This window comes from Pinus tabuliformis, chromosome X (genome assembly GCF_031772625.1).
Source record: "Pinus tabuliformis cultivar Carrire ecotype Pingquan chromosome X, CPIR1, whole genome shotgun sequence".
NCBI classification, from domain to species: Eukaryota; Viridiplantae; Streptophyta; class Pinopsida; order Pinales; family Pinaceae; genus Pinus; species Pinus tabuliformis.
Window position 1 is genome coordinate 1,253,593,250 of NC_142308.1, and position 72,089 is coordinate 1,253,665,338.

Consider the following 72,089-nt stretch of genomic DNA (forward strand, 5'->3'; position numbering starts at 1 on the left):
ATCTTCTCACAATGGGAGTTTGTGGCTCTTTATCTTCTGATTCCTCTTCTGTTGTAGAGTCTGATTCTTCCCCCTTAAGCTCAAACTCTATCTTCTCAGGTTCCTTTGATGGGACTTCATGTTTAATAACATCTTTCACCTCTCGAACACCACATCTCGGCTGTACACAACCTTCCTTGTTACTGGGTTCCAAAGCTTATAACCCTTTAAACCATCCTTATACCCAATAAAGATGCACTTTTTAGATTTACTATCCAACTTTGTTCTTTTCTCCTTTGGAACATGTACATATGCATCACATCCAAATACCCTTAGATGTGAAAGAGAGGGTTTCTTACCAGTCCATACCTCTTGTGGAGTCTTATCCTCCAACACTGATGAAGGTGATCTGTTGACCAGGTAACATGCTATCTCCACTGCCTCTGCCCAGAATTCTTGTCCTAACCTAGTACCATTGAGCATGCTTCTTGCCCTTTCCATCAACGTTTTGTTCATTCTTTCTGCAAATCCATTTTGCTCAGGTGTGTATGGAGTAGTCTTCTGTTGTGCTATACCACACTTCTTACAAAATTCTTCAAATTCCTTCTTGCAAAACTCTCCATCATTATCTATCCTCAGCACCTTTATCTTCTTCTCTGTCTGGTTTTCCACCAGAGCCTTAAATTCTTTAAACTTGTCAAAGACTTCAGATTTCTTCTTAAGGAAATATATCCATGTATTCCTTGAGAAGTCATCTATAAATGATACATAGTACACAGACTTACCCAGTGATAGAACTTTCACAGGTCCAAACACATCACTGTGCACAAGCTCTAATATTTGTTTCGCCCTCTTACCACCAGAGGGCAAACTCACACGATTTTTCTTCGCATATAAACAATTTTCGCAGAAATAAAAAATCCAGAGAGCTATTAGTCATACCTTCTACCATACATTTACCATGAAGTATTCTAAGGCCATTCTCTCCAATATGTCCAAGCCTTTGATACCATAGCATTGCCTTTTCTCCAAAGACCACTAGATTTTCTGCTCCACTTTCAGGAACCACAGAACTGTTGCAACCATCAATAATAATGCTACCTTGAAACTTGTACAGAGTTCCAATCTAAACTCCCCGCATCAATACCAATGCTCCCCGAGCTGTCTTGCAGGTATCTTTCTCAAACATTGTTTTTACACTTGCATCATCCAACTTGCTTACAAAAATCAGATTTCTGGCTAATGTAGGAATATGCAGAACACCTGGAAGTGTTCTAATCCATCCACCTTGCAACTTCAACTTGAATTTTCTGCGACTAATGATTCTAGCCTTCCTGTCATCCCCCAAGAAGACATCACCACCATCATATTTCTCATATTTGCAGAACCACTCTCTATGGGGAGTGAAGTAAAAGGATGCACCTAATTCAATAAACCATGCCTCATGATCTACGTGTGTACTTGAAGAAGACAAGTACACATCCCCACCTTCATCTGAGGTGGTTTTCGCCTCTGCAGAAGGAGCATCATCAGATCTCTTTCCTTTTCAGGAGATTTAGATTTAGATTCCCTTTTGTAGTGCCCTTCCTTTCCGCATTTCCAACACACCTTTATAGGTTTTCTTAGAGATTTAGATCTCCCTCTAGATTTAGATCTCTCACTCAATGACTTTTGTTTCTGTTTTTGGACCATCCTCGTACAGACAAGGCATCACCATTCTGGCTGTCCATATTTTTCTGTCTCATCTCCTCCGTCACAAGGATGAAACTATTTCATCAAACTGCAAGGCAGTTGCATTGCTACCTATTGCAATAACCAGACTATCCCACGAATCTGGTAGAGAAAACAACAAATTGGTGCACTTATCTTCATCTAAAATTTTAATATCAACAAATAATAACTGATTTACCACAATATTAAATGTGTTAAGATGATCTGTCACCGAGTCTCCATCTTTCATCCTCAGGTTATACATATTTTTCTATAGGAATAGTTTATTCACCAGAGACTTAGATTGGTACAAAGTCCCTAACTTATCCCACAAATCCTTCGTCGTAGCTTTCCCTGATATATTCAACAATGCTGAATCTGAGACACACAATCGTATTGTGCTCTTTTCCTTCTCATCCAACTTCTTCCATTCTTCATCGGACACTCCCGTTGGTTTAGTACCTAGATCTACTACGATCCACTAATCTTTATCCACCAACAAGTCCTCCATCTTGAGTTTCCACAACTCAAAACTCTGACCATTAAATTTCTTGATCTCTATATTTCCACTGTTCACCATCTTCTTTCACCACCAGAATCGATCCCACAGATCTCCCACTGAACAGGGTCTACCACAGGCCCGAGTGAAACCCCTCACCAAAAAAGGTGTCCCCTTGAAGCCAAAACAGCTTTGATACCAAATGTAGGTTTTAACCCCATACATAAATTACCTACATACGAATTCTAAAACACAGAAAATAAACAATAGTGAGATCATAACACATAAAAAAAATATACATAGATATTTTCCCCTGGATCCTAAAACCAGGGCTACTAGATTGATTTTTCATTATGTTCCTTTCAATGTTACAATACAGATATATACATGTCGAAGCATCCAATACCATGGACCTAAAACCATTGCGCCCAAAACCATGTGCGAAAACCATGCACAAAACCATGGACAAAACTGTGGGTCCAAAAAAAATAATCCTAGGGGCGCTGCCCTGGACCTTGTAGAGGGGGGCTAACATCCCTATGACCCCCCCTTTGTGCATCAGCGCAACGAAGGAGGGGGCTCCGCCCCCCCCTCTAATCCCCCGGTTTAACTAAGGGAGCTAGTCGTGGAAACAATATAACACAACCCAACACACACAGACACACGAAGAGTGGCTCAACTATTAGCTATAGTAGCAACATATAAACATGAGGGATCCTACTATATTTCAACTTATGACCTGTAGTCCCCAAACAATGATGTACCTTGGGTGGATGGTTCAACGAATTTTGCTAACCCTTTTGGTCAATTGTATTTCAAATTGTGACCTATGGTCCCCAAACAACAATGTACCTTGGGTGGATGGTTCAAATGGTTGTGCTAACCCTTTGGGATATATATATATATATATATATATATATATATATATATATATATATATATATATATATAGATATATGTATGTATGTATGTATGTATATAGATATATAAGGAACCCCTCATAGAGAAACTCCCAAATAGTTCCTCGCATTTGCAAATATCTTCAACCAATTTCTAGAATTCTTGTTATCTAGTCCCATCTAACCAACCTTTCTTATTCACAATACAATTAATTTGATAAAAAAAAATTGAGCAACTCTCTTAGTTCTACAATTATTCCAACCAAATATTTTCTTAGGTGCATTATTATTGAGGAATCTTGTGAATCCATGTTCAAACCCAAGATTCCAATCAAATGTAATCCGTCAATGCATGATGAAAGATAAAGCTTGAAGTGATGACTCTACATATATCTAAGGGGTGGGAAAGGGATGATAGTGTGGCTAGTCTAAGGTATCCATATGCTGCTAAACACTCCCATAATCCAAGAGGTAAAATGTTTGACAATCTAGGGATATGGAAATATGCATGTTATCATACACCATCACTTGGATATATTTAAAGATTGAGGCATGATAGACTAAATTAATACAGAAATTTCACATGTGCAATCCAAATCTTCAATTTGTATCACACATCATGGAAATCCACGACTTAGACAATGATATTTGTTAACATGGAAATTTTTGTTCAAAGTTCCTTATTAGTCTCTACCCTTCGATTTGTAGGGACTATAGTAATTGGTTTTGCATCACATATTAGTTGTGCACAGAAACCAAAACTAATTTCAATATTTCAAACCAAAGTTTAATGTAATTATATAATTAATTTTCAAGATTTTTATGAATTTTCATGATTTTAATCAAAGTTTAAAGTTTGAGGCCTTAATTGGCCTCTTCCCAAGGAACTAATCCTATTAGGGTACGTTAACGCTAGGATATAGATTGCCTTTGATGAACAAGATTTTTTATGGTAAAGTAATGCTAGAATTGATTAACATTATTTCACTAACAATAAATGTTAAGTTTAATTAACTCCTTGCGATTTCTTTTCAATCTTTGTGACATCTAGGTCTTTCTAACATTTGGGACATTTGGGTCTTTATGACATTGGACATATGGGTCTTTGTTACATCTAGGATTTTCCTAGTGAGCACATAGGGATTCTTCCCCTTCCTTTACTATGGGTGCTCTTACCTCTCTTCGACATTTTCATTTGCGGTATCTAGGTAAGAAATTCAATATGCAATGGGAACTTCTCCTCACCATGTAGCTTCCTTTAGTAACATGACCACCTTTTAGTATCATAACAACTGATTTGTGCATAGAGATTTTTTTTGCATAGAGAACTAATTTGGTATTTCAGATGCTTTGTTGGTACTCTGTTGGTGATGTTATTAGAGGATTTGTTGGTAATGTTGGATATATTATCAGTGGTGGATAATTCGGCTTGGAAAAAATGAGTTACGAATCAGAAACTCTCCTAAGGTAAATTCTTTCAATAATGAGACTACTAGGAGTAATCGGCTCAGTGCACTGTCGCATGTACTGACAATGATGCTTTTGAGCTGTGGCTAAAAATATGGTAAGAAAAAATAACAGAGAAACATTAACAAACAATATTGATTCTCTATATTTTCATAATAGAGGAAGCGATGTTGAATCCTCTGCATCTAAGCATTTATCTCTCTTTCCTAGCTACAAACACAGATGTGATAGACATAATTATTAGAAATGGTGTAAAGAACTTTCCTATGAATTCCAACATCATCTACATCAAGAGAATATGTACATGAGCGAGGAAAGTCACTTGCAATCATTACTTGTGTAATTAAGTGGTAAATAACTGGAATTGCCTCTTACCTCTTTTCATGAAAAGAATATGCATTTTATTTATGCAAAAAAAGCTATGTTTTCTTTTTGAAATGAAAAAAATCCAATCAGGGGAGACAATTAAATTAGACGAAAAAAAAATCATTAATCTTACCTATTTTCTATACTTCTATATTGAAACAAATGTTTTCTTGGATGTTGGATGCTTATGTTAATAGTAGTGAGTCTTCCTTCGTAGTCTTTATATTTGTGCCTAACATTGAACATTTACCAAATACCTTCTGAGCCAAAAAATACAACATGTTGTGCTACATGCCTAAAGCCTCTATGATGCACATTGTTGAGGAAAATTAATTACCTATCATTTAACTGTCAACTCGGGGGTTTCGTAAAACTTGTGAAGCATACGTGCACTATATGTGCTAGAAATTGTCTTTTAGTTTAGATCAATCTAACTACAAAATAACGAAAATCAATTCATCTAATCTATGAAATCAAATAATGAAAATGAAATTCAACTAACCTGTGAAATAGAAAACAACTAATGTATACTTCATTACTCCGGCATTCAATTATGAAGTCTTACCTTCTTGAGATGATGTGTAAACAACTATTTATATTTTAACTTCTAATGTCCTAGAAAAGCAAGTAAAGTGTGCAGAAAATAACTCAGTAATTGCATGTATTAAATATTCAACCATTCAATCTTGAAATATGATTAAATCAAGTTCTTAGAATGATCTTTAAGAATATCAGTTAATGCAATTAAATGAGGATCTTAAAAGCAAATATAAAAGCACGAAAAAGTAAAGCTCAATGATTGCATAGGTTGAACATTCAATCACCCAATTTGAAGTCACCTTCTTGGCCTGATCTTTTATTCAATTATACAATGAATTGTTAGTTTGATCTAAGAAAGTAAATAACAGAACATGAAACGAAACTAAATAACTATGAACTCTTGCCTCAAACTTAATCCAATTGGAAAATACAGAAATCTTTCCTATTGAAATGTTAAAAAAAAAAAAAGATTATAGAGTTATTCTAAAACTAATAGTAAGAAAGCAAATGAACTTTAATCTATAAAAGCAATTAAATCTCACACATTTTAGGTAGTTGATCTAAAAGTGTGAGAGATGGTAAATCGAGATGCTCGACATGTAAGCAAAACCAAGTCAAAATGAAGAAAAATTCATGAGTAAGGTGCCACAATCTAATTTTGTATTCAAAGCTTAAGCATTACTCCAATTTTACACATGAAAATGATAGGAGAAAACTTCCCCTATTTATACAAAAAGATGAGAAGTTATCTCATTAATGAGAGTCCATGAATCTATCCCCATATTTCTAGAGTTACAATCAAAACAAGAAATGATAAGACACATGTCTTCTTAGAGTTTCAATACAAATAGGAAATGAGACACATATCCTCATGATCCCATGATCTTCTCCACTCAAATTCGAATTTAGTTTTTAGAATCCACATAAGGGTATTTTAGAAGCTTCCTTTTGCCCTACATATGTCAACAATCTCATCCCACTTGTTAGGTATAAGCATATGCACATTATTTTCTAATTTTTAACCATAAATTACTTAAAAATGCTAAGAATTAATAAAGTTTGGAAAAACATAAATGTGACCCAATAATGATAATGGTAAGGTAAATGTAATGAAATGGAGGTAAATGTAATGAAATAGAGGTAGAGTGAAGATGACAATATGGAAATATAAGTGAAAATGTAATGGAAGTGAATGACAATTTCAAGGCCCAACATACCCCCCAACTGAAGCTACTGCATGTCCTTATGCAATCTATTACATTATTTTTTTTAATCCTTGAGCTTTGGCTTAACTTTGCATGATATCATTTGATAAATTCATACTTGTGCAAAGTTTTTTAGTTGAATTGCAACATGGTTCGTCTTATGTTACAACCATATTTTGTTGTTGCATTCATTTTTTATCTTTGAACTTTGCATAATGATAATTTGATTATTGTTGCAAAGTATATCTTTATTGGATTGCATCATAGTTAGTTCTTGTGTGACAACCATGATTGTGTTTGTATCCAATTATCTTTTTAGAACTTTTGAAATGCCTTTGTATGCTCATAACAATAATGTAAGAGTTAATATCTTTTGAAAGTTTGTGGGCTTTTGAATGTGATATGAATACAACAAAATATGAATATGAATGTATCCCCCCCCAATTGATGATATTGGTAGTTTTATGAGATGAGGATGTAAGAGCCCTGTCCTAGGGTCTGCTAACCGATCTATTTCTGAAAGATTTAAATGCAATAAGATGCAGTAGTTTTACTTACTTACACGACTATTAGACAAATAAAATTTTACCATTTACATTCTAATAGGATTTACAAGAGTAATCTATGGAGGAATACCTGTACCGGTGGCTAGTGGAGATGCCTTTGTCCTGCTGCTCCTACTGAATGTTCCTCTTGACGGACCCAACTGGATTTACCTCCCAGCCAACTAGGAAATAATATATAGCCCAAGAAACCTCCACAGGTTCCCTAGCCCTCCGAGCCCAAGTCCAACCAGATGTAGTGTGTGTGTCTAAGATGAATGATCCAAACCAAAATGAACAATATTTCCCTCCTCTCAACAACCCAAGAAACCTCCACAGGTTCCTAAGGTTTCCAAAAAAGACAACAAGTCCTAAAATCACAACCAACCCCACAATCATAAGCAAGACCCAACCTCCCCTTTTCTCCCTTCCCCCTTCCCTTTTATACCCTCCCTCTCTTCTCCATCTCAACCACCCCTCATTAATGTCATTAACTTCTTATCCATCCTTATAGTTGACTTCTCTTCTCCCAAGTAAAGCTGGAAGTACATTTGGAAATGTGACATGAATATAAAATTGGGAAATTAATGGAAGAGGACCATGTCTTCTCCCAAGTAAATCTGAAAGTACATTTGGAAGTGTGAGATGAATATATATATATATATAATTAAATGGAGAGGACTATGCCTATATATATATATAATTAAATGGAGAGGACTATGCCTTCTCCCAAGTAAATGTGAGGGTACATTGGGGAATGTGAGATGTGACCATGTCTTCTCCCTAGTAAATGTAAGGGTATATTGGGGAATGTGAGATATATATATATATATATATATATATATATATATATATATATATATATATAATGAGTTGGAGAGGACCATATCCCACCTAAGATTCAATTTGAGAAGGTAAGTTGGGAATTTGAATAATAAAAATCATGAATTTTATATTAGACCAATATTTCTCAATATTTTCAGATAATGTAAACATTAAAAAAATTTGCAGGATAAGATTTAAGGGGGAATTACATACACCCCTCCTTTAGAAAACTTTGTCCCGAAGGTAGAATGGAAAGATACTAGGAGTTTGAAAGCATAGCAAATCAGAGAGAGTTATAGCATTAAAATTTGATAAGTCAGACAATGACATTACTTCCCATCAAGAATCTCCAACTAATTTATATCCTCTTATCCATCCTGACCTACTTTCGTTCCCGCCCTATCCGTCCTCTGCTGCTTTATCAGTGGCAACGGCCATACTAACCACTGATAAAACTGACATGGTGGAAGCGTCGAATACATCGACCTAACTTCCCCAGCAGGCAACTGGCAATCGTCATCACACGTCTAGGGGAGCGTGTCCACCACTGTCCTCCCACGATTCCAGGTTTTGGAGGATACACGGTGGGAAATGCCTCCACCCCTCCTTCAAAACTAGGGTCAACGCCCTAACATGGACCACACTACAGAGTTGGTTGGACTTGTCATTAAATAACCCAGTCAGGTAGTCTTTGCCACCTGTCATTTGCATTTTACTCATGCCATAAGAGTGCGTATCAAGTTGATACCAAATGTAATAAAATAATGTGCATTATACCTTCCCCATGAGATGTCTCGACCTTCCCTCAATGGAAGAGTAGCTCTCGACTATCATATAGTTCTTTCCCCCTGCGGGTTAGCTCTCATTCATGCATTTATATAACAACAAGACGTATAATCATCACACTATTAAGTCTAGTATCCATGTGTCAATTTTGTAGTTCATACTGGAAACAATCATAATTTCACTACGTCATTCGTTAGATAGATCATATCCACTTAAGCCATACATGAAACAACAATAGCTCTGATAAGTCATGTACTAGATAAATCATCACCAAGTAAGTCATACATCAAATATTTCCATCATCAAAATCCAACCTAAGTAGTTTCACATGTTCAACCAAATGCATCAATATTACACAATGTTCATAAATAAATAACATGGAACTGCAAAATAAAACCTTAACATAGGTAGCTGTCTACGTCACAATGGGCATCATAAACGCTCATGTGACATCCTTGTGGAACTCCTTGAATCAATTAGAGTTGAAACAAACTCAATTGTCTGTCATGGAAAATAGCATTTGAACCTAGATATGCTATAAGGTGGTACCAAAACCAAAATAATGGCAAGCAACAGATTAGTGCACTATCAATTCCACTAGAAGGTGTTAATATAAGTTTCATGCATATAGCTTCTTTAAAACCTTAGTGAATATAAAAGTCCCACTCTTCCAATTTGAGGGTTTTTCATCTTCCAAACCAATTAGTTAATCTTAAAAATAAAAGACTCAAAACTTCAGAACTATTTCTAGCATGATTTTCATATATATATATATATATATATATATATATAGAGAGAGAGAGAGAGAGAGAGAGAGAGAGAGAGAGAGAGAGAGAGAAGACACTCTTTCACATCACGTTCCAAGATCAGATAGAGATATTCATCTTGACCAAGAGACATCGCTATCCAATGCCTCAAAATGCATTGCAAATCAGCAGCTCTTTTGTGCCATTCTTGGTCATTTGCTGAAGATAATGTGTAGTATACTTGTGTGTTGACCTTGTCCCAATAAAAATTTATATATGGATGTGATCACAAGAAGTCAACAACTAAAAGAACATACCAACATAAAATAAAATTTTCTAGCTTTTCCAGGAACATGCCTTTTATTTCAACAACTAAAAGAACATACCAACATAAAATAAAATCTTCTAGCTTTTCAAGGAATTTTATGGTAAAAAGTTAGAAAATGACATACCTTAACTTACCCTTTAGAAATGGATAAGTTGCATGTGTGGTGGCTGCAAAATTCTGATCATAATCTTCTTCAAGTGGTTAGACAAGTCATGGAGAAAAGAGTCAAGATGACTTTTTATTTGCTTTTATTAAAACTTGTTGAATCTGCTGCAGAATAGTATCTATTTTGCTGCTGCCATCTGATTTCGCAGCTGTCATCTGATTCTGCAGCTGTCATCTGATTCTATAGTTGCTATCTGATTCCACAACTGCCATCTGGTTCTGTAGCTGCATATCTTCTACATTTGCTCCAAAATGCTGAAAATGATAGTCTTCATGTCTTCAAAACTCATTGGCACAATTCTTGCTTTGTGAATAAATGTTTGGATGTCGAACATAGTGGGAAATTGTTGACTTAGTGGTCATTAATGGATGCCACTAGTCAACATGAGAACTCTAACCATTGATGACAATGAGAGTCAAGATGCCCAAACACATGTTGCTAAGTACGAATAATTTTGTTGTTGTCGAGTACCTAGAAGATTCGATGAACAAGGGACATTGATGTATTCCCATTGTTCGTTGACATGAGAACTTGCCATTAAGGCATGCAAGCCTCAAGGAGTTTTTGCAAGGATTTTAGACTCAAAGGACTATGGACTCAATAATTTGCATTGAAGCAGAGTTTATTTGCGAAATGAAAAAGAAAAAGATAGGAAAGAAAAAATGAAAATGGAAGATGACAATGGAAAATAATAATGACAATGGGAAATAAGCATGTAAGTGAGCTTCTTGCTTTTATTTGTGGGTCAACCGGAAGGTGTATGTGAATAAAGGAAAATGAACTGACTCTTGCTAGGAAAAATGCCTGTGGCTTGCTTTGAATTTCTTGGTTGGATTTATAATTCAAAAGGGAGGAAAGGTAATGGTTTTGATGGATATGGACATGGACTTGTTCTTATGTTCTCATGGAATTGGTCCTTTGAAGACCAATTGTGCGCACAATTATTTTTCTTCAATGATCATTTGATCATCCCAAACCTGCAAAAAAAACTTGACATAAAGAACATAAGTATGTTCAAAAATAAATGATCAGTTCCTTTTTTATTCTTACACAAAATGTCAAATGAAACAGACTAAGGAAAATCAAAAAGTGTTATATTCAATTCAATTCATGATATCGATAACAATCCATTTTTAGGAAATAACCATGAAAATTAAATTAACTCGCTGTTGTCGGATGACTTCATGCACTGTGCTCAGTGAAACGATTGGCAACACAAAGATTTGCTATGCTCTGCAAGTTAAAACTTCATAGAAAAAAACACAGCAACAATATTAATGCCAAATGTTCATAAATCATCTAAATAATTTTCCAATTCTTTTACAAGCCATTATTGAATCCTCATTTGTGCTGCAAAAATAACATGTTGTCAAAAATATTTGAAGCGACAAAAATATGAAAAAGTACTTGTACAAAAAAAAATATTTCAATCAAATTTTGCAAGTATTTTTTCACTTTATAAATTGCTTCAATAAATTGATTGCATATGTATTAATCATCACAATTTTTTATTTTTATTTTATATATTATAATTTTTTTCACAAATAAAATGATTTCTTTCATTCAATTTTTGAAAATTATTGTTGTTCGTTTCATTACTTCAGAAGTAGGGACCTTTCTCATTCTAGCAGCTGGCGTTCCTGGCCTTGGATAAAATTGTGAAATGTGAACATGCAGAAACTTGTATTCTTTGATCAGATTAATAGTGGTCTCGAAATTATCTTCCTTTGTTTTGCCTGGAAATCCACATATCACATTAGTCACTATCTGCATGTTTGACACAAGTCGTATTAATGTATCAACCACAAATCTGAATTCATTGATTGTGTATTCACGCTTCATAGCATTCAAAATAGAATCACTCCCTGACTACACTGGCACATGATGAAACGAGTATACACATGGGTGCAACATTAAGTTAGCAATTTCTTCCAAGTGTTCAAGGATGTAAGGAGGGTAAATATGTTGAAATTTTACTGAGGAGCAAGAGTCATTGTTTGATTAGAAGTCTTAGTGAATTAAATGTGTTATTGCCAAAAAAACCTCGTGTATAAAAAATAATCCGTTTTCCTCACGGAGTCACCAAACTAGGTCCTAAAGAACTGTGATTTTCTCCCAAACAGTTAGGAATCCGAGGAAACGGTTTTTGGGTTTTTAAACTAATCCTGTTCTAGAAAAAACCCATGTACCAGTTTTGTCAGTTTGCCCTGGTTTGATCAAACAAATCGTTTTAAAATAAGGTGTCAAGATAATTATGCTTTCTGGCAATTACATTTTCTGCAAAAATCAATTTCGGATTTATCCTAAACGGTTGCTAAATCCAGTAAATTGCTCATGAGTTACCTAATTTCCCCCGTTCCAGAGAAAACCCATGTCTCATTTTTGTCTAATTTACCTCGGTTTGCTCAAAATTTGCGTTTTAAAATCGTGTGTTTATGCTGTTGCGTTTTCTAGAAATGTTCCAGTGATTTTTTATTGCAGGTTTTGAAGGTTTGGCTTGTGGATGCGTTGATGTCTTTCAGCAAAGGAAAAGGGAAGATCTAGCTATATCAATCATCCTATAGACAATTCTAGGGGACTCGAAATTTGGAATGAGATAAAAGATGGGACAACGCTTTGAAGAAATCTAACAACATCATTTTTGTAATCCCGCAGAAAACTCTTGCATTACAGAGGTAAGGATTTTTGCACATGGATTTGCAAGTCTTGCAGTAGCTAAATAATTTTTATGATATACTAACAAAACAATTTCTTTTTTTGATCCTCCAGGTCACACGAAGTGCAGAAGGAGAGCATACTTGAGAGATTTATTTTGTTAGTATAGTGAAGATTTTATCAATCGATTCCTTTGTAAATTTTGCAAAAAATAAAATGAAAAGGCTTGATCTCATACCTTAAATTATCGTTCGTGATCTTCGCTTATGCTCCGTGTTCTTAACCATTTGTTTTATTTCAAAATTTTCCTACCAAGGGTTAGTAGATGGGTGGTTCTCACTGCACCATAAAACATCAAATTTATCCTAAAACCTATAAAAAATTATTTTTATTTTTCCTATCTATCTAAAAACTATTTTTTTTTTTTTAAGTATACTCATGTTTCCAATGAAGCCATTTACGGATTAGAATTTTTCAAATGCTCATATCAAAACATGAAAATTATACCTCATTCTTTGTAAGGATATGCGAAATCGACTCGACCTTTCAATTTTCCGCAAGGATCTCTTGAAGAATTGATGAATATTGTGGCGTAATTGCTTTTTTATATCATTCCTCAATGTAGTCTTTGCGTTGATTCTAGACCCTTTGTCCATAAATGGCTAGTAAAAACAAAAACAAATAAAATACACTTTAAATTGAAAGCTAGTTCCTATGCACACTTCCCCGGCAACGATGCCAAAATGTTGAGGCAAATTAATTACCTATCATTTAATTGTCAACTTGGGGGTTTTGTAAAACTTGTGAAGCATGCGTGCACTGTATGTGTTAGAAATTGTCTTTCAGTTTAGATCAATCTAACTACAAAATAATGAAAACCAATTCATCTAATTTATAAAATCAAATAATGAAAACGAAATTCAACTAACCTGCGAAATAAAAAAAAACTAATGTATACTTAGTTACTCCAGCATTCAATTATGAAGTGTTACCTTCTTGAGATGATGTGTAAGCAACTATTTATACTTTAACTTCTAATGTTCTAGAAAAGCAAGTAAAGTGTGCAGAAAATAACTCAATAATTGCATGTATTAAATATTCAACCATTCAATCTTGAAATATGATTAAATCAATTTCGTAGAATGATCTTTAGGAATATTAGTTAATGCAATTAAATGAGGATCTTAAAAGCAAATATAAAAGCACGAAAAAGTAAAGTTCAATGATTGCATAGGTTGAACATTCAATCACCCAATTTGAAGTCACTTTCTTGGCCTGATCTTTTATTCAATTATACAATGAATTGATAGTTTGATCTAAGAAAGTAAATAACAAAACATGAAAAGAAACTAAATAACTATGAGCTCTTGCCTCAAACTTAATCCAATTGGAAAATACATAAATCTTTCCTATTGAAATGTTTTTAAAAAAATCAAAGATTACACAGTCATTCTAAAAGTAATACTAAGAAAGAAAATGAACTTTAATCTATAAAAACAATTAAATCTCACACATTTTAGGTAGTTGATCTAAAAGTGTGAGAGATGGTAAATCGAGATGCTCCATATGTAAGCAAAACCAAGTCAAAATGAAGGAACATTCATGAGTAAGGTGCCACAATCTAATTCTGTATTCAAAGCTTGAGCATAGCTCCAATTTTACACATGAAAATGATAGGAGAAAATTTCTCCTATTTATACAAAAAAATGAGAATCTATTTCATTAATGAGAGTCATTGAATCTCTCCCCATATCTCTTGAGTTACAATCAAAACAGAATATGATAAGACACATGTCTTCTTAGAGTTTCAATACAAATAGGAAATGAGACACATATCCTCATGATCCCATGATCTTCTCCACTCAAATTTGAATTTGGTTTTGGGAAGCCACATAAGGGCCTTTTAGAAGATTCATTTTGACCTACATATGTCAACAATCTCATCCCACTTGTTAGGTATAAGCATATGCACATTATTTTCTAATTTTTAACCATAAATTCACTTAAAAATGTTAAGAATTAATAAAGTTTGGAAAAACATAAATGTGACTCAATAATGATGGTAAGGTAAATGTAATGAAATGGAGTTAAATTTAATGAAATAGAGGTGGAGTGAAGATGACAATATGTAAATATAAGTGAAAATGTAATGGAAGTGAATGACAATTTCAAGGCCCAACACACATGCCAGTCCTCACATTTGCTAGTCAGAGATATCACCTGGACCATTCTAAAAAATGAAAACCCACTGTAAATTAACCTATTAGTTTACAAAATTTTATATTTTAACTGTTTCCATATTATTATTTTCAGTAAAATCTATCAGAGTCTAGTTGGCATCTCAATATGGAAAATGTGTAAAACCAAAATATTTTGATATTAATATGAAATATGCTTATCAAAATTGTTAAACAAATATATTTTGTTTTGATGTACTTCAGCTGGCACAATATCAATATGAACAACGGATGGAAAAAAAAAACCTGCAAGAATCAAAGATACCTTAAAATAACATCCCATATTCAAGTTGGAAAAATAAAAAATTCTCCATCCCACAAGAAATCAAGTATAAATATATGCTTTTCTAAATCAAGTATAAATATATGATTATGCTTTTTCAAGGTTGATTGCAAAGACATACTCGAATAGTCCTTTCTACTTGCAATACAATTGTAGTAGCCATAGTGACAATAATTTTCTTGCTGGACTCTGCATTGTTAGGTTCTCGGCTTTCCATTGCCAACTGTTTTGTAGCTATATACTCGTAATAATGAGTTCATCTAGCCTAGAATCGGTGATTCCAATAACCAAAACAACCAGAATCCCTGGATGGTTCAATAAAATATCCTCTAACTGGAACAATACAATGTTATTAGAGAAGGAATATAGATAATTTAAATAATCGATGTTATATCCTGCAATTACCATAACCGAAATCCTCAAACATGGATTGTTGCTTCTCTCTTTAAATCAAACAATAAATTGGCTTCTTATGATGTGATATGAGTGGAGGTCACAAAATTTTGTAATATGGAATAACAAGAACAAATAGAACTCGTGTATAAAGATGTCAGATGGAGTTGACAGACAACTCACAAATGGACAAGATACATGCCTTCACCTGGGTCGTGAGGGTTTTCAAGTGATGTTCCCAAGAGCCTATGATTTTGTAATAGGTCTTAGATTAATGAGTCGTCAACATTGGGCCTACTTGTTATACCTTTCAGTTCTAGTTTGAATCATTCCTTTCTTGAGAGCATGATTGGTCAAGCTTTATTGGTGATTCATCTATGGTTGAAGGGATTAACAATTCATCACAAGACTATTGTAATGCTCATTATTTGTGAAAGTCTAGCTAATTAGAGTTCGCTCTAGCCAATTTGTCTACCATTATTTATACGTAATTCTTCGTTCGCTTGGCCTGGAAGTTCTCCTCAATTTTTCTTGGGTCTAAACCGTAAGACTACATTTGTCCTGGTTGTTTTGATGTACTGCACCCAACACATATCACTATGAACAATGGATGGTAGAAAGAAGATACAAGAATCAAAGTTGCCTTAAAAATATCACTGTGAACAATATATGGAAAAAATTACCTACAAGAATCGAAGTTTCCTTAAAAAAACACCTAATATTCGAGTCAGGAAACTCAAACATTCTCTTCATCCTAGAGAAAATCTAGTATAAATATACACTTTTTCAAGGCTTACTGGAAAGGCATACCGAAATAGTCTTTGCTGTTTGCAATACAATTGTAGCAGCCTTGGTGACAATATGTTGTTTACATAATTGTGCATCTCGTCTTCCATTGCCAACTGTTGTGTAAATTTTCCTAGAGTACTATTAAAGTCCAATCCTATGATGTTTAGCTATAGAAAATGTGTTAGCTTGACAGGTTTTTAATGTCCTTGTGGAAATATGTTTAACAATGTGATGTGCAAATTGGGTAGTTAGGCTTCTAATCCTATCATAATTGCACATATCACTAGTAGAGATAGTGTTACAAATATGTCATCAATCGTTGGCATAAATTCTTAGGAAGTCTTAAATACTAGAGAGGTAAGAAATTGTCCCCCAAATTGAACCTTTTTTAGTGCAGTTGTGCAACAAAGGAGAATGGAGGAAAGAGAAGGGAGAATAGAGGAAAGAGAAGTCTTGGATGAACATTGTTTATGAGAATGGAAAAACATGTCAACGTCATTGCAACGAGGTAGGATTTAGTCCAAATGGATTTTCTCTTCAATAGAGTTCGTGAGATAGACACCTTGGTTAGGTAGTTGGATGCTTACAGTGATGAGTTCATTCAACCTAGAATCAAGGATTTAAACAACCACAGCAACCATTATCCCTAGATGGTTCAATAAAATCTCTTATACCTATAACAATAGTATTATTATTAGCTAAGGATTATACATACTTTAAATAATCGATGTTTTCTTATGCAATTACCATAACTCAAAGCCTAAAACATGGATGGTTGATTCTCTCTTTAAATCAAAGAAGAAAACTAGCTTCTTGTGATGTTATGTGAGTTGAGGTCACATAACATTGTAATATGGAATAACAAGTACAAATGGAACTCATGCATAAATTTTTCAGATGGAGTTCACGTATAACTCACAAATGGACAAGGTACCTTCCTTTGTCTAGGTTGTCAGGTGATGTTCCTAATATTTTGTGATTTTGGAATCGGTCCTAGATTAATGGTTCAATGGAAACCATTCAATTATTTTTTGAAGTATGATACAAATGTATGACTGCTATTGTATTTGGTGTATCTATCTCCTCCCCTCTCCTCAATTGTTCTTGAGTTTGGGGAATTTGTCATGATTTTGGAGCCTAAGCCTGCATTTGTTATGGCAATTGTTGGTTGAAACCTCTCCTTTTCTATGAAATTTATGGCGGCATGATGATAGATTTTATAATGGGCTTCTCCCATGCCATGGACTTTTTAGCCAACTTTTGATAATGACAGTAGTTATGAAACTTGTCAACATCATATAAACAATCAATAGGTGTGACATCCATTATTAAGGTTGATGTGTGTGACTATGATTAGGGTGCTTGTTGTCACTCATTACAATTAAAAATCAATTCGATACTTTTGAACGTCATTTAATTCCACTAAGACTTTTAAACTATATTTCTGCCACGTGTCTATCTTAGAAACTCAATGTTTGTTTAAGGTGAATTTTACTAGGGTAATAAATCACAAAATATCCCAAGCAATGGAACAAATATGAAGTATACATAAGATTGGTATTGTTAGGTCCCTATAATACTAGTGATTCCCCCATTACTATTGTCGTTGTATCCCTTATTGTTATTGTTGTGCCCCTATTGTCCTCATATTGTTATTATTGTGCCCCATAGAATCCCACTATTATTATTTTTGTGCCTTTATATTATTATTGTTAGGTCAGCTTTGGTTATATTGTGACCCCTTAGACTCTTATATATAGAAAGGAGAATTTTTCATTTGAATCATCTAAGAATTGTTCATTTGTGTAATGTAAAGGAGGTTGCCCCCTCAAAAAGGCTTATTTCTAAGGCATTGATCTATCTTTTCTATCTTTTTGTGAGTTGGTTTCATAACATTTGGTATCAGAGCTTTGGATTCTAGGGTTTCGTTACTCCAAATAGGTCATCGTGGAATTGTCACTATAACTTTTTTTCTATGATGTTTCTGAAGCTAAAACAAAAACCCATTTGAGAGGAAATTGCGTGGAACCTCGGACCCAAATGTCCGATCTTGTTTCGCTATATTTTCAGAGTTATAATATGAGGAAGTTAGGGTTTTTGCAGACCCCCAAATTACATTCCAAACAGATGACCTTGGGAAAATAGTCATAAATTTTTCTCTGAGCATCAGATTGAATTTTCATAAGAAGTTACAGAAAGAAGACAGACTTTAGATTTTTCGGGTATTATTTTTAGAACCTAAGGTTGAAACATTGACCTGAGGAAGGTAATACAAGTTCGCTATACTGAACCAATCTATACTCAGGTCATCGTGGGAGATTTGGCATAACTCTTCATTGGAGAATTCAATCTTGATCAGACTTGCGAGGTTAGAAATATTACTCAGAGGGTTATTGTAGGAAGAAATTTCAGGCCTTGGAGATCCACGATTACAGAGATACATTAGATTCAATATCAAGTTCCTACAAAGTGAAAAAAGGTGTGTAGTTTTTTTAAAATTTTTGCATAAGCTTGGTTTGAAAAATTAGTTTGAAGGAATTCAAAGGGTATAGTGAAGCATTATTATTGGTAATTGATGCCCTGAAGAAAGAAAATGGAAACACCTAGTAAGTAACCTGAAATCTCTAACATGGCTCATGAAGAAGAGGAAGAAATGCAACATCATATATCAAAATTACGAGACCAAGTGCAACAAATTTCAGTCGCACAAAAAGTAACAGAAGCTAAGATGGATGGTTTAAAGAAAGACGTAGAAGCTAAGGTGTATGGTGTGGAAGCTAAGATGGATGGTTTAAAGAAAGGAGTAGAAGCTAAGATGAATGACGTGGAAGCTAAGATGGACGACGTGGAAGCTAAGGTGGATGATTAATTAAAGAAAGACATGGAAGATTTGAAGACAAATTTGACAAAGTTTCTATGAGAAATGCTTACTAATGGTGAAAGGGTAGTAAATGAAACTCATGATGAGAACAAAATAAATGTTAATCATGATTTCATAGACTCTAACATTGGATCGAAGAACCACCATGTTCCAAAGATTGATATGAGGAAGTTTGATGGCAAGGATCCCGGAACATGGATACTACAGATGGAGCAATTTTTCGATCCCCGTAATGTGAAAAACACACAAAGGTACGCATTAAAATTTTAGATTTGGAACCAAATCAGTTTGTATGGTATTGATGGCTTTGCTCTCGTAAACAAATTGTCACTTGGGCTATTTTTACGGATGAAATGATAGCACATTATGAGGATACAAAAAGCAACACTTTTTTTAGCCAATTTATAAATCTCAAAAAAAAGGGTTCAATGATGGAACACATCGAGGACTTCCAAAAAATGAATATATGGGTAAAATATATTCCAGAGGAGCATAGGATTGATGTGTTCATAGGGACTTTAAAAGATAACATCCAACATGAGGTTCACCTTTGGGAACCAGATTCATTGGAGAAGGCATTTAGGTTGGCAAGAAAAATGGAAAGAAAAATTATGGCAACAAGGAAGCCTACCACTCACAATCATAAAGATGGAAATGTTGTTGCCCCTAGCCATCCACAACCTACAAGGTTGACACCACAACAATTGGAAGAAAAATAGCAAAAGGGCTTTGTTACAGTTATGATAGCAAATACACTAAAGGTCATAAGTGTGCCGAGAAGAAATTATTTTACATAGATTGTGAAGAGGAGGAAGAAAAGGAACAAGAAATTTCAAAATAAGAGGATATACACTAGGAACAAACCCTAGAAAAAGAAGAAATGAGTCCGACCATATCTTGTAATGCATTGGCTAGAATTACCACTCCTCAAACTATCAAGATAGAAGGGCATATCAAGAAGAAAAAGGTAATAGTGTTGATTGATTTGGGAAGTACCCATAATTTTATTCATTGTAAGATAGCCAAGGAATTTAATTGCTTCCTATATCCAGCACTAGAGTGTCAAGTGATGGTTGCAACTGGAGGAACCATAAATTGCTCAGGAAAGTGCCATAATATCAAGCTATCCATGGGAGAATATGTTTTGAATATCCCAATGATTTCCATTCCAATGGGTGGTGCTAATGTTGTATTAGGAGTCCAATGGCTACAATCCTTGGGTACAATAGCTTTTAATTTTCAAGAACTTTTCATGAAATTATCTTCAGAAGGAAAGGAAGTTGAATTAAGGGGTATCGCAGGGAATCCGGGAAAGATAATTAGCTCTAACGGAATGACAAAGCTTCTAAGAAAGAACAACGAGGCATAATTGCACAATTATTTTCACTAGAGGTTCCCACATCAAAATCAACCGTTTCTCCAGATCTCCAAAAATTCTTGAACAATCATTCCAAGGTATTTGAGATTCCCAAAGGCCTCCCACCTATTCATGATCATGATCATGCTATTAATTTGATTCTAGGAAGTGTTCCTCCAAACAACAGGCCTTACAGATATCCCTATGTCCAAAAGAATGAAATTGAACGTATGGTTGTAGAAATGCTAGAGGCTGGTATAATTCAACCTAGTCAAAGTTATTTCTCTGCTCTAGTAGTATTGGTTCACAAGAAGGATGGATCATGGCGCATGTGTCCAAATTATAGGTAGCTCAACAAACTCACTATTAAAGATAAATTTCCCATTCCTGTCATTGATGAATTATTGGATGAATTGCATGGATCAATTTACTTCACCAAGTTGGATCTCCGTTCAGGATATCATCAAATTAGAATGAAGACTGAAGACATTCCAGAAACAACATTTAGAACTCATGAGGGTCATTATGAATTTTTGGTCATACCTTTTGGCCTTATTAATGCACCTTCTACATTTCAAGGTTTGATGAATTCCATTTTCAAACCCTTCCTTAAAAAATTTGTGTTAGTATTTTTTGATGATATACTAATCTACATCAAGTCTTGGAAGGATCATGTCCAACATGTTGACATGGTGCTCAAACTATTGGAGGAGAAACAATTATATGCAAAATCTCCAAATATTTCTTTGGAGTACAAGAGTTGGAATATCTAGGTCATATTGTATCTCATGAAGGTGTTAAGGTAGACTGTTGGAGAGGTAAATCCCCTCTGTGGACAGAGGCGATCCCACTAGCCCAAAATGGGACTAGCAACAATCAAATCACGCTACTACGCAAGTTCCTAGTTGTATATTAAAAGCGGATGACGAAAACCAACCTGGAGTCCAACGCTAATGTCGAAGACAAGTTGACAATCCCGTTCCCTTGCTCCGGCAGGTCACAATCCTTGCGATCCCCGCGTATGGATACCTGCACATGCAAAGAACGAAACGAGAACAAGCGTAAAATCCACTAACATACAACTATATTTCAGTCAGAAAGGAAATAAACCAAACATTATCATGATGAAAAATGAGATTGGAACCATAACAGTAGTCGTTTATTAATGAAATAATAAGCAGAGAAAGATACAACCAAGGTTCTGACGTTGAACCTATCCTCTGGCTGGGCGAGCAGCTATATATGTCTTGCAATAGACCTTCTCTCTCTCAGGATTCCGGCAGCATAACCTCCCTATGCTTGAAGACTCTTACTATCACTCAGGACAAGCATAATCACAACTAGCGTTACTCAAAAACTAGCTTGTCCAATGCATGAGGACAGACTTTTATAGATGAGGAAGGGAGGAAGATACAATGTACCAGGACACTCATTGTGGATTGACATTATCTCCGAAAAGCCACTGTGGATAGATGTCAAGGATAGATGATGACTCTTGACCTCTATCAGATGGATTTTATCCTCAAAAGACTTCGTGATCTGAAGGGAAAAAACATATGAGTGCGCGTTTGCCAAAAATCATTACCAAACTTGGTTGGCGCGAGTGTTGTTCTAGGACAGAGTGCCAATGGTCGCACCCCCTTTTGAGGATCTCAGTGATTGGCGCGGATAAGACACTGTGGACCCGCGCTAATGGAAAAAGGGCACTTTTCAGGGATAATTTGCAGAAGGTGTCTTCAGGGAACATGAAGTACATACTCAGGGGAACTTAATGCAAGTGTTTTTAGACTATGTCACTGCTCACAGGTCCCGGAATGCGTCCTCCAATGAATGGAAACAGGGGTAACAGGGACGGTGACCAACGGTGACAAATTACTGTGTAACAGATGCCCCCTAAAGCATGAGGCCCGAGAGAGAGAGAGGGGTGAAATGCTTTACAAGAACACATGTAGCTGCCGCCGAGAATCTGCATTGCGAAATACAATTGATAGCTCAAATACATGATGTACTTGGTATGGTCGCAGCCATCCATAAGAGAGTACATGATAATCTAGATCCATAGTATGGGCGCAGCCATCTGGTTAGGATCAATGAATTGACTCAGGTATGGTCGCAGCCATCCAGTGAATGAGTCATATATCAAGAATCACGCTTGGATTACAACAGACACAATCCAGGGTCTTGCGCTCCATCTCGACCCGAACAGAAGTACAAGTTCAAGCATGTGAACATGTGAGCTGAAGTCGAACATGCATGAACATCGTCTGATTACCAGTCAATATTGGAAACTGTTAACAGATGCGAGAGGTACCACCAATAATGACAATGGCCCTCAAGGTACTATAGGTACAATCTACGGCGTGTGAATTAGTGATCTGAAGTCGAACACCCGTAGAATCATTCGATCGGAGGCCAATGATGAAAACCTCACGTCGAACACGAAGAACCTGCCATTGAGGCATGCAGGCTCCAAGGCACCGGCAGGGAGTCTCTAGATCATCTTCCTGGATAATGAGCTGAAGTCGACAGGAAGTGACCTTGATCGAAGGTGGGCCATAATGTTTCCCACATCATCGACATGAGACAGAGAGATAATGTTGTGAATCAAGATTGTGCGAGCTATCAAAGGGAGGTTGTTTCTTTGCAGAGGTCAACTTCTCTTGAACATATCGGCGGCACATTAATGGAATTGGCAGTATTTGACATCAATGTATCAAAGGTCATGATGACGAGGCAATGAGCAGATGAGAGGTCAAATAGGGGTACCCAAGTCCATGGAAGCAAGTGAAAAATATGGGATGAGATATCCCCACCCAGACACGAAAGCAGAGAAGTGCCATGTTCAAGAGCGACATACTGCCGACACGATGGTAATTATGGTTCCTTTCCGCCCCCCCCCCGCCATTTCTGGCGAGTACCCCAATTATTTTTAACAAGCTTGATGGGGATAGCATATGCTTGTGGTACATCATTTCGACAAAATCCGATGTCATCAGGTTTTAATGAGTCTGACAAAGGAAGAACTCAGCGTCTTTTCATGTTTAGAGAGTTTGAAAAGACAGCAGAAAAGGAAACTCCAGGGGTGTCCTTTTTCGTAAAGTTGTGTCTCTCGAGCCCGAAAAAGTATAAAATAATGCCCGAAAGAACCGCCCGACCATTACGATCGAGGAGTACTTTTCATAAATAGTGATTTCGACCTGAAAAAGTAAAAAAGCGATCAAAATCACGTCGTTTCGTAACCATTAACGAGTTTGAAATGACAAAAACCCGGTAATCTTTTTATGTTTTAACGGTCGACAAAAAGAACTTAAAAACGACCGCCCCTTATTAACGTTTAACGAGTCAAGAGGAGTGACTCGGCAATCTTTTCCTCTTTAAATGGTCAGAAAAGAGCTGAAAGCAGACCTTAAAGTAACCTTTTCTCATGTTTTACCGAGCTTGAAAAAGTCAAAAAAGAAGCTCGTTTGATTGCTTTGAATTGCACCAACCCCTGTCATCATACAAAAACGGCGTAATACCCACTTTGACATAAAAATATCCCAAAAATACTCAAAAAATATCATTTCTAATGTATTTTTAGGTCAAAAAATGCTATAAATAGTGAAATGGTAAAAAATAAAATTACTTTTCACTTTTTACCTTGTGAGTTTACCATTAAAGGGTTTTGGGTGCAAATTTCAAGTGCTGATTGCGATCGATCCAGGAGATTGATATATACATATTATTGTGTTTTTCATGTGCTTGCTTGTATAATGTTTTAGTTACAAATGACGCAAATGTCTATCTAATACATGATTGGCCAATGCATCAGATAATGTGTTTAATTGTCGTGGGATATGTTGATATGTGATAAAATCAAAATTCCTTTCTAACAATCTCACACGTAAATACAACCTTAAAATATGATGGTCTCTGACGGAATATTGCCCGTTGAGCTGGTGGACGACAAGTTGAGAGTCCAGGTGCACTACCAATGCACGAATGCCACGATTAATTGCTTCAGCAAGTAGCTCGATTACAGCACAGTATTCAGCGACATTGTTAGTAGTACGACCCAAACACACACCCTGACAATCTATCAACTCGCCATGAGGATCGTAGATCACCCATGCCGCAGAGGACAAGTTGCGAGTACTGCGGCAGGCACCATCAGCGAAACCAACATAAGGTATATTTGACATCTGGACAAGAAGCGAGAAACACAATAAGTGGCAGTTACGCCTTTACAACTGACACACACACACACAACACACTAGCTAGAGTACATGTATGTACAAAATAAAATGCACTAGCATCACGCATAGTACTTTTTCAAATAAAGCCCATTTCGGGGCTTCCCAAGAGGGTTACCTTCATAATCAATCAGCTCGTAGGCCCCTTTCTGCAAAACTTTCTTGACAATGTAAGGGCCTAGCCACATAGATTCGAGCTTTCCTGCTCCTAGCTTATCTTTTGCCTGATCATAGAGCAGGACTAAGTCTCCCTCAACAAAAGAACGCGGACGTACGGTCTGATCGAAGTGAGTCTTGACTCGCTTCTTTTGCGTTTCGATGGCCAAGGAGGCCAGGCGACGAGTTTCATCCAGTCGTTCTAAGTAAAGAAGGCGTTCTTCTAACGGAGTGGTGTTGGGAAGTAGCTCGACAGCTAACTTTAATGAAGGGATTTCACATTCAATCGGAAGGGTAGCCTCTAGTCCATAAACTAGCTGGAATGGAGTGAAACCAGTGGCATCCTTCACAGAGGTTCGGTAGGCCCACAAAGCCGGGAACAACATCAAATGCCAGTTAGACTTATGCATGCCAACGGTACGTTGAAGCATTGTGACCAAAACCTTATTGATAGCTTCAACTTGGCCATTGGACTGAGGGTAGTACGGAGTTGAACTATCGTGTTGCAAGCCTAGCTGGGTTGTTAACTCTGACATCATATGATTACGGAAATGCTTCCCGTGATCAGTGACGATGGCTTGAGGGACACCGAATCGCGAAATAACATGATTAAATAAAAATTGCGCCGCTGTGTGACCGTCTTCGGTTAATGTAGGCATCGCCTCGGCCCATTTAGTAAAGTAATCGACGGCAACGATGATAAACCCATGCCCCTCGGCCGAGTGAGGGTTACAAGTCATATAATCAATGCCCCATTTAGCAAAAGGGCCAACGGCGACAACAGGGTGCAACGGAGCAGGAGGCGCTCGCATCTTCCGTTGGTATATCTGGCACTCATGACAAGAGCGGACGGCAAGGATGCAATCTTTAAAGATAGAGGGCCAAAAATAACCAGCACGGAGGATTTTTTGGGCAGTAGCATAACCAGACATGTGACCACCACAGGCACCAGAGTGGCAGTCATTCAAGACCCGCTCAGCTTCCTCGAGAGTGAGACAACGGCGGAGAACAGAGTCGGTGCCAAGACGATATAATGTATCGCCAATGATACGGTATGGTTGAGATTGATGACGAATCCTTCGCCGAGCGTCCTTGGACACTCCTGGGCGAAAGGAGGACGTTTGCAGGTATATGATTATATCTCCGTACCATGGATCGAGGGTGCTAATGAGAAATAGGGTCTCATCCAGAATTTGATCCTCAATGTGAGAGGTCGGGGAAGAGGATGGCAAAGAGCAAATTAACTCAGCAAATACAAGTGATTTCTTGGACTTGGCAGTGGTAAATTCCAAGTCAAACTCTTGGAGGATAACAATCCACTTTGAGTACTTGCCCCCCAGTAACTGGCGTGACAATATATACGTCATGGGGTTGCAATCAGAAATCACAGTAGTAGTACGCAAAAGAATATAATGACGGAAGCGTTGTACAGCACAAACTATGGCTAATGCCAACTTCTCGACATAAGCATATCGAGTTTCCGTGTCTAATAGGTTGCGGCTGAGATAATAGATAACATGCTCAGTGTCATCATCATCAGTTTGGACAAGAACCATGCCGATAGTGGTGTCGGTGGCAGCCAAATACAAGGTGTAGTCGCGATAATAATTCGGAGGATGGAGCAATGGAGCAGAAACAAGGCGGCCCTTGAGACGCTCAAAAGATTCCTGAGTTGTGGCATCCCAATGAAAAGGGACATCGCACTTTAGTAATCATGTAAAACCTTTGGCCACCTCGGCATAGTTAGGAACAAAATGTCGTAAAAAATTGGCTTTTCCCTGCAAACTCTGCAACTGATGCAAAGAAGCGGGGGGAGGAAGATTCACGATAGCCTCGACTTTAAGGGGATCCAAACGGATGCCCTCTCGGGAAACGATAAACCCGAGAAGTCTGCCAGATTCAACGCAGAAGACACATTTGTGAGGATTTAGCCTGATTCGGTAGTATCGACAGCGAAGAAAGATTTCGCGAAGGTGTTTAGGGTGGTCCTGACGTTTAGCTGAATGAGCAGGAAGGTCATCCAGGTAAGGCTGTACAATGTGTCGAATGTCATGAAACGCATAGGACATTGCACGCTGGAAGGTGGCACCGGCATTTTTAAGACCGAAAGGGAGCTTCTTATAGGCAAAAGTGCCCCAAGGATAGATAAAGGCAGTTTTGTGTTGATCAGCGGGAGCAATATTGATCTGGTTATAGCCAGAAAAACCGTCCATAAAAGAATACATTTCACTTCCGGCACACTCGTCAATAATCTGATCAATGAATGGTGTGGGAAAATTATCTTTAGGACAGGCTCGATTTATATCACGATAATCAACACAAACGCGGATTGTACCCTGTTTTTTAGTCACAGGTACGATATTTGAAACCCAATCTGTGAGCGGAATAGGATAGATAAAACCGGCTTTAAGAAGCTTCTCTATTTCGGCTTTAATCGCTGCAACCTTTCTGGGGTGTACAGGACGTAAACGTTGATGTACGGGCTTAGCACCTGGGTACGTGATTATCTCATGCACCACTATGCTAGGATCAATGCCGGGCATTTCTTCGTAGGACCATGCGAAAACATCACGAAATTCGTGAAAGAGGTTTGAATAAAGTTGAATCTCCTCAGGAGTACAAGTGACTCCAATATGAATATGCTCGACAATCCCTGGTTTGACAGAGATGTCGATGGGCTGGGTTTGCGTAATATTTGCCATATTCCCTTCAGAAGACACCTGATTAATCTGAATAGGTGTTTGCAGTGGGAGACAAGGAGCAAACCGTTCAAGGCAAGTGAGAATATCCTGAGGGGCAGGGAGGAACGAGGAACGATGGTGAGAGTCATGCCAAGGAAGTTCCTCGAGAGACATAGTCTCAATGATGGCTTCATCGGACGAGAATGTTTCTTGCAAAGAATCCGAAGAAGTCTCATCTACAAGCCCTGAGGATAGATCGAATGAATCGGAAAAGGGAGCCGTTGCAGCAATAATCTCAACGTAGTTGAGTTCGGCAGGACTCAACGGCATTTTGTCGCCCCAAGAATCTACTTGGTCGATGGGAGGAATGATCCATGGATCAGAACAAGTAGTGATCATATTAACAGAGGCGACGTTAGGAGGTGGGAGTGGAAAAACACCCATAAGGGCAGGATCTTTAAAAAGTCCGGCCCCCAAACTCTCAGATAATTTCGGAGTATGCTCCACAAAAGGGATGTTACCTTCAGAAGAAGAAGTGAAGAAAGATAGCTGGTCTACGGTAACAATCTTCCCTTGATGAGGGAAACGGATGATACGAAACAGTGATGAAGCAACAGCTTTCATCGCGTAGATCCAGCTACGCCCGAGAAGGAGGTTGTAGGTAAGAGTAGCATCAACGACTTCAACCTCCATTTCGACCGTCTTCCCTTCTAAAGTGATGGGCAAACGTTGGAGTATACCATAAGGACGAGAGGCTCTTCCATCAAAGGCTTCCAAGGTTGTGGGAGACTGACTCAGGGTAGGAGATCCAATAGCTTTCCAACAGGCGACAGACATGATGCAAGTTGAAGCACCTTCATCGATGACCGTACGGTGAATTGTTTTGGAATCAATGATAACCTGTATAAGGAATGCGATTTGAGGAGGCAGTCTCTGCGTATGGCGTTCCAAGTCAAAAGTAATTAAATCTGAATCTGCTGGGTCTATGCTACCAATAGCGGATAGCAAGGACTTCCTCTGAGAAGGGCAGCTCTGGAGAACTTCTAAAGCGGACATAGCAGACGGAGTCTGCGCTAAGTCCTCAACGATATTGTAGTGCTGTGCAGCACGAGCATTAGGGTTGTAAGAAGATTTCCGGAGTACTCCTTTTGGAGGGGGTCGAAGAGGCGTCTCAGTTGTAGGTCTCTCAATATGGAGGGGACCCGAACTGAACGGAGGAGCACTAGAGGGTATCTCAGGCTCCTTCCCGGTAGATGGCGGATAATCTTTTGTTCGAGTACTGATATTGATGGGTATCGTTCCAGCCATAAACACTTGAGAACCAAAGGAAGAGGGAGGCTGAGATGGGTCAGCCACCATTTGAGTTTTTTGAGTTTGCTGTGAGGGAAAGGGTTCTTTAAGCACTGCAGGAGTCCCGGGAGCGCCTTTCAACAAACGACTAACTTCGGACTGCCTGGGGTAGTCCTTTGTATAGTGATCCTCATCACAGATAAGACAAGGATACTTGGGTTTGCGTTTGGCACCATCCTCGGGTGGAGGGTTAGGGGCTTCCTGCTTGGGTTGATCTGGCTTATTCTTTGGTTTCCCTTTCTTCTTTGCTTTCGAGGCTTTGTCTGCCGTGGTGGATTGGACGGCATTGACCTCGGAAGTAAAATTTGAAGTGGGTATTACCTGGGAGGTGGGTTCATTCGAAACAGGTGGTTTTTGCTTCCCAGGGTTCGCGGAATTTTTCTTTGAGGATGAACTAACAGTACCAATAATACCGTCAACAGTTGGTGTTGGCGGGGCTTTGGATGTTCCTGGTCTAGGGGCATCAGGTAAATAATCATACAATGTACCTGACTAAGAGTAAACCAAGTCAAGGTACTGAGCTCGCGCGATAGCTTGCTCTTCAGTGACACATGCTCCCATGGCGATATCCCGAGCTATTGGAGGCACGAACGAAGTCGTAAACCAATCAGTAAGCAGTTGGTCGGGAATCCAAAATTTGATCATACATCTACGCCGTCTCCATTCATGGATATGATCAGAGATATGCGTAGCCGTCGTTTGTCTCAAGGATGTGAGGAGGTGTGTACCTGTTTCATATCGGATGGGCAACTGAAAATGAGTGAGAAATGCCATAGCCAAGGAGTTAAAATCCTGAAAGGATCCGCGATTAAGTTCAATATACCACTTAGCGGCAGAACCGGTGAGAGTCCTTTGAAAAAGGCGAAGCCGAATGGAATCATCAAGCCATGAATTGGATGAGCACCATAGGTGATAAGTCATGACATGAGCTTGTGGATCCTCATTAGGCTTACCATCGAATTTTGGACAGTCACCGGGAATCTTTGTTGGAACCGGAGGCCAATATGGATTATGCAGAATAGGATCATTAGTCAATTTAGACACATCCGGTAATTCTAAAGTCGCTAAGAAAGGTAATTGAGGATTAAAGGACATCTGAGGCTGCTGTTGGGAGGGGGCACCAGGGTTCCAACCAACTGGCAGTTGCCCCCAAGGGCTTGGTCCAGACGGATTTGGCCCCATAGGGTTTTGTCCGTAAGGATTTGGGTTTTGCCCCCCAGCACTCCACGGATTACCAAACGGTCCCGCAGAAGCACCATATGGTTGCGAATAATAAGGATTCGTCTGTGGTTGTTGGTAATTTTGGTACGAGGCAAACATAGGTTGCCCTTGAGGTTGCTGGTAACCATAGGGTGGCTGGGCTCCAAATTGAGGTGGAGGAGTGGGCGGAGGTTGATAGGGTGGCTGGACTCCAAATTGAGGTGGAGGAGTAGTCGGAGGTTGATAAGGTGGCTGGGTTTGAAACCCAGCTTGCAGTTGAAACCCCGACGGTTGTTGGGGTCCAGCCTGGGGCGAAAAACCAGGTTGAGCAGTACCAGAAAGATGTCCTGTAGGTTGGGCTATCTGGCCGGAAGGATAACCTTGTTGATATTGGGGTTGACCTCCTTGCCCAGAAGGTGGTACCTGCTGGGAATGGAGTTGTTGTTGTTGCACAATTGAAGGTTGTCCTAAGGAACCAGATGGCTGAGTGGGCTGGGCAGTTGGTTGGCCTAATTGGATTTGAGGCTGACCGACTTGCCCAGAAGGTTGATTATACTGGACGGTAGGCTGACCATGTGGTTGAACAGCTGGTCCAGATATTGAAGCATACTGGACATTGGGTTGGTTTGGGTTAACAGTTTGTTGACCAATTTGTCCAGTAGGATAACCTTGCTGGATACCAGGTTGGGCTTGTTGAACAGACGACTGACCTGAGTTACCAGAAGGTTGCACATAAGAAGAGAAAAAAGGACCACCAGTAGCGAAAGGGTTTCCATGAAAGGATTGCCCTTGTTGGTCTTGAGGGGGTTGTCTTGGAGACTGCGCAGATGAAACTTGACCACCATGAAAAGAGGTGGAGGTCCAATCAATTGACAATGGAACTGATACCTCAACAACCGGTTGAGATGACAAATACGGATCGTATGGCCCCTGTATTGGGACATTTGTCATGGGATCAAAAACTCCAAAAAAGGAAACCGAAGGACAACTAAAAATAGGAGTCGAAGAGGCTGCACAGACAGTTGGAGCGGTTGTGAGTGAGGTAACAGCTGGACTGCGACTTTGCAGAGTAAAAGGCTCCGTAGTAGGAAGAATGTGTGGTGACCAAATGGAACCCGTAAAAGGAGTTCCAGAGGGCATAGTATCCCTTAAAGCTTTATAGCCTGGTGGTAAATTTGTAGTAGTAGGTGTACTACTAACATGTATAGGGTCCGTTGAGGTGGGAATTTCACCGCTCGTCGCAACGGACTCATCAGTCGTTGTAGGGGACAAATCATCCATGTCAGAGGAAAAAGGTGGGACTGACACACGAGGAGAAGTATAGTCCCAAAAAGGGACACTGTCCTTAGAAGGTTCCCACGTAGGGTTCCAATGAAACTGGTAAGTCTCATTGCCTGGGGCACGAGAACTAAGTGGTTGTATACTTGGAACCACAGGAAGACTCACAACCGGTATCTCGGCAGAAGACGAAATTGGTAATTCCGCCAGGATGAAACTTCACAAACCGAAGGAATCTACCAAGACAACCCCTACTCAAACTAACGCACACAAAATCTAATTAGGTAAATGTTATCATGGCCAAATAAATTTTAGGACGCAAAGACACAACTTGACCTTTTCATGTTTTAAGAGTCGAGAAAAGGACAAAAGATGACTCTAGTCTCCTTCGAATGTTTAATGAGCACGAAGTGACAAGACGCTCACAGGCACCTTTTCTTTTAAGGAGTCCGAAAAGGATCAAAAGTGACTACTCTGGAGACTCTAGGAAAAAAGGTTTACCAAACAATCCGTAAAACTGCTTATACACCTTGGCAATCAAATGAAAACCAAGGACTTCCCGTACTGCAGTCAATCTTTCCGAATGCTGTGTTCAGTGCATTACGGCTTGTAAGGCGGCAGACTCGGCTTCCTATGGATAAAGGATGATAGCCTAGTGGGGTCTCCCGTATATACGCGACGGTATGTGGGAGCTCAGTCCATACTGGTACTTATTGTCTCTCAGGAGGAATCACCCAACCATCAGCGAGGCAATAGTTACCAGGTTTAAAGACGCCGGAACACGTCTCTAGCCTAGACCTCTAGAATATGTGCGTTAGGTTCCAATGCGTTGTTAGGTTCATTTGGTTTATTTTACAGTTAATCTTCAATTAAGTTTCAGTTTTTTGGTCCTACCGCATGTGATATCTCAAACTTGCTAAATGCACACTATATGCCAAAATTATACCATTTCGTTCAATGAATTCTAACTACAGGAGAGTTGAGATTTTCAAACAAACAAAATGGATAATAAGCAAACAACAAAGATCCTAATGCAGCTAACAACAAGAAATAAAACTTTTCCTTTTTCTTTCTTTTTAAAAGCAACAAATAACAACAAATGCTAACTAATAGAATGCAAAAAAGATCTTTTGTTTTTTTCTTTTTAAAATGGCATAAGGCATTTAAACAAATTGCATGAGATATTAACAAGCATAAACAAACAAAAATCACTCAATGTAAGGCGAACCAAATCTGAAACACCAAAATGAACTATCAAAACAACAAAAAGCACATAGACCTTCAATGAACCATGTGATCTAAGTTCAAATGAAGTCAAGAAAAATACAAATAGGCTAGAAGTGAATTGCTTAGAAGCAGGGAATAACAAGCTTTAACAACTACGAACACGGTGTGGAAAACAACCAAGCAGTTGACTGGGTAATCAAACCAAAACTTCCCACAGAAGGCTCGACATGCAAAGCCCCTAGATGCTCTAGGGTTGGGATACAAAATCGATAGAGATAAGCAAACAACTGAAGGATAAAGGTAACAACCAGTCACACAGAGGTCCAACACACTTCCAGAGGCTGTAAAAGATGTACAAAAACTGAAATCTGAGCTTAAGGAGCTTTCAACTAACAAACTGGAAAAATTCACAGAGCTGGCGCGACTGTGAGCCTGCAACTTGTGCTATTCAAGAATTGGCGTGAGTTGCTGTTGTGCAACATGCGCCAACTGGCGCGATTGTCAGAGGAAAAAACGCGCCAACTGCGTTTGCTGACCCAAAAAATAAATACAATAACTCAGGGTCTGGTCAATAGTTCTCAGACAGGTTTAAAAGCAGAAAACAACTTCAAAGCTGACCCAGAAAGCTCATTCATTCAAGCAGGCAAGAGAAAACGAACATGCAAGACAAAACTCCAAGTCGTTCGGTTCATAAACCAAACCGGAGATCGACTGAAGTGGCGTTGATCTACTCCGCTAATGCAAAGCAATAGCGTTTCAAAGGCTGCCTGGCCGTGCTTCAGACTCCGTCCAAGGTTTATGAATCAAACAACAAATAGCTCCTCCCTAGTGGAGTCGCCAAATTGTTGGAGAGGTAAATCCCCTCTGCGGACAGAGGCGATCCCACTAGCCCAAAATGGGACTAGCAACAATCAAATCACGCTACTACGCAAGTTCCTAGTTGTATATTAAAAGCGGATGACGAAAACCAACCTGGAGTCCAACGCTAATGTCGAAGACGAGTTGACAATCCCGTTCCCTTGCTCCGGCAGGTCACAATCCTTGCGATCCCCGCGTATGGATACCTGCACATGCAAAGAACGAAACGAGAACAAGCGTAAAATCCACTAACATACAACTATATTTCAGTCAGAAAGGAAATAAACCAAACATTATCATGATGAACAATGAGATTGGAACCATAACAGTAGTCGTTTATTAATGAAAAAATAAGCAGAGAAAGATACAACCAAGGTTCTGACGTTGAACCTATCCTCTGGCTGGGCGAGCAACTATATATGTCTTGCAATAGACCTTCTCTCTCTCAGGATTCCGGCAGCATAACCTCCCTATGCTTGAAGACTCTTACTATCACTCAGGACAAGCATAATCACAACTAGCATTACTCAAAAACTAGCTTGTCCAATGCATGAGGACAGACTTTTATAGATGAGGAAGGGAGGAAGATACAATGTACCAGGACACTCATTGTGGATTGACATTATCTCCGAAAAGCCACTGTGGATAGATGTCAAGGATAGATGATGACTCTCGACCTCTATCAGATGGATTTTATCCTCAAAAGACTTCGTGATCTGAAGGGAAAAAACATATGAGTGCGCGTTTGCCAAAAATCATTACCAAACTTGGTTGGCGCGAGTGTTGTTCTAAGACAGAGCGCCAATGGTCGCACCCCCTTTTGAGGATCTCAGTGATTGGCGCGGATAAGACACTGTGGACCCGCGCCAATGGAAAAAGGGCACATTTCAGGGATAATTTGCAGAAGGTGTCTTCAGGGAACATGAAGTACATACTCAGGGGAACTTAATGCAAGTGTTTTTAGACTATGTCACTGCTCACAGGCCCCGGAATGCGTCCTCCAATGTATGGAAACAGGGGTAACAGGGACGGTGACCAACGGTGACAAATTACTGTGTAACATAGACCCTAGAAAAATTAAAACCATTAAGGAATGGAAAATCCCCACATCCATAAAGCATCTACGAGGATTTTGGTGGGCTCCAGTATTGTAGCAATAATGCTACAACTCCTGGAACTCCCTTCTTTAATTTTATCAACCCGGTAGTTCGTAACAAACTTGGAAGCGACGGTGTTGTATGCACAAGTAATAGCTCTTGCCGCAGCTGTCACTTGGTCAGCTGGCACAAGTCCGCTAGGGGCTCAAGCCAACTTCTATGAGCTCTTAGAAGAAGCTTTTTAACTGATGGACGAAAGCTAACTCAAAGGAAGCTAATCTACTTGCGAAAAGAAACTGAAAGCCAAAAAGAAACACAAACCCTAGCAAACCCTAGCAAACCCTAATTCTACCAACTAGTCCTACTGATGTAAAAATGAGAATGCAAACTACGAGAAGAGATGCCATTACTTCTAGGAAGGTAAAATGCATGTGTCTAAGTTATCACTATCTGAAGAGAACATCTTTTTGTATTTTTGATTAAGTTATTAGAATTATCATGCATGTGCTTTTAACTGGCTTTTCACTGTGCAGGGGTGGATCAAGGAGGAGAAATGCTTGGAAAAGGTTGGGATGGTACAGAGAGGGTCTAAGGGATACCTGACATTCTCTCTGAGAGTTTCACAAAGTCTGGATGACATGCAACCGTGTTTATGAACTTCTACAGGAAGTCTGCAGGGGTTTCTACAGGAAGTTCTGTAATTCTTCTACAGGATGTTTCGTGATTGGGTTTTTGACTGGTAGGTGAGTGGGAGAGAATGCATGAATGGGTAGGGAGGTAGGGTAGGGGCCTGGAATGACCCAATGACTGAGGGATGAGGTGATGAGAGGGTGTGGAAGTCTAGCTTGCATCAAAGAAGGTTTAGGCAATGGAAAGGCAAGAAGGTAGGGTTACGTGGCAAAAGAGCAGATGGGAGATGAGGAAACAGACTTGGTGATGGAGGAGCTGATCTGGACGAGGCTCAGATGAACGAGGAGGTGATGAAGGTGCCCTGCATAGTGTTTACCTGATCAAACCAACTACGTCTTGCATACAATCAAAATATTAGATGATCTATCTAACAGTTTAATGAGATCAGTGAACAACAACCTTATTCATGACAAAAATCACATACAGCATGTGAACAAAACATTATCAAAGAGATATAAACGCATGACTAACTCCTACCAATCCATCCTAAACATAAAAAGCTACTTCAACCATCAAAAGCAACCTAAGTAACAAAGCACGAATTAAATCTAAAGAGCAGATTTTATTTTAAGAATGCAGCAACACATAAAGATAAACAAGGGAGGTATTGGGCGCTTGAGATGGGCCCAACCCCAAGAGCTACAGCCTCCCAAGAGAGATTTAGAGCTGGTGCAAAGCTGGATTCATCTTTATTAATCAAGAAATGAAGAGTTACATCAAAACTGTCCACAAGGAGAGCTTGAGAATGAGCTGAAAGCAAAGCTAATCTATTGCCTACAAATCGAATTACAAAATGACTACAACAAGGCTATGAAATGACTAACTACCAGCTACTATCTACTGGCTAACTAGCTAACATCCACTGGCTACACTGGCTAACTGAAATGAGGCCCTAAGCCTTCTTATTTATACAATTTGAGGACCCAACAGTCCTCCTAAAATTTAGGGACTCGGCTGCCCAAGACTTGTAGTTAACAACAGTCCTACTTGACTTGCTTGGCTGCCCTTGTGTTGATTGATTCGGTGGCCCTTGAACTCCGAGCTGATGGTGGAGAATTCGAGGTAAGGGCCCATAAATGAAGGGGACACCTTCCTACAAATCCTCTAGCTTGTTCTCCCACGAATTTGGCTGCCAAGTGCTCATTAAGACCTTCAATTTTGTCTCCAAGTTGACCAAAAAGGCTACACAAAGCACCCATTAGACTTGTTGGCATAATGACTAACCAAATTCACTCTATTAACATAAATATAATAAAAAACATGCAATAAACTAATGAGAATGGTGGATTAAGTCAAATTAGGAGGTTGAATGAGCCCAAATAATTGTCCATTTTTGGGGCTCATCATCACCTCCCTACTGAAAGTGTTGCTTATCCTCTGAGCAACCAATCTCTTTTCTCATCTTTGATGGCCCTGGTGGCTTCTTTGGCTAACATCTCGGCTGATTTCTCCTTTGGCTTCCCTCTTTTCAAACTTCCTGTAGAAACAGTTCTCTGTCTTCCTGTAGAAACAGTCTGCTAACTTCCTGTAGAAACAGTCTGCTAACAGTTCTCTGTCTTCCTGTAGAAACAGTCGGCACTGTCTTAGCCTGCTTGGCTGAGGGTGCTTTTCCTTTCAGCTTGGCTGTGGCAGCCTTCGTCTTCTCGCCCTTCTGCTCTTCTTCCTCACTGTCTGCTGCTTTTCTTAGTGAATCCTCAGCCTTGTTATGAGTGCACAAGTATATGCAATCATATGGAAGAAATGGTGCCCTTGGCATTCCCTAAAACCTGCAACGTGAGGGCACTTGTATGTCTTGTAACAAGAAAGTTGGTTAAATCCACAAGATAAGCCATGGTCATGTTTCCAAGCAACAGGAATATGATAAAGGTGTTTTCTCTGGCTTTTTCAATAGCAATAGCTAATACATTACCCTCCACAAAAAGAGTAACAGGAAGCAATAACAGCGCAGCAATTGGTGCCATGTACATGAGCAAATTCATAGAGTGAAGCTTCTCTACCTCAGAGGTAAGCAGGAGCCCCTGAACAACTGATTTCAATGCTCTGGCAGCAGTTGATCCTAGGCAAACCAAAAAGCCAAAAAGGTGGAATAATGGCTCACTGTTGCTTGCAATAACAATGCCAAATACCACAGGCACCAAGGCCATATAAACCACAGAAGACTCCCTCTTACATGTTATTATAAATGCAAAATATTTCTGTGAAGAAGGGAGTTGTTGCCCCAATAGGTTGATTGAAGGAGACTGGCAAGTAGCGCAGAGAAATATTGCCACAAACAACCGAGAAGGAGAAAATGAAGCTCAGTGCCAATATCTCAAGAAACTGTCTCCTGGAGACGATGAACTGCATTGGTACAATCTCTAACTATGAAATTGCCAGAAAACCATAAAATGACAGGCACACATGTGCAACATTGTGAGGAATATTGGGTATCTGCATCCAAGAAAACTGAGTAGGCATTTGTTAAGCAATAGCACACCAATATTGGAAGAGTACCAAGCTGCAATAATGAGAGCTGTTGTAATAGTCTGGGACACAGGAAATGCACCATATTTTCCTTCTCCTGTTGGAGTTGGAGGTATGTCAATAATTTCTTGTTCAAGCTTTGGATTACTGCCCAAGCCTTTTTGCTTCTGCTTCAAGTTGTTTAGCAAGCTCCTGTTTTTTTGCGTGAATTTTCTGCAGCTATGCGCTCTTCTTCTTCAGCTTTGGCTTTCGCTTGGGCCTCGGCGAAAAATTCCTTTCTTCCATCTATTGGAATGGCACTTAAAAGCTCATAAACTGGCAGAGAAGGTGCAGAAGGGCTGGCTGCAACATCAATAGTCTTGTTCTCTGAGATGGAAGTGTTTTCGAAAACCCCAGCTACCACAGATGCAACTTGTGTCTTTGAAACCTTAAACCATGGAATGCAATGCTAAATTTGCATTGATTACTTTGTTGTTTACGTCTGCACTTCCTTCCGCCTTAAGAACAAGGTTGCAGTCTTTCCCTGAAATAAAATCATCTGTGGAACTGGCCTTCAGGATAGTGTAACTTAATCCCATTTCCACAATTCTTTCAGTAAGCTCTGATAATGATATTTTTGATTTTCCAAACAAGTTGCTGAAAAATGAAGAGATTCCATCAAGAACATTTGAAGACCCTCCATCAGATTTGTAAACACAATAATATGATTCACATTTGCTAGCTTGGCTTCTTCAATAACGTTCAAAGCATCAGTTGTAGTAACTTTGGAACTAGGTCCATCCTCTGTGGGTCCTATTGATACCACTGCTTTACTGGAATTTCCGATGGCTTTAGCTGTGGATTCAATATCCTCAAAACTGAATTCTACTGCATTAAGACGCTTGGCATCCTTTGTAGCAATTATCTTTCTCGGGACTCCAAATTTGTCGAAGAAAAATCCATTTTCGCTGCTTTTGAAAGCTGTGTCGTACTTCCTGTAGAAGACCCACCCGTTTTCTATAGAACACCCTTGCATAGGTGGGTTTTAAAAAAATATGGTCGAGAAAGCTTGGTGGAGGATGACAAGTTAATAGATTGTGGGAGCAGAGGACGCGTACTTCGGCTAAGAACATTGCAGGTGCAAATGAATCAGCGGGTGGTGAGAGTCAGCCGAGCCTGTTTTTCAATTACAGCGTGATTCGTGATGAGGAAGTGAAGTGGCCAGGCATACGTGGCCACATGCAGACTGCAGTGCTATCATGAACTGCATGTTCTCTTCTGGATCAGCTGCACTAGAGTTCAAACGGCCAACACTTCCTGTTTTTTTAAATTTTCACGTGAGTCAACTGTCCACGTGTACTGCGTGACTGTCGGCTGAGTTCTAGAGAAGACAATCAGCTTAACCTTGATAATTCGTGGCTTAATCCCACCATTCCATTAATTCATGCAGTTTTTAAATTAAATTTATGCAATAGAGGAATGAGTTTCAGTCACATACCTCGAAGTTGAATGGCTGCCGTGAGCTGCTGTGGCCTGTCATTGCTGCATGCATTGGTTTTTCTGATTGCATGTGGCTTGGCTGCTAATCTTTGATTGCTTTTCCTTGTGCAGGTGTCCTCTGGCCGGATCTGAGCTGCATGCAATTGTTTCCACGTTCAGATCTGCACCTTCAAGCTGCTGCTGCTGCATGGTCACAAAACCAGAACTTGTTTTCGCCATTGCTCTCAAACGGTAAACCGGATTGATCTGAAACTCAGTGATCATGTTCCTATCATCATTATGCATCTCCCATAGCAAAATCGTGATCATAGCAAAATCGTGATCAATGGATGCACGGATTTCGAGAAAAATGGAAAATGGTTGAAGATTTCAGAGCTCGATTTCTCGGAAACCGTGCATCGGAATCGGCTGAAACTGCTTGGGTAGGTTACTATCACTCACATGCATATCCCCATGAAACAGGTTTTGAAACGGATGCACGGATATGGAGAAAATGCAAAAATGGCTGATGGTGATGGAGGCTGATTTCTTGGAAACCGTGCACCGGAATTGCATGGAACTGCTCAGGCATGTTGCCATCAACCTTGTACAATTCCCCATAAAACGGTTTGTCAAATGGATGCATGGTTCTCAAGTTATGGCAAAAACAAATTTTGTTCTATGTCTTTTTGCTTCAAGGCTTTTTGCAAGTGGTTGCATGGAAGGAAAAACTGAGCTTGGGCTGTGATGCAGGTATGGAGATGATGGAGGAGGAGTTGGAAGATTGCATGAGGACTTCTGAACCCTCAAGGAAGCTACCATGTTCGCCAAACCACTTTTTGAAATCCATGTCTAGTTTCCCACAATTTCTATAGGAAGTTCCTGTAGAAGCACAATGAGAAGCACAATGAGGTGGAAAAAATGATGGAGAAAGGCAAGGGATGGACACACAAGTGCTTGTAGGCCTAATCAACAGATTCCCACCATTAGATTCCATTTTAAACTTGAATTTGGTTCGTCCAAAGGTTCTACAGGATGTTTCCTGTAGAAATACAAAGCTTCCTGTAGAAGGCACAAGAAAATTCCTTTGACCTTGATTTGAGTGCTCCTCCTGTCATGAAACGTCCTTCTTGCAACCTGCAATTAGCCAATGGAGATTAGTTTTATTTTTCTTTTCTTTTTCTCTTTTTTTTTTTGAAAAACAACTAGGGCGCCTCATGGAGGTTTTCACCCTAATTGCCTGCCCTGGGCGCCTCCAAGGAAGGTTTTCACCCAGGGATCTTATTCCATTTTTATTTTCTCTTTTTTCCAACCCATTGACCGCCTCATGGAGGTTTTCAATCAATGAGCCAATCTAAGGCGCCTCCAAGGAGGTTTTCACCTTAGATTTTTATTTTTATCTTATTTTCATTTTTTCTCTCTTTTTTTTTTTTTTTTCTACCCTACCCTACTTGAAAAACAAAATCATTTTCAAGTATAAGAATACTTCCAATGGAGCCATGTGCACATCGAGATTAGAGAAAAAATGATGTGAAGGCTCGAAATGCATGCTTGGACAAGTATCCAGATCTCAGAGACCAAATGATCTGGCGTTGAAGGGATCAAACAAAGCTGAGGAAGAAAGTACTGCTGCAACTTAGTGACCTTCTGAAACCATATCTCAATATAGCTTTGATATCCTTGGTTCTTTTACTGATCTGGATCATTCTTCATGTCACCTTCTATCATGACCTTCTGATCTTCCTCTTTTTGTTGATCTTTCTCTTGAATACATGGAAGATTTGATGGTAACCATGAGGGAACTCTCTCGATCTCTGATTCTGATCTCTTCTCTTCATCAAGTGCAGCCCATGGTTCTTTGATCTCCTCTTTGGAATCTTCTTTTGCTTTTGGTCCTTCAATGTTGTCAATATAATCTCTGCTTTGCAACACTCTTCCTGAGCTTTGGTGAAGATCATTGGGCTCAAGAGGAGTTGTTTGGATATGTTGTGCCTCAGATTTGCAATTGGGTTGAGCTACTCCATTGTGTGGCTTTGGAAATGGTATGGGTAGTTGAGTGGAGGTGTGAAATTGAGATGGAGATGGATGGCATTGTGGTTGGGTAGGCATTTGGGGTTGCCTTGGTGGAGGAGGAGGCGATGGTTGTGGATGAGCAGGTGGTGGAGGAAAAGAAGCGGGAGGAGTGTTGTATTGGGGCCTCCACTCCTGATAAGGTGCATTCCACTGAGGCTGTGGCTGAGCATAAGAGTGAAACGAATGAGCAGCTGGTTGGGCATAATATGGATCTGTGAAGGAACAAGGAGGAGGTGTGAACCAGGAAGGATGAGCAGGGGGACCCCAAGAAGGCATGAAAGTGGCTTGGTAGGGGTCATAATAGGTCTCAGGTGTCCCTTGCAGCTCCTGCTGGTAAGATCTAGGTCCATGCGGCCTCCTTTGGTTCATATAATGGAGTGGTTCAGTGGCTCCTTTAACTCTTTGATATGCAACTTTAAGTCCAGGCAAGGAAGGGCACTGATTCGTAGGATGGTATTCTTCACAGATGAAACACACTTCTAGGGAGTGCATTGGACATTCGTTCCTAGGATGCTTTCTAGTGCACCTAGGACAAAAAATGGCCAAAGCCCTCTTGGCTTCTTCTTGCTTCTTTTGGATCCGCAAGGTATCCAGTTGCATGGCAAGAAACTGCCTCATATCACTCTTGAAATCTTCGATCTGATTTTCAAATTCATCTTTGGACAAGGTGCTGCTCCCAACGTTTCTGCTTGTAGCCATTCGCTCCAGAGGAATGTTTTCTTCTTCTTCTCCCCTAGAGGTTCTTTAAATATGCCTTGATGTCCACCCAGGGGTTCTTTAATCACAGCCATCGAAGAAGAGATAACGTTGGCTGTGTGAAGCAGTGGGGGGTTGTGCAATCATTTTTCTAACTTATCTCTACTCCTACAAGGCATGAAATGAAATCTTTTTGGTTGATTTTTTCTTTTTTTTTCTACTTCTACCTACAAAACTGAAATAGATTGAACTGCAACTAACTATCTTGCTAAAATGAAAATGCGGAATTGAAATGAAAGCAGGAAAGGACTAATCTATTTTGCTCAAATGAAATTGCAGGAATGAAATGCTAGTCTACACTTGAGGAATTGAAATGCTAATCTACGCTTGCGGAATTGAAATGTTAATCTATGAAAGCGGGAAATGCTAATCTACTTTTGCATAAACAAAATTGCATAATGGAAACGAAATAAACTACTTAGAACAAGATTGTAGTGGAAAATAGAAGAAAAGCGGCAATCACCAATACTCTGACGCTTCCCTGGCAACGGCGCCAAAAAGATGGTGGGCTCCAGTATTGTAGCAATAATGCTACAACTCCTGGAACTCCCTTCTTTAATTTTATCAACCCGGTAGTTCGTAACAAACTTGGAAGCGACGGTGCTGTATGCACAAGTACTAGCTCTTGCCGCATCTGTCACTTGGTCAGCTGGCATAAGTCCGCTAGGGGCTCAAGCCAACTTCTATGAGCTCTTAGAAGAAGCTTTTTAACTGATGGACGAAAGCTAACTCAAAGGAAGCTAATCTACTTGCGAAAAGAAACTGAAAGCCAAAAAGAAACACAAACCCTAGCAAACCCTAGCAAACCCTAATTCTACCAACTAGTCCTACTGATGCAAAAATGAGAATGCAAACTACGAGAAGAGATGCCATTACTTCTAGGAAGGTAAAATGCATGTGTCTAAGTTATCACTATCTGAAGAAAACATCTTTTTGTATTTTTGATTAAGTTATTAGAATTATCATGCATGTGCTTTTAACTGGCTTTTCACTGTGCAGGGGTGGATCAAGGAGGAGAAATGCTTGGAAAAGGTTGGGATGGTACAGAGAGGGTCTAAGGGATACCTGACATTCTCTCTGAGAGTTTCACAAAGTCTGGATGACATGCAACCGTGTTTATGAACTTCTATAGGAAGTCTGCAGGGGTTTCTACAGGAAGTTCTGTAATTCTTCTACAGGATGTTTCGTGATTGGGTTTTTGACTGGTAGGTGAGTGGGAGAGAATACATGAATGGGTAGGGAGGTAGGGTAGGGGCCTGGAATGACCCAATGACTGAGGGATGAGGTGATGAGAGGGTGTGGAAGTCTAGCTTGCATCAAAGAAGGTTTAGGCAATGGAAAGGCAAGAAGGTAGGGTTACGTGGCAAAAGAGCAGATGGGAGATGAGGAAACAGACTTGGTGATGGAGGAGTTGATCTGGACGAGGCTCAGATGAACAAGGAGGTGATGAAGGTGCCCTACATAGTGTTTACCTGATCAAACCAACTACGTCTTGCATACAATCAAAATATTAGATGATCTATCTAACAGTTTAATGAGATCAGTGAACAACAACCTTATTCATGACAAAAATCACGTACATCATGTGAAAAAAACATTATCAAAGAGATATAAACGCATGACTAACTCCTACCAATCCATCCTAAACATAAAAAGCTACTTCAACCATCAAAAGCAACCTAAGTAACAAAGCACGAATTAAATCTAAAGAGTAGATTTTATTTTAAGAATGCAGCAACACATAAAGATAAACAAGGGAGGTATTGGGCGCTTGAGATGGGCCCAACCCCAAGAGCTACAACCTCCCAAGAGAGATTTAGAGCTGGTGCAAAGCTGGATTCATCTTTATTAATCAAGAAATGAAGAGTTACATCAAAATTGTCCACAAGGAGAGCTTGAGAATGAGCTGAAAGCAAAGCTAATCTATTGCCTACAAATCGAATTACAAAATGACTACAACAAGGCTATGAAATGACTAACTACCAGCTACTATCTACTGGCTAACTAGCTAACATCCACTGGCTACACTGGCTAACTGAAATGAGGCCCTAAGCCTTCTTATTTATACAATTTGAGGACCCAACAGTCCTCCTAAAATTTAGGGACTCGGCTGCCCAAGACTTGTAGTTAACAGCAGTCCTACTTGACTTGCTTGGCTGCCCTTGTGTTGATTGATTCGGTGGCCCTTGAACTCCGAGCTGATGGTGGAGAATTCGAGGTAAGGGCCCATAAATGAAGGGGACACCTTCCTACAAATCCTCTAGCTTGTTCTCCCACGAATTTGGCTGCCAAGTGCTCATTAAGACCTTCAATTTTGTCTCCAAGTTGACCAAAAAGGCTACACAAAGCACCCATTAGACTTGTTGGCATAATGACTAACCAAATTCACTCTATTAACATAAATATAATAAAAAACATGCAATAAACTAATGAGAATGGTGGATTAAGTCAAATTAGGAGGTTGAATGAGCCCAAATAATTGCCCATTTTTGGGGCTCATCAGATTTCTCGGGTTGACATGGTATTATCACAAATTTGTTAAGAATTATGGGATAATAGCAGCACCTTTAACAACATTATTGAAGAAATATGCATTTTCATGGACTCCAGAAGCAACGAAGGCCTTTGAATATCTTAAAGAGGCAATGTGCCAAGCACTAGTCTTAGCTACACCGGACTTCACAAAAACCTTTATTGTGAAATGTGATGCCTTAGGAAATGGAATTGGTGTTGTTTTAATGCAAGAAGAAAGACCCATTGCTTTCGAAAGTCATCCAATCAAAGGAAAGTATTTACACAAAGCTATTTATGAGAAGGGAATGTTGGCAATATTACATGCACTTAAGAAATGGCGACCCTACCTAATGGGAAGACACTTCAAGGTAAAAACAGATCATGATAGTCTTAAATACTTCTTAGAACAAAGATTATCTTCAGAAGAGAAGCAAAAATGGGTCACAAAGATGTTGATTTATGACTTTGAAATCATCTACAAAAAAGGGAAGCAAAATGTTGTGGCAGATGCACTCTCAAGAAAGGATGAGGATGTGGAAGCATTTCTTTGCACCATTTCTATTATCCAACAAGATTGGATAAACAAAGCAAGGGATGAATGGAAGAATGACGAGGAAGTGTGGGCACTCATTCAAAGGATACAACAAGATCCCAGTACATCTGATACATTTAGCTGGAAAAATGATTCTTTATGGTACAAGGATTGGTTATACCTATGTAAGAATTCACAACTCAAACAAAATATTCTTAGGGAATTGCACACCTCTCCCTTAGGAGGGCACTTAGGATTTCTAAAAACCTACCATAGGATTAAGAAGGATTTTTTTTTGGGATGGCCTTAAATTGGATATTCAAAAGTTTGTGGTGGAATGTTTGGTTTGTCAACAAAAATAAGTTGAAACAATTAAGACCCCAGGACAATTACAACCTTTATCCATTCCAAGCCAACATTGGGAGGAGGTTTCAATGGATTTTATCATAGGTTTACCCAAGTTCGAAGGAAAGAGTGTTATCATGGTGGTAGTTGACAAACTTACCAAGTATGCACACTTTTGTGCATTATCTCATCCATTTAAAGCAAGTATAGTTTCTAATGCATTTATGGAAACAATTCAAAAGCTACATGGAAACCCAAAGATTATTTTAAGTGACAGAGATCCCATTTTCACTAGAAATTTTTGGACAGAATTATTTTCTTGTCTTGGTACTCAGGTAGCTCATAGCTCATCTTATCATCCTCAATTTGATGGGAAAACTAATATTGTAAACAAATGTTTGGAAGGATATCTTTGTTGCTTTGTATCTGATAAACAGACACAATGGGTCAAATGGTTGCCTCTGGCTAAATGGTGGTATAACACTTCCTTCCATACTGACACAAAAATGACCCCATTTATGGCACTCTATGGATATCATCCACCATCCATCACATCATATTTAATAGAAAATTATAAGGTTCAAGCAGTGGAATATCACATCAAGCATCAACAACAAGTTCTCCAACTCTTAAAGGATAACCTCACCTTGGCGCAGAATAGAATGAAACAGCATGAAGATCAACATCACAACGAAATAAATTTTGATGTAGGTGATTGGGTATTCCTATGGCTACAACCATATAAACAAATGTCCCTCAAGAAAGCTATGAAGGATAATAAATTATCACCAAAGTATTATGGTCCGTACAAGGTGTTGCAAAAGATAGGTACTATGGCATACAAATTGGAGCTTCCTGCAGCTTCTTGAGTGCACCCAATTTTACATGTTTCATGCTTAAAGAAGGTTATAGGTGACAAGATTCCAGTTCAAACAATATTGCTAGAACTTAATGAGGAAGGAAAAATCATATTGTAACATGAAGCAGTCAAAGAAACAAGAACTCGACAGCTACGAAATTGATCAATTTCAGAGTATCTCATCAAGTGGAAGAACTTACCCATTGAAGATTCCACATGGGAGGATGAGAATTTTATACAGAAGCATCCAAAACTACTCAAGTGTTGAGGACAACACTTTTTTGAAGGAGAGGGGCATGTTAGGTCCCTATAATACTAGTGATTCCCCCATTACTATTGTCGTTGTATCCCTTATTGTTATTGTTGTGCCCCTATTGTCCCCATATTGTTATTATTGTGCCTCATAGAATCCCACTATTATTATTTTTGTGCCTTTATATTATTATTGTTAGGTCAGCTTTGGTTATATTGTGACCCTTTATACTCCTATATATAGAAATGAGGTTTTGTCATTTGAATCATCTAATACTTGTTCATTAGTGTAATGTAAAGGAGGTTGCCCCCTCGAAGAGGCTTATTTCTAAGGCATTGATCTATCTTTTCTATCTTTTTGTGAGTTGGTTTCATAACAGGTATGTTGATTTTGCTAAATATTCAACCAAGTATAAACCTTATGCTCAAATTATTATGCATGAAAAATGGAAAATTCCAATCGATAGACATATTTTTGTTGCAGAGAACTAGGGAACTAGATAGTCCTAAATTACTAAAGAAAATTCCATATTTTCAGCAATATATTTGTCATCTAATGATGTGTCAGGTATTAGATATGGGCCACCATTTTTAAATGACCTTGTGCATAAATGTTATCTCGTGTTTTATCTGCGGCATGTGTCCCTGTTCTACTATATTGACAAGGACTTGTTGCATCACAACTCCTCTTATTTGTTATCCAATCAAATTATTTATTGGATGCTTTATAAATATGTTTGTATTTGAGTGAGAAAAATGTTTGTTGTTATGTTTTGATCCATTTTATTAATGCCCATAGTTCCCAAGAAGATTTTTTTAGGTTTCCATTAATTAGTTGATCTATAATATATCTTTTTTAATTATCAAGAAGAAAATTTTCTTATATATGTTTTCCAAGGATGTAAAGGTACAAAATATTTGCTAAAATCCTCAAGTATGCAAGACATAGAAAGTGATATTAGGAATATTTACAAATTTTCTTGTATGCACTTTGCATCCAATGCAAAGATTGGAGCCTAGTTTCCAATTTTTATTTCCTTGTCCTATATTTTAGAATCCCACATGTAGAAGTAGAGAATAATTTCCTGTTTCCTTCATTTGGTTGTTATTTTCTCCACATTGTTCTTTCTACATCTAATGAGGAGTGTGGAAACCATTTCCAGGTTTACTTTCTTTGTTTTTCATTTTTGCATTTCCACATTGCCCTTGTAGAATGTGAAGTGCAAATATCCTCATGGCCTTCCCTGTATTATTTAGTACCACAACCAATTTTAAGTCCCCACATTCCTACATCCAATATAAAGTGCAAATTATAAAACCTTTCATTCCTTACATTTTGAGTTCCTACATTTCTTCATATGTATATTTTATCTTTGCATTCCATACATTCTCACATCTTTAGATCTAATTTCAAGTCCCGACATTGTTACATCTCCACATCTAGCATGGAATGTGGATAATGGAGTTTGAATTTTATGGCATAACATATGCACTCAACCCACGCCCCCACAATTTGCATGCCCTCCTGTCCTCATGTCATTGCATTTGGGTTTACAATTTCTAAGATAATTGCTTGAAATGAATACACGTTCCTTAAAACTATTAGGGTGCATTCGTGAAACAAATATTTATTCATTGAATTGAAGTAGGTGACCTCAAGCTTATCATGGGAGAATTCTAGGCCTTCATTTACCATTCAATTAATGAACTTTTTTTTCTTCTCAACAAAAATGATTTGGAGAGGAAATCTATAGATTATTGATTAGATGGAGATGTGTGTTATGGAACTACTAAAGTTCTTGTGCATCAAGACATTTTCTAGCTTAAAACCTCTACAATATTTTCTATAGAGTTAATGTAAGTTAGGGAGTCTCCTTCAATGAGAAGATAGGGCCAATTATGTTTTTTGGTAAGAAAAAAACATGTTTTAAGAGATTGTAGATCAACAAAGTTCTTGGTGTCAATACCTCTAAAGCTAGAATAAAGGAGAACATTTTTCCTTTAGTCTCCAAAATATCCTCCATTGATTTCTAGCCTAGGATTATCCTCAGAAGCACCATGAAAGTTTAGCTTTATTATTCCCATTGAGGGTGGGTACTAGGAGTTAGGGAGGGGGCTCTAGCCTAGAGGGCTTTTTTCTTGAGATCAAACTTGGATTTTCCTAATCACCAAACAACCATGAGTTTTATATAATGAGGGTCCCAATAAAAATCCTATGAATACCATACCATGGCACAAAGTGTTTCTCTTGTGTTATTTTCCACTATCATCCATTGATTTAATTAGGAAAGGTGTTTTTCCTTCAAGATCTTATTGTTCCTTTCTCCCTAGATATGCGAAGCTAGGAGGCTATGGAATCTCTATCTTGTTTTTTAATGGTTTTGAGTGCATATTAGATAGAGTGAAAATAATATATATTTAGATTGTGTTTATGGTTTAAACTCCCAAAAAGAGAGCATGAGAAGTTAAATTGATTTAATATGTATTCCATTGGTTCTTCATTTTCTTTGCCACAAGGGGAAACTAGATGGACCAAGGTACCCTCTTTTGTAAAGGTTCTCCCAAGTCAACATTCTCTTATTTACTACCAAACATAGGAAGGAGGATACTTTGGGCTAAAGAGAGCCTTCTCTATGTGCTACATTAACCTTTTGGGTCCAATACCTTTAAGACATTATAATATTATCCCATAGAATTCCTAGATCATGTAACTACCACATCCCATGTAGTCCCATCTTGGGGCATCCGAACATTATTTCCAACAATTGAATCTAATTTGAAGGATTATCCATACTTCATACTTGGATTGAGTGTGGATAATCTCCTAGTAGGAATATTTTTTTCTCCACTCTTTGTGTAGAGGATGGACATTTTAATTACGACCTTTATAGAAGTAATGAACATTTTTTTTCCTACTTTACAGAATAAATGGCTCAAAAATTGATAACATGGTTCTCTAATGTTGATGGGACATATCTTTCCAAGAATCATCCTAAAATTTTGTACTTTTGTCATGTTTTATCTCCTATAAGTTATTCTAATGGATCAAATCCAAGTGATATTTGGTTTGGTTTCAAATGAAGGATGTATTTTGGAGGTTATGCTAATGTAAAAATCCATGCTCATCAATCCTTGAGCATATTTCACTCACTAGATTTCCCCCCATGGGGATTTTTAGGAGAGTAGCCATATCCAAAAAGTTTTACCCCTTAAAAAACCATTACATATTATTATTTTTTCTAGTTATAGCCCTCCTTTGGTCTTTAGAGTATGAATTTCATTCCTTTTCATTACAAGCCATTTTTTTTCCAACGATATCCCTTCCTAAAGCAAACTTCTTTGAACATTGGATGAATGGTTAAGGACTTTGACCAATGTAGCTAGAGCTAAGAAAGTGAATATGGGGGTGGCATGAAGAACAAACTTTAAGAGTATACATTCAACAAAAGAGAGAGATATGAATGTATAGATCTGCAACATTTTCCTAATTTTTGTGAAAATTGGTTCCTGAGATAGGTTCCTTATAACAATCTCAATTAAGGGTATACCTAGGTAGAGGGAAGGAAGGGTTGAAAATGAAAAATTATAAAGAGTCCTACTAATGTGCCTTTAGATAGAAAGGCAAATATGGAAGAAAAAAGGAGGAATTGGAATCCTAAAGGTGTTGAGGACATGCTTAAAGGTTTTGGATTCATATATGGTGGTTGTGCCTCTAATAATTCTATCATCAACAAATTGTATGGGAGAGATAGTTTCATTTAGGGGAGAGTAGGAACATCCTCTAAGATAGGCAACTTATTTGGCTTTTCAAATTTTATTTGATCTTAATCTTAGGGAGGCTTATATTCTAAGTTTGGATGTATAATTCATAAAGTCATATTTTAGGTAAAAGGGAACTTGAGATATATGTAACTAACAAAGTAAACCCTAATTAAAAGTTGAATTGTCAACAAGACACTTTATAAGAAGGCAATAGGAAGAGAGTGAAGGTCAAGAAGGAGAGGTCCCAAATTTGGCCTCATTGAATGAAATGGTTCTTGTTAATGGAATCATTTTTCTACAATTCTTTATCTCCCCTCCCCTCTCTCTTTTTGTTGATTAATTTCTTGCAATTTTATCAATGTTCTTTTGAATAGTTTCATGGCAGATCCATATGTTTTATCTCCTCCTCTCGCAGTGTTCAAGCCTCCTAAATCCTACTCCGCAAGCTCTGGATTCATGAAGGGAACCAAATGTGATACAAATTTATAGCAAAAACAGAGATATAATGAAATGTGACTTCTATTCATAAATGGCATGTGCTAACACTATAGAAATGTGAAATAAAATAAACTCACTTGATTGGTGCTAGTTTATCTTTGAGAAAATATGTGATGGATATGCACATTCATGAAAGCGCATTACAATGAGGCCAAAAGGCACTTTTTAACATAAGGAATCAATGATGAAGCCCTATAATTCCAAAAGCATAACCTTGTGAGATGAAACACCAAAATTTTTATGGGCCCCAATGGGGTTAGTTGGTACATCAACTTCTCAGGGTCATAACTTTCACATGTAATCTTTGTTTGGCATGCTCAATATAATGTTGGAAAGGTCTAGCTGAGAAGTACGCATTTTTATTAGGGTAAGGCTAGAGCCTATGGCTACTGCATGGGTCCCTCTAAACAAAATAAGTTTTTTAGGGCCTCAAAACATCCTTGAAAGTTAAAGACCTAAAAAGCTATAGAAAAACTATCAAGATGGAGAATTGTGCTTTAAGCTTATAAAATAGGTGGGTGGCCACTAATATCCACCTAGACTAGTCCTCACCCATTAGGAATAAATGATATCCATTGCATTGAGTGCCCCCATCAGATGAGGAAACTTCTACTGAACTTGGCCCTAGGTGAGCCACTTTCCTTGGTGCATTTGATTCCCTACTTGGACAACTCGATAAAGCAGGATCCTCTATTGGCATGTGCTATTAACCTATGTGTACATAATATAATCAATTGTTTCATGTTTCATGCAGTTGGGGTTGATTTATGTTGATGTCAATTGATTTTTTATCTCTGTTGTGTCCAATAATGGTGGAAAGTACAACCAAAGGAGGTCCACATTGAACAATAGGTGTAATCCAAGGAAGGAGGGAATACTAAGTCTCAAAAATATTATTACCCACAACCTTGGTGATGGTGTAGGGTCCATAGTGAAGTGTATGAATATTTTTATGAGGTTTTATAAGGTACTCTTTCTACAAATGAAACCAAACCTTGTGCCCCACCTAAAATTTGTGTGGCACTTGGCGTTTATCATGGTAGTACTTGTACTTAGTATTGACCTTCCATAAAATATCATGGACCTATTAATGAATGTGATAAATTTGTTCAATGAATTTGGTTTCTTTTTTATCCTCAAAGTGAGAATGGGAAAATTTCTCCTCTCTGGATGCAAGGGGTAGTGCTACATCAATAGGTCCTAATGGTTGAAATCTTAGGCCCACCTAAAAAGGGTTTTGTCCAGTAGAGCTATGCAGTTTTTTTTTTAGTTGTGCTAAACATAGAGGATATGTTTATCCCATTTGTGTGGATTCTTGGAGTTGTACATGAACAAGATAAGCACAATTATGTTGTTTAAAACCTATGTATAGCCATCAATTTGGGGTAGAAGGTGGAAAATTTGGTGAGCTTGGTGTCCAACAGTGACTAGAGTCTCAACGATAATGTGCTTAGGAACTTACTATCCTAATTTGATAGCATGGTCTATGGTATCCCAAAATGTATCCACGCCTATTCGAAGAAGAGCTTTGTTACACAACATTTTGTCACTGTCCCTGTAATCCTCGTTCCTTGATCCTGGAGGACCTCTACAGTGAATCCTACATGATTTCCCTTCATTGAGAAACTCCCAATGTGTCCCTCTTCATGAGCAGAATAGTTCCCTTTTGCACCATTTCCCCAAAATCTTATGTTTTTCCCAGTTTACAAGATCGGCGCTAATGACCCTTGTCCTCCTCACGCCAATATGAAGGGATTAACACTGTCCCTAGCATTGACCAGAGTGACTGAGCTTTTTTCCAGTGGCACTGATCCTCTTATGGAAAGTTTTTTAAATAAGGAGTTGAAGCTTCCAGGTCTAGAAGCTTCGTAACAAAAGTCTGGTAAATGGTTAAGCCAGATGGAGTCGAGGATGTCAGTTTGGGTTCCTTTCCCCTGTAAGGATGGAACTATCTCAAGAGATAAGACCTTCTCCCATGAGAAGAGGAACCATCTCCCATCAATTCATGCTATATAAACCTCCATTTTTCCCAAGAACAAGCTAGTGTTAATGTTGGTGTGCTAGTGCTAATTATGTTTGGAGCAAACAACAAGCTATTCATAGTTGTAGCTCTCTATTTGTGTGAGGGAGAAGTGAGAATTTGGGTTAGTGTGAAGCCTAAAGGGAAGAGCTTTAAAACTATCATTGTTGAGGCCATCATGGAATGCTAACGGAAGTGTGTGGGAACCTAGTTTTGTCGGAGGAGAACAACAACGTCAAGACAATGGTTATAATCTCTTCTTGATTCAATATATATGCAACTATCAATTGATTTCCTACATAATGTGTCACCTCACATGTTTATGGCTTAATGCTTCTTGACTTGTTAAGTAGGTTGAATTACAATTTGTCTATTATCACGGTTGTTGTTTGCTGTTTTTTACTTGTTTCAGGTGTTCGAAGAAGGAAATGAGAGATCGTTGGAGTGAGCAAGCAAATTCGTCATCAAACAGTATAATAGTACTAAGAGGTAGGCCCTATTAATTGGTTCTAGCCTAATGAAATCTTCCATAGAATGTATCGGTTGTGGCTAGACCCATTATTGGGCTAGAGGAATTGTTTGTGTCTGCACTCATAATTTTACTTCACCACAAATTGGCGACCATACTAGGGAGTCAATCCTTCCATTTTTTTGCTTGGAATTTCATGGTTTTGTGTGAACTTTTCTATTTTCACCATTTTCCTTTAGTTATGTTTGTTTTCCTTTGCTTACTGGTCTGGGTTTGAAATTCATAGTAGCAAGTCTTGTCTCAACTTTTGAAAATTTTTATTTTTTTTCTTAGCATCCATGCTCAACTTGCTTAATTTGATGACAGTCGCGCTGATCAACGATATTTTGAGAAACAATCACGTCGACCCCCTTCTGGCACTTGTTGTCAGTTAGGCAGTGACGCTGATGCTTGTAAGTGAATATTAGGGTTTGCCCCAAATCTTGGCTAGTGTGTTTTTCTCTCATGATTTCGACCCTGTAAGCCATTTAGACTGTCTTCTCCCTGACTAGAAAGTTTCTTTTCATTTGGTTTTTTTCTTGTTGATTTGTCATCTTTCCCCTTGATTTCTTGGGTCATTGGATGGTTAGTGGCACTAGGGCATCTAGATTGTCATCCATTCAGCTGATTGTGAACTAAGTGAGTTGATTTGTTGGTGTATTTACTCCTTGCATTTCGTTTACGGTCCTTCTACAGCTTTGACCTCCATTACATAAGTTTGAAAAGTTTTTTTTTTCTTGTCTAAATGTTTCTTTTCCGGCATGGATCACATTGCTTGTCTTGTTTTTGGAAAGTTGTTGTTTCATTAGTTTGAAAGAGATTCTCTTTTCGTGTTTTTCATTTGCTTGAAGAGCTAATTGTCTCGAAAATTTTTCCATTGAAGTGTTTTATGATAAAATTCATTTCGTCATTTCGTGAAAATTATAAAATTATAGTTTGTTGCATCAGTATGCTATGGTAGTGAGCATCATTGAAGACTAGGATTGCATTGGCATTTGAAAAGAAAAAGAACTCTCTTTGCTTTTGAAAGGACTATTGGAATGTACTTGTCAGGAAATTAGGAATTGGAATGTATTTTTCAATAGTTTATCTTCCCAAAAAGTGAAGTAGTAAAAATTCATTTTGCTTTCAGTTGCTTGGTTGTTTGCATTCGATTATGTGTTTTCTACCCTCTCTAGTGTAGACAATTCATCGAATTGAAAGGGTCTTGTCTCATTTAGTTTCATTTAGGGTTTTTCGAGTCACATTGATAAGGCCTGAAAATTTGATACATAACTCAAGATAAACTTTAAAATGAACTCAATTAACATAAGGCGCATTTGAAATCTAACGATCACATCTAGAAGGTCTAGGTTAGAGACGTGTTTCGACGTCTTTAAACCTAGCAACTGTCGTTAGCTTTGGCACTAGACAACACTAGTACGGATTTGTGCTCCCCGTACCGTCGAGTATATAATGGGAGACCCCTCTAGGCTATAATCCTTTATCCATAAGAAGCCAAGTCAGCCGCCTTGCAAATGTGGTACACCAAATACAACATTCGACGAGATTGCCTGCTCGTACTTCTCGGTTCACCGGGAGGTATTCTGCAGTTCATGATTGCTTGGTAATCATTTTTACCTAGATCATCCAAAGTAGTCATTTGATCTTTTTGACTCATTTACTTAAAATATCATTTTAGCACTTGTCCTTTTGAGCTCGTTTCCAATCGAAAGCGATAAAGTCATCTTTGTTTCTTTCTCGACTCTTAAAACATGAAAGAGCACCAGTCTATTTATGCATCTTAAAAAATTGATTGCCAACGATCTTATAACATCCTAGTAGTATTTTCTAGACCAAATCGTGAGTTTTCCCTGAAGAAAATTTTAAAGCCTTGAAGTTTATCTCTCTTTTTCTTGTTAACTAAGACAAGGTCATCGTGGTTGAACCATCTAGTTCACCTAGTTCCTCTTCCTCTCCTTCGTCTGAAAGATTGTCTGAGGAGCCTTTTCCTGAATTACCAGAGTCACTCGAGGACCAAGGTGTTGAACTCGGAATCGTTCTGAGCATTCAACCTTTGTCATCGTGTCTTCCACCTACTTCAGATATTGGGTCACCTGCTGATTTTGGCCCGGAATCTCTAGGCAATCCCATTCAAACTCCTAAGAGTTCGCTGACCAAGGACAGTCAGCTTGGACTAGTTATCTATCCTTCGAATCCTTTTTTCGACCCTGTTGTGATATCACCGCAGCGTTCGTATAGTCCATATGATCAATCGGTTGTTCCTTTGGAATTATCCCCTCATACCTCTTCGGTCGTTCGCCATCGTTTGTTCCCAACTATGGAACTCAAATGCGATGCTCCAATCACCTCTCCGGATGAGTCAGAAGTTTCTACTCCACACAATTTTGAGGAGGAAGAACATTCATTTCCTCCTAAAGGTTTCCCCCTATACAGGGAGCATTCCCATCAGTGCGTATCGGGAATTCCTACCTAATTATGTGTCTTTGGCATAATTGGTTTCAGGTACACCCAGTGCCTCATCACTTTACCATAGCCTTGTTTGGGCGTCTGGCACCATGCCTACTACAGGTCTGTTCATTGCGAACTCGACCTCCCAATAAGTTGTTACCTCAGTCCCAGTGCAACCCACCATTTCAAACCCTCTTGTATCATCCGTCCCAGTTACCTGTCTAGTTCAACCAACAGTCTCAAAGTATGTCTATGTCAATTCTTCAATCCCTCCAGTAAGTGGCCAGGCTATGCCACTGCTTGGGTGGCAGAATCTGAGTGTTTCTATGGTGTCAGGTGCCACCAATGTGAGTAGCTCACAGGCTCACATGGTTGGTATGAACCAGCCTTCTTCTAGCGTTATTCAAAACCCTTCTGGTCCTGCTGGATCAAGCAATGTCTAGTACCAACAGGTTCAAAATCCTGTTGGTTCGTCTAGGTCAAGCAATTTCTAGTATCAATAGCCTTATGAGGCTTAGGTTCAGTACCAAACTCCTTACGTTCCATATGGTTCTCAAGGAATGGTCAATCTGCCTTATGTCCTTCAGTCTGGGCAGTATGTTCAGCCTGGCTCATCCACTTTTCAGGGTGGCTATGGCCAGATTCAGTTCAGAAATTTTCTGGGCACTGTTCAAGTACCCTTGCAACAACAAGGACAACCTCTGCAGCAACAAGGGCAACCTTTGTTGTATCAAGGGCCATCCATGCAATGACAAGGGCATATGATATCACGGCAGGGTCAGCTGCAACAACTGCAAGGTCAACCCTTGCAACAGTTGCAGCTAACCATGCAGCAGCAGATGCAGTATGCTCCACAAACCTCCCAGCCTATGTCTTTGCAGGGCCAACCTCTGCAGCCCCAGGGATAGCTTTTGCAGCCGCAAGGTCAACCCTTGCAGTAACAGAACCAACTCGGGCAGCAACAACCCTTATATAGATATCAACAGGGTCAACCCTTGCAAGGAAAAGGCCAGGGTCAAGTCCTGCAGTAGCAGGCCCAAAATCCTAATGTCCTAGGTCAACAAGTACACAATCCTTTTGGCCAAGGCCAGCAGGTATAGAATCCCTATGTCTAAGGGCAACAAGTGTACAATCCTTATGCCCAAGGGCAACAAGTCCAAAATCCTCTTGTTCAGGGGCAATAGGTTCACAACCCATATGTTCAGGGACAACAGGTACAATATCCATATGTCCAAGGTCAACAGGCTCAATAGCCTCTTAACCCTTATGTTTCTTATCAACAACCTATGACTGGATAGTTCCAAGGTGTCCAAGGTCAAAATCCTCCCTATGGCCAAGGTAACCCACAATGGGGGCAGAATTGAATTCCATATGGCAAAAATCCCCCACTATGGGGCCAAAATCCCTACCAGCAGGGATAGGCTCCTCTGGTTGGACCCGCTTATCAACCTCCAATGCCTTTTAATACTCAATTGTCATTCTTGGCCACACTAGAGTTTCCAGATGTGTCTCGCCTTACGAATGATCTAATCCTTCATTTGCTATACTGGCCTCTAGTCCCATCCAAGATCCCGAGAGATTGTCCTAAGTTTGATGGGAAAGCAAAAGAAGATCTTCAAGCCCATGTGATGACATATCACCTCTAGTGCTCTTCGAATTCTTATGTTGACAATTCTATTCATCTCCATCTTTTCCAATGAACCCTCACAGGTGTTGCAGCCAAGTGGTACACCGAGCTTCCTCGAAGTGCTTACCATGACTTTAACTCTTTAGCCATGGCTTTCCTCACACATTTCTAGTTTCCAGTTTGCTACGAAACTGGCACCTATTTACTCACGTCACTTAAGCAAGATATTGTGACGCACATCTTTGATCACATCCATGAATGGAGACGTAGACGTCGCCTGATCAAATTCAAGATTGCTAATCAGTTGCTCACCGAATGGTTTGCTAAGTCATTCGTAGCTCCAATTGCTTCTGATATAGCTATGGGTGGATGTGTTACTGAAGAAAAAGCCATTGCTCATGCCTAGTACTTAGATCTTGTTTATTCTCAGTATTGCACTTTATATGAGTTATTACCGGATGCTTCACGGTCATCATCCGATCCCACGGGATCGAAGCCGCAGGCTACACCTCCTCTTGATGGAGTAATTAGTTCAGTGTCCCATACCCCTGCTAAATCTTCTTCTAAACAAAAGTCAGTCTCAAACACTGCTTCCAATAGTTCCTCCCAGAATCCACCTGGCCCTGGTAAAACCTCAGAGGTCCATGCTATCCAGTCTACCACAGCGGACAAATCCTCGAAAGGTAAGAAGAAAGGCAAAGGCAAAGGTAAAGTTGATGCCCCAAAACAGGGTCCTTCTAAGTCGTCTGCTAGTGATTCTTCACAATGGAAGCCTAAGTATTTGTGCCTCATTTGCGAGGAGGATCACTATACCAAGGATTGTCCTCGACGATCCAAAGTTAGTTGTTTTCTCAAAGGGACCCCAGCTGTCCTAAAAGAGCCATTTCTGTCTGAGCAGACTCAAATGGTAGACCAACCTCAATCATTTTCTTCCTCAAGATCTCAAGTGTTCATGATGAGCACACCTATTAATGTGGCTACTAGATCGAAAGATTACCAAACTCCTACTCCGACAGCCGGGAAAGAGAAAGAGGCCACCCCTTCTTCTTCTGCCCCGAGTTCTGCCCCTCTTCATATCGAGCGCCCTAACCTTGATTTCGCTATACGGCCACCCTGTCGGGGTGTGCTAAGGAAATCCTCGTACAATCCCAACGCTCGAGCCGCTCAACACTACAATATTGTTGAATATTTGGCTCAGGCACCATCTGCTATGTTGGCTCTCGAGGTGCTCCAAAGTTGTCTGTCACAGCGGAAATATTTGCTATTAGCTATTGGGGCTATTGATCCTACCGATTCCAATTTGATAAGTTTTGATATAGAGAACCACGTCCCGTGCCTACCTCATCAGATTGCCTCTCTCATTCAGGTAATCATCCGAAGACCATCCACAGGACTGTCATCGATGAAGGTGCTTCCACCTGCATCATGTCAATCGCCTGTTGGAAGGCCATTGGTTTTCCTCCTTTGAACCAATCCTTGAACACTTTGGAAGCTTTCTACGGGCGCGATTCATGACCCTTCGGTGTCTTACCTAACCTTGCCATTACTTTGGAGGCAAGACAGTACAAGTCGAGGTAGATATTGTTGACGCTAATCTCAATTATAATCTTCTACTCGACCGGAGCTAGACCCATGCCATGCATGTTGTAGCCTCCTCCCTATTCCGCATGATTTGTTTTCCCCATCAAGGGAATATTGTCACTGTTGACCAGCTATCCTTCTTTGCCTCTTCCTCCTCGGAGGGCAACGTTTCGTATGCCAAGCACACTGGTGCTCCCTATGAGAGTGTGGGGGCAGGTATTTTTAAAGATTCTACCTTGATGGGAATTTTTCCACTCCCACCTCCTCATGTTGCCTCTGTCAACATGATCTCGGTCAAATTTGATCCTTGGGTCATACCTTCACCAGATCTTGTTGATACCTGGGGCGAGGTTATGCCACTTAGTCCTACCAAAATCAATTATGTGGAGATTGTTTCAGCCTCAAGTTTTGTATCCTCTGATTCTCCTGTTTCAAGGATTTCTCTTGATACATATTCTCAATCCCCATGGCTTGGTGCTTTGGAATCTCCTGATCCCTTAGCCGAGACTTTTCTTGCTAACAAAAGTGTCATGGAAGTAATGTCTCTCGAGGAACCACCTTGGAACGATACTCATCATCGTTCCTCGTTCCTACCTCACCTGGTGATCATGTCTACCAGTCTCGAAGAGTTCTCTTCTCAGTTTCCTTCCCTCCCACTTCCGCCACCGATCCTGACTCATGATGTATGGATGGAAGGAAATTTGGGTAATATTACCCAAACGATGCCAATTGATATTTCTAACAAGCCTGGTATCATTGAACATGTCCATATCGGGGTAACTTGTTCTCCAGATGAGATGAAGACCTATACTCATCTGTTTCAAGAATTCTGTGATGTGTTTGCGTGGTCATATGAAGAAATGCATGATATTGATCCTAGCATTTTTGTGCACGAAATACCAACTTATCCTCACGTGAAGCCCATTCTCCAACGGCTTCGCCTAGTGCACCCTAGGAAAGTCACTGCCATCAAAGGTGAAGTTGAAGAACTTCTCAAAGTTGTATTCATCTATCAGATCCCTCTTACATATTGGGAGTCAAGTATTGTCTCGGTGACGAAAAAAAAGGCATGATCTGCGTTTATGTTGATTACCATGATCTCAATTGTTCATGTCCTAAGGATAACTACCCTACTCCCTTCATTGATTAGATCATTGATGAATGTATTAGGAGCAAATTTTTTTCCTTTATGGATGGCTTTTCTATTTACAACCAGATTAACATTGCACCAGACAATCAAGAAAAGACATCTTTTATTTGTCCATGGGGTACATTCATGTACAAAAATCTTTCTTTCGGCCTCAAAAATTCTGGTGCTACATTTCATTGGGTGATGTCCTATGCATTTCACGATATTCGCAACATCATTCAGCCTCACTTGGATGACCCTCTTGCTCATTCCCGTAAGCACCAAGATTGTCCTAACCATCTTCGGCAGATTTCTCTTCGTTGTAGACACTACAACATTCAGTTAAACCCACATAAGTGTGTTTTCTGCGTAGAATCCGAACGATTGCTCAGCTTTATCATTTCCAAGGATGGTATCCACCTTAACCCACTTAAAATTGAGGCCATTGTAAATTTACCCGCTCCATCTTCATTGCACCAACTCCAGAGCCTGCAAGTAAAGGAAAATTTCCTTAGTCGTTTCATACCCAATTATGTTGGGCTAGATACAGGATTTACCCAGTTGCTTAAACAAGGAATGGCCTTTTCCTGGGATGAGGTTGCCCAAAATTCTTTCGATGACCTCAAGGTTGTCCTCGTAAACATTCCTTTGCTGCATCCCCTGGATTATCATCGAGATTACTTCCTTTAGCTAGTTGTAGCCCCTAGCACCATTGCTATGGTCTTGATCCAATACGATGACAAAGGCAACGAACATGTTATCTATTACCTTAGTCGTAATCTCCTCGACATCGAAATGCATTATGCCCATGTCAAGAAGTTGGCTTTGGCTGCCATACAGGTTGTTCAACGCTTTCGGCACTACATCCTCTTACGCACTACTACTATGATTTCTGAATGCAACCCCATGACCTACATCCTGACTCGTCAGTTGCTGGGGGGCAAGTATTATAAATGGATTGTCATCTTGCAAGAATTCGATTTGGTGTTTACTACTGTCAAATCTAAGAAGTCACTAGTTTTGTTTGAGTTGATTTGTTCCCTTCCTTCTATGTCTCTCCCCACTGGTGCAAATGAACAACTTCCAGACGAGACTCTTTTCTTGTTCAACACCCTTGACCTGTGGTATAGTGACATCATCGTGTATCTCCAGACGTCACGTTCCGGTCCGCGTTGACTAAGAATGATCGCTGACAGATTCGACATCACTCCCAACCCTACTGTATTATTGGCGATACTTTATACTGTGTCGGTGTCGATTCAGTTCTTCGTCGATGCCTTACTCTCGAGGAGGATGAGAGAGTTCTCAATGACTACCATTCTAGGGCATGTGGTGGTCATATGTCTGGCTATGCTACCACTCAAAAAATCCTTCGTGCTGGTTATTTTTGGTCGTCCATTTTCAAGGACTGCATCCTTGTTGTTCGCAAGTGCCATGAATGCCAAATTTACCAACACAAGATGCACGCCCCACCCACTCACCTACACCCCGTCATTACCATTGGTCCTTTTTCCAAATGGGGCATCGACTATATGACATGAAACCCTCATTTGGACAGGGGGCATGGATATATTATCATTTCTGTGGATTATTTCACCAAATGGGCCGAAGAAATGCCTACATACTCTGCAGATGGTAAAATGGTGGCTCAATTCCTTTTCAATCATGTTATTTCCAAGTTCAGCATACCTCAAGCCATTGTCACAGACCATGGCTCTCATTTCTAAGACTACATGATGGCTGAGCTGACCTCTATGTTGGGTTTGCGCCACGATGGCTCAACCCCATATTCCCTCAGGTCAACGATCAAGTTGAAGCTGTGAACAAAGTTTTGGTTATAATGCTTTAGCGTACTATTGGGATGCACAAGTAAAATTGGCATCTCATGCTCTTCTCAGCTTTGTGGGCTTACCGAAACTCAACTAAAGACACAACTAGTTTCACACCATTCCAACTTTTCTATGGTCTGGAAGCAACGTTATCGATTGAATGCGATATTCCTTCACTCAAGCTAGTTTTTGAACTTCTCCCCAAAACATCGCTTCAGGAAGAACCTCTTAAATTTAGAATGGCAGGATGAGACTCATTGTCTCACTGCTTTGGTTATCAAAGCACAAAAGAAGCGATTCAAGTCCCATTTCGATCAGTCGGTCTCCCTTCACACATTCTCTGAAGGTGATTTTGGTTTTACTATACGACCAAGCTAATGATAAACTGGGGGCAAGCAAGTTTGAGCCCATGTGGCATGGACCCTACATTGTAAAATGTGTTTTGCAAAAAGGGGCCTATGAGCTTATCAACTATGAAGGAAATCCTTTGGACAAGCCCCGAAATGGGCTTTAACTCAAGAAGTATTATGCTTAGGTCATCTTGCATGGTTACTTGTATACAATAGTGTGTCATTCATTTTTGTGTAGTGTGGTTTGGAGTGTTAGTTTTCAAACAACTTTCATGTTTACTCTGTTTTTCCCTGCTTTGCAGATGTTTCTGATTCCTCACATTGGTTCCGTTGATTGTGCTTGTCGTAGTACTCGGAATCTATCCTCCATGGCATGGGCTATTTATGACCCTCATGGTGATTTGATTGATCTTCAAGGTATTTATTTAGGTTGCACAACTAACAACATTGTTGAATATGGTGTAGTCATTCAACTATTATTAGAAGCCATTGCTCTTGACATTTGAGAGTTGGTTGTCAACCTGGATTAACAGCTTGTTGTCCTTCAACTCAATGGGCAATATTCCGTCAGAAACCATCGAATATTGAGAATGTATCTCCGTATTCATCTATTGGAAAGGAATTTTTATTACATTACATATCATCATATTCCTAGACGCATGAATAAATTGACATATGCATTAGCAAATTATGTGTTGGATAGACATTTGCAAAACATGTGAAAAACAAAACAAATCATTTGTACCATAATAAGCAATAAAATACAGCATATATATATATATATATATATATATATATATATATATATATATATATATATATATATATATATATATGGTGATAATGTTTGATACATCAAAACCCAAAAAAAAATATGTGTGTTCAAAATAACATTGGCGGCTCGCAGGCCTCATATATCCGTGGCACGTAGGCCTCGAAAATGTAAAATGCTGGACCTAGGAACTAATCAGCATGGTGATCATGATAACATGACACAGCTCGTGCAATATGAGTCAACAATCAGTGGATCCGATCTGATACTCCCACCGTGTGTCTCTGGTACTGGCGAGGAATCTCTCCCACCCGAGCATACTTTGGAATACCACGAGGCAAACCCTCAAGGTTCCTGACATTCTCCTCCTCGTTGTCACTCCCCTCCTGATAAGGAGTGATGACATCAAAATGGCGGGTGGCGCACCTGCCTATTGGGGAAATCCCAGTAGGACACTTTGGTCCAACATTTGCATTGAAAAAACAAAATGTTATAAACACATATATATCAAAAACAACTAAAAAATCACAAAATTAAAAAATTGATTTTTTACCTTCGTTGTCAAAATCCTCTCCATCTGGCAGTGGCATGTCCAGATCTCCACAGAAGTCAGTGCCACTATATGGCCAATCCTCCATGATGATCAGTTGTCGTCGTAGCCATGAAAAGAAGGCGGGCCTGTAAGACATATGCTGGCCCCCAGTGATCTTAGGCATCAAACAACTCCAGTGGGCCATCCACGGGTCACGTGGCATCGAAGGATCTACCTCAGTCAACTGGTACTGGAAAAATGACACCCGTTCCAAGAAAAAGGTCACTAGTACGAATCTGAAGCAAAATTGCTTCAGATTCCCCGCCTTAGCTTTTGTCAGCTGGCATTTTATGTTGATCTTCATGGCTTCCGCCCAATTGAAGATTGTCGGTGTTGTGCAGTCAATGACATATAGAAATTTTGACTTGTTAGTCTCATGCACTACCTGGGACCCCGCCACTCTGTTGATAGTCAATAGTAGCACTCTCAGTGTCAGATCTCGCATGGTGGCAATCTCAATCTTGTCGCTCTTAGATTTGAGGGCCTCAGGGCAATGTTCAACAAGCAACATGGATATGCTTGCCCCAATCAGTCGTGACCCATATAGGTTGATTGGTTCCCCTCTCTGGGACAGTCCTGTGATGAAATATGTTTGAAGTTTCTAACTCCAACTCCTGGTCACCAATGATGAATATTTCTTGATTTATGTCCCAGAGACTAATCAAGTATCGAAGCAGCTCAGGTTGGGCCCGCATCCCTGGTGTGAGAAAGAACTTGAGGAGCCCACAGTTCCTCAAAGCGTTCAGGCAATTTGGATCATTCAGTGCCTGAGTGTCCACATCTTCGTGCTCACATTCTTTCCAGTCTACCATTTTCGACAATTTTTTCCTGCAAAAACCATATATTTAAGTCAATAATAATTTTGGCCCATAAAAATTGGATTCCAACAGTGGTTTTGAAGGGAAACTAATTTTTTCCCTATTCACGACACCGACGTGCCTGTTTTAAAAATAGTTGTGCTGACGACATGATAAGTCATTTTAATCACACTCGGCTAGCGTGATTCCGTGCTCAGAAGTCACATCGACCAAGGGCAATTTTTTTTTGAAAAACCTCCCTCATAAATCCAAAAAATGGATGAAAATAGGAAGAAATGGTATGAAAATGGAGCTTAGGGCTTTGGCTCTTACCTGCAACTGGCGGCTCGGCGAATGACCTCCCAGATCTCCCACAATCTGCTCCAGAACAATTAGGGAAAAAGTGGGTGAAAAGTATTTCACAATAAGGTAAAATAGTAAATGGTAAAAAATATTTACTTTTCCTCCCTTTTATTCAGTTTTTCATGAAATATTAGGTTTTGTAAATGTTTTAACCTATTTTTCCTCAAGAATTGGATAATGCACTTTACCTTTTTGCACAGGGGCAGGTGATGGATGTTCGATGATGATTCCGATTCACATTTCAGCTCTTTTCTCGACTCGTAAAACTCATATGAAAATATTGCCGAGTATTTTTCCCTTTTGAATTGTAAAAGAGAATAAAATGGGGGCTCTACTTTCAAGCTCTTTTCGACCCTTTAAAAATGAAAATATAGCTGATCCCTTGTCATTTCAAACTCATTAACGGATGTGAAATGTTGTGTGCTCAGTTTAAGTTTACCTCCTTTTTAGGCTGGTATGCACTATTTACGAAAAAGGTACTCCTTGACTGAAATGGTCAAGCGGTTCTCTCAAGTATCGTTTTCTACCTTTTCAGGCTTGAGAGACACAAATGTACAAAAAGGGACCATGTGGAGTTTTATTTTCCTTGTTGTTTTCAAACTCTCTAAACATGAAAAATATACCGAGTTACACCTTTTTTGGACTCGTTAAAATGTTAAACGACATCGGATTCGTCACCATGACGAACATGAGATTCTCCATTTTAGGTCTTGTTAAACTTACTAGGTCAGATTCATCTGAAGTATGAACTTACAGTGCAAGCATATGCTATCCCCTTCAAGCTTGCGATTAAAAATAATTGGGGTACCTACCAGAGATGGTGGGGGAAAATTTGGAAATTTAATTAGTTGTGTCAGCAGCTCACTCTTGAACATGACACTTTCCGCTTCGTGTCAGGTTGGGATATCCTCCTTTGTATCGTTGACATTAAAGAAAATATTAAAAAAGAAAGACATTAGGATGAGCACTACCAAAAAGTGCATCAACTACTTTATTTTCCTTGCCTTTGATATATTTTGTTTTGAAATCAAATTCACTAAGCAGGTCTAACCACGTTGTTTATCTTGCATTCAGCTTGAGCTGATTAAATAAGTACCCCAATCCTCCATGATTTAACATCAAGATAATTTCCTTCAGAGGTAATGCCTCCACATTTTTAGTGCATGCACTATCAATGCCAAATCTAAGTCATGAAATAATTTTTCTCATGCTCATTCAACTTTCTTGATTCATAATAGATCACCTGTCCTTCTTGCATTAGGACTTTGTCGAGAACTTCCTTGTGGGAATCCAAGCACACCACGAAATACTTTTATGGGTCTTTTATCCTTAATATTGATGCATGTGTGAGAAAATATTTCAATTTATCAAATTTTGCCACAAATTCCATTGTCCATTGGAATTTAATTTATTTTCTTTGTAGCATTGTGATTGGATGCCAAATGTTTGAGAAATTATGGATGAACCTCTAGTAACAACTAACCAATCTTATGAAGGAGCAAATTTTGTCACATTTTTAGGAGTAGGCCACTCCATGATGGATTTGATATTCTCTAGATCTAATGCTACTCTTTTTTTGGAGACAATGTGCCTCGAATACTAAACTTAGGACTGCAAGAATTCACACTTGTTGACCTTGGCATAGAGCTTGTGCTCTCTCAACAATTGCAATATTTCTGCTAAATGTTTTTCCTACTCCTCCTTAGTTTTTGAATAAACCAAGATGTCATCAAAAAAATCCAACATAAACTTGTCCAAATATGGACTTAAAACATTCTAACACATAAATGTTGGTTGGGGCATTTGTGAGTCCAAATGGCATAACCACAAATTCATAGTGCACATACCTATCTCTAAATGTCATTTTATGAATATCTTCATCTCTTATTCATACCTAATGGTATCCATATCTCAAATCGATCTTCAAGAACACTGTAGCTCCTCTTAGCTAGTCAAACATATCATCAATCCTTAAGAAATGATAAATATTCAATTGTAGCCTTATTGAGCTACCTATGATCAATGCTTAACCTTATTGTGCCATCCTTATTCTTCAATAATAACACACAAGATCCCGAGGGTGATACAATGGGTCTAATATATTCCCTATCCAGTAATTCCTGTAACTATAACTTGAGATCTATTAGCTTTGGTGTACTCATTTGCACAAATATTTTGGCACTAGCATCGATCCTAGCAGTAATTAAATGGAAAAATTGATTTAACTCCTTGGTGTCAATACTAAGATTTCCTTAGGAAACACGTCACTAAATTATTTTATTATTGGGTGCTACTCCATTCTATCTTTTCCAGCCTCTAATTTTTTGGTCACTTGAACAATGTACAATTCACACCCCTTCTTGTTGAACCTCTTCAATTATAGTGCAATGATTTATTGAATTGTCACATATTTTCTCTTTCCCTACAATGTCGCCCTTTTCCCTTCCTCATTGAGACATTCTATTGACTTTTTGTCGAAATCAAACTTGGTTATGTGGACCCCCAACCAATCCATCCTGACCAAAAATTCATATGAGCCCGACGATAATAGGTTTAGATCTATAGTTTTTGACATGCCATTTAGCACGATTGGGCATGATTTCACCATGAATTCAATTCGTTTCTTAGTCCCCATGGAAAAATGAACCAACCACGACTTGTCATGGTTTGTGCTCTACAATGCACACTTGCTTGCAACTTTTGGACTTACATAACTGAAATTGGAACTAGGTTTAATCAAAATTGAAATAAAATGGCTATCAATCATACCTTCCTTTTCAATAAATGAGGTTTGGTGATCGACCTTCCTATTTTCCAACACTACATAGATGTGTGGTATGCTCTAAGCCACATAACTTTCTGTCTCTACTTCCTACTCATTGTATAGTCTTGGACGATTCCTCTGTAGTTGAGGGAAACCCCTCTGTAAGTGGTCTTCCCAACATTTCCAAAACTCTATGGGCTTTCTCATGGACCCCTTTGTTTCCTCTCTTTCAAGATTAGAGAGTTGATATTAATTAGCAATAACAGATATTTGTTGAGACTCACCACTTATAGGAGTGATGAACCTCACATTCCTACCTAACTGACATCCTATAGCTTTTTCCCCTTTAGATTAAATATGGACTTGATTTTTTCTTTCCAATCAACCCTAAACTCAGACTTGTGCTTAGATTGCTTGTAGAAATACTTCATTTTCCTAATAGCACCCTCTAGAGTTTGTGGCTCATCAAACTCTATTCTATCCTTGAATGCTTGTGGTAGTCCACTAAGATATATTTGAATATTTGTCTTCTCATCCTTAATGTAAGGTACATATATCATTGAATCCAAAAATCTGGTTATATACTCATCAACTATCAATTGCCCCAATTTATGCTCATAAAATTATTTGGTCTTGCTATCACTATACCTCTTAGATAGGTAATTTTCCTAGAAATATCTCTCAAATTTCCTCCAAGACAACTCCTTATCTTTAATATTCTTAACATTCTTTAGGTCTTCCCACCAAATATCGTCCTTGCATTTAAGGTTGAAAGTGGCTACTCTCGTCTTCATATTTTCAGAGTAATCATGCACCCTAAAATATTTCTTCATTCATAGTAGCCATGCCTATGCTTCCTCGACCTTCCTCACCTCTCCATCGAATGTAGGAGGATTTTCCTTCTTAAATTATTATGGCATTAAATCTTTTCCTTTCCTTTTTTGCTAGTAGTGTCTCTTAGTTGTAGCACCAGAAAATAGCTCACAACTACCTATCCTCCTACATGGAGTACTTAGTGGAGTTTCAACTATCATTGTATCCTTTCTTACCTAACTATGTATTTTCTTGGATCTGATACCTTTTTGACCATTGGTCTTCAATTCATGCCTTCCAAGTCTTACTGGACTTGACCTTCCTTTATTTCTTCCTAGGTGGTTGGAACCTAGATCATGCTTCTTGTGTCTTTGCGAGTCTAACAGGCTCTACAAGATGATGGAATTTACTTTTGTTTGCTTCTCTCGAGCCACAAAAATCCTCTCATTGTCTGCCTTATAACTTCTTAGCTCATCTCTTATACTTCTGAGGGTCTTCATCTAATTGAGAGAGTCATTCTCTCCCCTTTTCCCAATTAACTCTTCTTCTTGGAAATGTTTGTATTCATCAATGTTGTACTCTGTTATTCTGAAGCTCACTAATTTACTCTCTTGTTGTTCCTTGGTGTCTCCTTATGTGTTTTCACATACACATAATTTTTGTCCAACAATATATAAATAATCATACTCGCCCATTGCCTTAGCAAACCTGCAATAAGTATATGGATGTGAGATTATCTGAAACACCATATCTTAAGTGAGTATGCAATTCACAATCAAGATGCTACAAGCATCACACATTTTCACACAACAATAATTTCTATAAAACAATACATTCTGTAATAAAGTTTAAATATTATCCTTCTAGGCTCCTTTAGTTCGAGTGTTAAACCTAGGTGTTATAATACCATTTTGTAACATTCCCTCCCACACCCTTAGAGTCTTCCAAGTTGAATGGGAGGTGTTATTTTCAATTAACCCAACCTCCATGGTATCATTATGAAGATGGAGTTATAAAAATCCTCAATTCCAATTTCTCAGAATCAAGTTATGATACCACCATTAGGTCAGGCTCGTTGAGAACCTTCTAGCAATATAAATTTTATCTCAATCTGATGCCTGGATAAAAAATTATGGCCATTTAAAGTTATCCATTTAACCTCCTGTTGTAGCGGCTACAACCACCCTCCAAAATTTTGGCCTGCACCCAAATTCGGAGCCTCCCTTGAGAGTTTCACTTGATGGTTTCATACACTCGGGTTCACTCTGTGAGCTCGATTGAGCCTTCGCACCCACCTTTCTTGTTCATTCCACCCAAGCTTTTTCATGTGATGTCAATGTCTTGCTTGCGACCATGTTCTGGTCATGCTCAAGGTCTTCACTTCATGTGTACATGATATGTTCGCTATAAAAACCTCTGTCGCACTCACACACGGAGTCACATTCACTATCACGCAAGCGTCATCACGGTCGATAAATGATCAATCACGAGTGTTTCACTTATCGCTTGCACTGTTGGTCAGTCATGTTGAACATGTGTGTCTGGTTGCTTTGAGTCATCTCATTGTCAAGTCATGAGGGTGTGTGTTTGTAAGATCACATTTGCATCTTTCACTCATTCACACACTTAGTCATTTTGCTAAAGTTCTAATGACCAAACTCCCCACTGACATCTGGACCATCACCTCGCCATCGACTCAATCGACTGTCACCCAAAATAATGCAGAAGAACCAAGCAAGTCTTTTCAAGTTGCGCTGCTCGCAAGCATTTCACTCAACCTTCATGCGGGCCACTTGGAGAGTCAGACCCAGCAACCACCCTGGGACTGACTCCCCTCAAAAATTGCACAAAGTCTGCTGACCTTGTCTGCCCCGCTAACTAAGGAAATTTCACAGACAGGCCGAACATACACCTAGTGCCCATCCTTGTCTCCCTCAGAAAATTGTGCAGTTTTCTCAGTTAGTCCTCCCGACAGTCGACTGGCTGCTCATGCAGGAAATTGCATAGTTTTCATGAGCATGCCTTTTGTTGTCTAGTAGTCCGCTTGTAGGTTTTAACCCCATATAGAAATTACCTGCATACAAATTCTAAAAAACAGAAAGCAAACAAAGGTGAGAGCATAACACATAAAACAAATATACACAGAGATTTTCCCTTGGATCCCAAAACCGGGACTACCATATTGATTTTTCATTATGTTCCTTTCAATGTTACAATACATATATATACATGCTGAAGCATCCATAAACCCCAATCTATTAACCCTATATTATAAAATAACCGTAGTTCCCTTGACTGGATCTACAAAATACCATGGACCTAAAACCATTGCGCCCAAAACCATAGGTAGGTTTGCCCACCTAATATAGGGTCCAAAATTATTTTTTCCTGGGGCATTGGCTCAGACCCTGCAGAGGGGGGCTTCCGCCCCCTTCAAACCCCCCGTACAGGGGGCGCTTCCACCCCCTGTGACCCCCCCACTGCACATTTGTGGTGAAGTAAAATTCTAAGTGCGGACACAAACAATTCCTCTGGCTCGATAGCGGGTCTAACCACAAACAAGACATTCTATGCAAGATTTCCTTAGGTTAGAACCAATTAAGAGGGATTATCTCTTAGTACACTTATCCTGTGTGGTGATGACCTTGCTTGCCTTCTCCAGCTATCTCATGTTTCCTTCTTCGAACACTTGAAACAAGTAAACAACAACAAACAACAACCTTGATAATAGATAAATTGTAATTCAACCTACTTAACAAGTCAAGAATCATTAAGCCATAAACATGTGAGATGACACATTACATAGGAAATGAAGCGATAGTTGCATATCTATTAAATCAAGAAGAGATTACAACCAGTTCCTTGACGTTGTTTTTCTCCTCTGACAAAACCAGGTCCCCACACACTTCTGTTAGCATTCCATGGTGGCCTCAACAATGATAGTTTTAAGGCTCTTACCTTTAGTCTTCACATTAAACCAAATTCACACTTCTCCCTCACACACAACTAGAGAGCTACAACTATGAATAAATTGTTGATCACTCCAAACAAAACTTAATTAGCACTAGCACACACGCAGCAACCCTAGCATGTGCTTGTGAAAAGTGGAGGTTTATATAGCTTGAATGGATGGGAGATGGCTCCTCTTCTTATGGGAGGAGGTCTTATCTCTTGAGGTAGTTCCATCCTAATAAGGGAAAGGAGCCCAATCTGACCTCCTCGGCTCCATCTAGCCTAACCATTTACCAGAATTCTGTTACGAAGCTTCTAGCGTTGGAAGCTTCGACTCCAAATTTAAAAAACTTTCCAAAAGAGGATCAGTGCGACTAGGAAAAGGCTTAGTCGCTTCGGTCGGTGCAAGGGATAGTTTTAATCCCTACATATTGGTGTGAAGAGGACACAGGTCATTAGCACCGGTCTTGTAAACTAGGAAAAACAGAAGATTTTGGGAAAATGATGCAAAGGGGAATTGTTCTGCTCATGAAGAGGGACACAATGGGAGTTTCTTCATGATGGGAAAGCATGAAGGGTTCACTGTAGAGGTCCTCCAGGATCAAGG

The 72,089-nt window shown here is 39.1% G+C and overlaps 1 pseudogene; it reads right to left on the reverse strand.

The window, feature by feature from the left end:
* Positions 1–37,149: 37,149 nt before the first annotated feature.
* LOC149144540 (putative sugar phosphate/phosphate translocator At1g12500 pseudogene) lies at positions 37,150–37,566 on the reverse strand (annotated as a pseudogene).
* Between the last annotated feature and the right edge of the window lie 34,523 nt (positions 37,567–72,089).